Below are 72,089 nucleotides of genomic sequence, written 5' to 3'. Positions count from 1 at the left end.
CAAATGAATCTCTTTTGGGGATTGAAATAGAGAAATAAGCAGAAAATTAAATTCATATCATTAAAATGAATACTAAGGAGTTATAAATCTTAAAGGCAGGTCATAGGATGTTTAAATGCCAGCTTATCATTTAAAGATGCTGAGGATACAATGCATAATTGAGGTAAACTACAGGGAGAGATTTAAGGCACATGCCAGAAATGGCACCAAGCCCTTTTCCTAATCTGCATGACATGATCTGCCATAGGTTTCTATACTACCCTACATTCTAAGCAGGTAAATCAAGTCATATTTTTTATCTTTTTTTTTAACATTATACTGTTTATTTTATTTTATTTTTTTCATTTTTAGAGAGAGAGAACAGAGAGAGAGAAGGGGAGGAAAAGCAGAAAGCATCGACTCCCATATGTGCTGTGACCAGGCAAGTGCAGGGTTTTGAACCGTAAATTGAGTCTTAAAAAAAAAATTTTTTTTATTCCAATTTCCACAAGTGAAAACACATCTGAGATCCACACTGGCCTTCTAAAGACTCTGTATTTGGCAGCTATATAGATATGGGCAAGGTTCACATGGGGAAACTATCTATTTTGTTTTGGAAATATTTTATTAGAAAATAAAAATATTCAAGCCCCATGTAGTAAGTGAAGTTTGAAGAAAATTACTAAAGATTGTATTTTTGCAACTGTAAAAATATCTCCTCCATTCTTCACCGTCCCAATTCTGTGTCCTGCTTTTAAGCAGTGTATTCAGTCTTTATATTCAACACCAATTGGTTTGGTTCCTTGTTTGTTTACCGAGCAAGTGGTGACTGTCTTACCTCTTTACTCAGGCTCTCAGCAGTGCCCGCTGAGGGTGGTAATTGAAAGAGAATGAAGGCTGATTTATCTCGCCTTTATTATGCTTGCTTTCTTTTTTCCCCATTATTAATTGGGCAGAATCATTTATTTTCTTGCTAGTCATAAAGACTTTGGTGTACTTACTTTGATTTTTATAGGACAGTGTTTGAGTTTATCAGACATAATGCCTTTTACTCACCAGGAAGCAGTAAAGTATAAGAAAAGAAAGCATTCATTTTCTATTTGATTGTTCTTCCATCCTCTGGAAATTTCTGATAAACCTTCAGATTCAGACTCTTAACAGTAACACTATATATACTATTTCTCGGAGCCCGGCTTACCCCATATGCCAGTGTAATTTATAAACCCAGCCTAGTTCCATTGTCTTTTTAGGATAATGAATGTTTTAAGAAAAGCATGGTAATTCTAGGATTGTGTTTAATTCTGCATAAATATTCTCTCATGAACCTCTGTATCATCTATAATGGTCATATTTGACATTCTTCATTTCATGGCCAAGAAAATGAGATTGCTATTAGTATAGATAGAAATATAAGTACAATTCACAATTACATCATATATGTATAGAAAGGCATACTTTCTATTTTCTATATAATTTATTTGTTTTTAACTCATTTCTTGATGCTATCATCTTCCTAGTTTATATTTATTCACATTAGCAATGCAGCAAATGCCAGAATGGGAGATGCCAGTTTTCTTGGTCTCTGACTCAGAGTTTCATTATAAATATTGGGAGGCACTAAAAGCCATAATATAAACAAACCTGTGGGTTTGGTAAATTGTGAGAGCAAAATCAACAAGGCACTTATTTTCAGTGTAGTACAATATAAATATCTGATTAACTAGTAATTAAATAGTAATAACTTTATTATTAAGTTAGTTCTAAAGATTATAATAAAAGCATAATATTTATAAATATTATATATTTATTTATTTATTTTATTGAAAACTACCCTGACTCAAAAGTTTTTGCCATTTAAAAGTTCAAGATAATGGACTAAACATATAATACAATTTCAGTCTTGTCATTTGAGCTGTAGAGATATTAATATATATATTAGAGTTAATAAATACATAACCACATCAAAAAGTCTACATAAGAGATTTAAAAGGCCTGATTAAAATTACAGGTATAAGCCAAAAGGCAAAAAATATCTAAGAAAAGTACAGAGGAATCATTTTCTACAAGATAAATGTACCATCAAAAAAACCTTAAAAAACAAAACTATGTAAAAAAGTGATCTCAAAATCTACAAAAATAAAACTTTACCTACTATTAATGAGTCACTAGAAAATTTAAAAAATGTATTTAAATAATCACCATAAATATCATTAGAAAGATAAAGGAGGAAACATGTTAATGAAACCAAAAAAGAAATAATGAAAATAAATCTATTAGAGATTTTGATAAAGACACTGTTGAATAAGCACTCAAATTGATGGCATAAAAAAATACATAGACACTCTTGAAGAACTAGTTACCAAGTTGGACATTGAACTGAGCAGTTTTTATGAGTAGACTTCAGAAATAAAAAATGGATAAGAGAAATAAAAGAGAGATGCTAAGTTGAGGAATCCATGTAAGAAGAGACATAAAAGGTGACAACATAAGGAAGAACACGGAAAAGACAAAATTGAAAAATACTGACTAGAATTTTTCTAGAACTTGCTGCTCTAGTCAGATATTTAAAGATTCTAGGTATAGAATTATTATAAGAGGCACACTTAAATACAAAGGACAAGAAATACCAGTCAAATAGTAACCTAAAGAAAATTGATGTAATAACACTAATAATAGAAAAAATAAAATGTACAGTGAAAAATCATTAAAAGCAATAAGAAGGATTTTACAAATTGATTAAAGGAACATTTCAAAAGAATATGAAGCAATTAATTAGATTATGCATTATCAATATGACTTTAAAACTTACAAGAAAAATGTTGATAGTATTAAAGAAATAAATTAACAAATTTATATTCATACTGAAAAATTTTATGCACTTCTCTTGGAAATCAAGTCAATAATGCAACTCCTTCTTATGTTAAGATACAGCTAACTTGAACAACAAAGTAATTCTGCACTGAACAAAAAGATAGTACATGCTATTTTTAATTATATTTAGAACATACAGAAACTTAGTCATATTTTTATTTTAGTGGACATCTCAACAAATACAATACAAAAACAAAAACTAAATCAACAACAACTGAGGAGCAAAATCTCTGACCATAATGGAAGACACTTGGAAATGGACAACAAAAATTTAGACAAGACACTGAGCAAATCACACCTTTCTAATTTGCTAATTTTGAAGAAGAAATTACAGTAGATATTATTTAATATTTATAACAGAAAAATAAAGACAATAGTTGCACTAAATATAAAAAACCTGTGTATTCCCACTCATACAGCTCCAAAGAGAAATGCATAGTATTCCTTTACTTCCTCAACATATCCATTTACTATAAGCTATTATCTATCCAAGCCTCAAAGAGCTTATCACAAAATTGGACAGGGGCTACCTTCACATGTACTCTCCTAAATATTAAACCCTCAGTCCTGGGAAAGTGAGATTTGGACAAACTATGCAAATAATTCTGTTTCCCAGAAGACTAACAGTTGTACAAGTATGTATGTGCCATGAGTCTCCTAAAATCAGGACATTTGTCATTGGATTTAGAACTCACCAGGATAGTTCAGGCTAATTTCAAGATAATTATATTTCCAAGACTCTTTTTTCTGAATAAGGTGTTTGGAGACTCCAGAAGTTAGGACATGGCTATACCATTTTCAAGATCACCATCTAACCACTACACAGTACTATATGACTCACATTACCAACATTCTCTTTTTATTATTTCATTGTTGGGCCCATCCACACTCATATTTGATGAATCAAAATAAAAAAAAATCACTATATAAAATGCCAACAAAGTTAATTTGAGAAAATATGTTACTTCTCACATCCAGCCAACTGCTGTAATAAAGTGCCATCTAGTTCTCAGTCACACAAGGCACAGGCTCTTAGTTATTATACAATCTCTAGCCCAAGTAATTGAAAAATGCCCTATCTCTCTCTTTCTCTTTCTAATTTTCTGCAAAAGAACCAAAGTGCTAAGTTTAGCCCATGAACTGTGAACCAAAGGAGAGTGCCAGTTAGTCGAGTCTTTCAAAGGTGCTGCATCATCTGTTTTCACCCGATTACACAAGTAGAATTTTCAGGGAATGCTTGCAAACTAGCTTCAACCCAATTCTCATTTTCAGAAGAAAAATATTTCTAGTCATTTCTCTCGGCACTTCTTCTCACTCATGCAAAAATCAAAGATGATTGGCTAAGAATGTTACTCGTTTCCTCTAAGATGCTCTTGAAAAAACAGTATTTATAACTCCTTTTTTGGTATAGTCACTTATTCCCTGGATTCTTTTGGCATTCATTTTCCCTTTTTTTGGCTTACTGCATTTTAAACCATTCTACCCATGGTGAGATTTAAGTTGTATTCAGTTAAGGTAATAGGGCGAACCCTCAGGGTAGCTACTATGAGGCACCCAACTTGCACACTAGGGTACTATAAGATTTAAAGATAAACAAAATTGTGTCTTGTGTTAAAATATGCCTTTCAACCAGGATCTAAAAATATAAACTAGACTCCAATACTACAGGGTTTGATACTGCAAAAGAAACATTATGAAAAATAGGAAAGTCAGAGGGTTGTTATAGCATCAATCCCATCCCAGAAAAATTCTGCAAAGAAAAGCCCTCCCACTATTTTTCATAACAGTCATCAAATTGTGCATTCCTTTTTCTTCTTTATTTTTGAAATTAAATGTTTTAATTTTATATTTAAAGTTTCTATTAAAACATCACTCTGAAGATGATCAACAGTGTGATATATATAAGCAATGTTAATTATCTTAGTCCATCCCTGTATAGAACTCACTCTGAAGGGGATATCTTGATTCAAGTAAATAAAGATGGTGTTCCAAAATACATACCATATGTTGACCCAATATAATCATTTAATAATATTTTATTTCCATCAATTATCTATTTTTCTACTTTTCTGACCACTTAAAATTTTAACTTATTCTTATTGTAGCAATAGAAATATTATACTGAAATTATATTAAAGAAAAACCCATTCATTTTGGAAATATATTTATATCCTCTTTTCAGTTTAGTAAATGCAAAACATTTTTATAGGGGCATTTTGGAAGACAGAGCATATCAGATGCCCACTGCCTTCGATATAATATAGATCTAACTGTGGGTAGCAGGTAAAATAAGACAGACCTCTTTTTGTTTGTTTGTTTTTTTGACAGAGACAGAGAGAGGGACAGACACACAGAAAGGGAAAGAGACAGATAGGGACAAATAGACAGTAAGGGAGAGAGATTAGAAGATTCAATTCTTCGCTGAGGCAACTTAGTTTCTCACTGATTGCTTTCTCATATGTGCCTTGACCAGAGGGCTACAGCAGACCAAGCGACCCCTGGCTCAAGCCAGAGACCTTGGGCTCAAGCTGGTGAGCCTTGCTCAACTCAGATGAGCCTGCACTCAAGCTGATGACCTCCGAGTTTTGAACCTAGGTCCTCCACATCCCAATCCAATGCTCTGTCCACTGTGCCACCGCCTGGTCCTGTCAAAACTCTTTTATTTTACATCTATTTGTGATATTACATATATATCTAGGGTGCCTTTCTATGAGTAGAATAAAAACCTGTGCTCTTTGAGGTTCATTACTGTAGAATATAACTTAGGGAATATTTCAAAAAAGACAAGAGCCTTTCCCCACTTTCCAGGGAAACTTACCAAAAGAGATACTGAGGTCTGCCTGGTGCTCCAGATGCAGTTCTAGATAATGAGTTCTTGTGAGAGCGCCTTTGAGTCGTTTTGGAACTTCTCCCAACAAAGCCATTCACATGAGTCTTAGGATAAATAACTGTGTAAATGGGGTGTGTGTGGCTGGGAGCCCAGGTCCACCAAATATGACAGGACTACATGACACATTAAGAGGGTTAATCTTTCCCAATGAAAACAGAGAAACAAAACTCACACCATCCACCACAGAAGCACATGAGATAAAAAAGATAGCAACAGAGGAAAGATTTATGGAATACAACCAAATAAAAACAAAAGATAGAAAAACGAAAGAGAAGGATCAAACAAGACACAAAACTAACAGAAAGCAAGATATAAAATGGCAATAGGGAACTCACAAGTATCAATAATTACACTAAATGTAAATGGATTAAACTCACCAATAAAAAGGCACAGAGTAGCAGAATGGATTAAAAAAGAAAATCCAAATGTATGCTGCCTACAGGAAACTCATCTAAGTAACAAGGATAAAAACAAATTCAAAGTGAAAGGCTGGAAAACAATACTCCAAGCAAATAATATCCAAAAAAAAACAGGTGTAGCAATACTCATATCGGATAATGCTGACTACAAGACAGCAAAAGTACTCAGAGACAAAAAAATGGCCATTTCAAAATGGCTAAGGGGACACTGAATCAAGAAGACATAACAATTCTTAATATATATGCACCAAACCAAGGAGCACCAAAATATATAAGACAGCTACTTATTGATCTTAAAACAAAAACTGACAAAAAGGCAATCATATTTGGAGACCTCAATACACCGCTGACAGCTCTGGATAGGTCATCCAAACAGAGAATCAACAAAGACATAGTGGCCTTAAACAAAACACTAGAGCACCTGGATATGATAGACATCTACAGGACATTTCATCCCAAAGTGACTGAGTATACATTTTTCTCCAGTGTACATGGATCATTCTCAAGAATTAACCATATGTTGGGCCACAAAAACAAATCAGCAAATTCAGAAAAATTGAAGTTGTACCAAGCATATTTTCTGATCATAAAGCCTTGAAACTAGAATTCAACTGCAAAAAAGAGGAAAAAAATCCCACAAAAATGTGGAAACTAAACAACATACTTTTAAAAAATGAATAGGTCAAAGAAGAAATAAGTGCAGAGATCAAAAGATATATACAGACTAATGAAAATGACAATACGACATATCAGAATCTATGGTTGCAGCAAAAGCAGTGATAAGAGGGAAGTTCATATCACTTCAGGCATATATGAACAAACAAGAGAGAGCCCAAGTGAACCACTTAACTTCACACCTTAAGGAACTAGAAAAAGAAGAACAAAGACAACCCAAAACCAGCGAAAGAAAGGAGATAATAAAAATCAGAGCAGAAATAAATGAAATAGAGAACAGAAAAACTATAGAAAAAATTAATAGAACAAGGAGCTGGTTCTTTGAAAAGATCGACAAAATTGACAAACCCTTGGCAAGACTTACCAAGGAAAAAAGAGAAAGAACTCATATAAACAAAATCCAAAATGAAAGAGGAGAAATCACCACGGACACCGTAGATATACAAAGAATTATTGTAGAATACTATGAAAAACTTTATGCCACTAAATTCAACAACCTAGAAGAAATGGATAAATTCCTAGAACAATACAACCTTCCTAGACTGAGTCAAGAAGAAGCAGAAAACCTAAACAGACCTATCAGTAGAGAAGAAATAGAAAAAACCATTAAAAACCTCCCCAAAAATAAAAGTCCAGGCCCTGACGGCTATACCAGCGAATTGTATCAAACATTCAAAGAAGACTTGGTTCCTATTCTACTCAAAGTCTTCCAAAAAATTGAAGAAGAAGCAATACTTCCAAACATATTTTATGAGGCCAACATAACCCTCATACAAAAACCAGGCAAGGATGGCACAAAAAAAGAAAACTACAGACCAATATCTCTAATGAATACAGATGCTAAAATACTAAACAAAATACTAGCAAATCGAATACAACAACATATTAAAAAAATAATACATCTTGATCAAGTGGGATTCATCCCAGAATCTCAAGGATGGTTCAACATACGTAAAACGGTTAACGTAATACACCATATCAACAAAACAAAGAACAAAAACCACATGATCTTATCAATAGATGCAGAAAAGGCTTTCAATAAAATACAACACAATTTTATGTTTAAGACTCTCAACAAAATGGGTATAGAAGAAAAATATCTCAACATGATAAAGGCCATATATGATAAACCATCAGCTAACATCATATTAAATGGCACTAAACTGAAAGCTTTCCCCCTTAAATCAGGAACAAGGCAGGGTTGTCCTCTCTCTCCACTCTTATTTAATGTGGTACTAGAGGTTCTAGCCAGAGCAATCAGACAAGACAAAGAAATAAAAGACATCCATATCGGAAAAGAAGAAGTAAAGGTATCACTTTTTGCAGATGATATGATCCTATACATCGAAAACCCCAAAGAATCCACAAAAAGACTACTAGAAACAATAAGCCAATACAGTAAGGTCGCAGGATACAAAATTAACATACAGAAGTCAATAGCCTTTCTATATGCCAACAATGAAACAATTGAGAACGAACTCAAAAGAATAATCCCGTTCACGATTGCAACAAAAAAAATAAAATACTTAGGAATAAACATAACAAAGAATGTAAAGGACTTAAATAATGAAAACTATAAACCATTGTTAAGGGAAATCGAAAAAGATATAATGAGATGGAAGAATATACCTTGTTCTTGGCTAGGAAGAATAAATATAATCAAGATGGCTATATTACCCAAAGCAATATACAAATTTAATGCAATTCCCATCAAACTTCCAATGACGTTTTTAAAGAAATAGAGCAAAAAATCATCAGATTTATATGGAACTATAAAAAACCCCAAATAGCCAAAGCAATCCTAAAGAAAAAGAAGGAAGCTGGGGGCATTACAATACCTGACTTCAAACTATATTATACGGCCACGACAATCAAAACAGCATGATATTGGCAGAAAAATAGACACTCAGACCAATGGAACAGAATAGAAAGTCCAGAAATAAAACCATATATATATAGTCAAATAATTTTTGATAAAGGGGCCAACAACACACAATGGAGAAAAGACAGCCTCTTCAATAAATGGTGCTGGGAAAACTGGAAAGCCACATGCAAAAGAATGAAACTGGACTACAGTCTCTCCCCCTGTACAAAAATTAACTCAAAATGGATCAAAGATCTAAACATAAGACCTGAAACAATTAAGTACATAGAAGAAGACATAGTTACTCAACTCATGGACCTGGGTTTTAAAGAGCATTTTATGAATTTGACTCCACAGGCAAGAGAAGTGAAGGCAAAAATTAATGAATGGGACTACATCAGACTAAGAAGTTTTTGCTCAGCAAGAGAAACTGATAGCAAAATAAACAGACAGCCAACTAAATGGGAAATGATATTTTCAAACAACAGCTCAGATAAGGGCCTAATATCCAAAATATACAAAGAACTCATAAAACTCAACAACAAACAAACAACCAATCCAATAAAAAAATGGGAAGAGGATATGAACAGACACTTCTCCCAGGAAGAAATACAAATGGCCAACAGATATATGAAAAGATGCTCATCTTCTTTAGCTATTAGAGAAATGCAAATCAAAACAGCAATGAGATACCACCTCACACCTGTTCGATTAGCTATTATTAACAAGACAGGTAATAGCAAATGTTGGAGAGGCTGTGGAGAAAAAGGAACCCTCATACACTGTTGGTGGGAATGTAAAGTAGTACAACCATTATGGAAGAAAGTATGGTTGTTCCTCAAAAAACTGAAAATAGAACTACCTTATGACCCAGCAATCCCTCTACTGGGTATATACCCCAAAAACTCAGAAACATTGATACGTAAAGACACATGCAGCCCCATGTTTATTGCAGCATTGTTCACAGTGGCCAGGACATGGAAACAACCAAAAATCCCAGCAATAAATGACTGGATAAAGAAGATGTGGCACATATACACTATGGAATACTACTCAGCCATAAGAAATGATGACATCGGAACATTTACAGCAAAATGGTGGGATCTTGATAACATGATACGAAGCGAAATAAGTAAATCAAAAAAAAACAGGAACTGCATTATTCCATACGTAGGTGGGACATAAAAGTGAAACTAAGAGACATTGATAAGAGTGTGGTGGTTATGGGGGGGAGGGGGGAATGGGAGAGGGAAAGGGGGAGGGGGAGGGGCACAAAGAAAACAAGATAGAAGGTGACAGAGGACAGTCTGACTTTGGGTGATGGGTATGCAATATAATTGAACGACAAGATAACCTGGACTTATCTTTGAATATATGTATCCTGATTTATTGATGTCACCCCATTAAAAAAATAAAATTATTTAAAAAAAAAAAACTCACACCATTTCCCAAGCTAGCTTTATTTCTAACATCATAACATTTATTTTTCATTTTGTATGTGTGTGTACATGTGTCTGTATGTACTGTGAAGCTAGGGAATTGTATATCTAACACTTTGTGTAGTATAATTAATAGACAAACAAAAAGAGAGGCGAGCTGTCTGCAGAGGGTGTACGCTGAAAAGTTGTTTAAAAATAAATAAATAAATAGAATAAAGCCAAATTATGAAAGACCTTTAAAAGAGAAGAGGAAGGTTCAGATTGAGGAGTTATTCAATTGAAGGCAGCACAAATTATTAAGGTGCATAAGATAGAGTTAAAATGTTTTTAGAGAAAATAAAATCGGCAGTGATATTAAACTTCTTTAAAAGAAGAATAAATTACATAATTTTTGTATACATTAATGACCTCATCTAAAAAATGGTCAATAATAACACCATTTCATGAATATTTGGAGTAGATCATTTTAATTAAATTAATATATTTAGAGCACATCTATCTAAAGTACATAAGTAATATTATCATCATCAATCGTAAACGCCATCTCTACTGTCCTCATGATCATCATCATTTTCTTCTCTTTCCAAAAAAGCACATGCATAAAGAAAAGATGTCTGCCACCAAAGAAGGTAATATAGGTTTATGCTTTTTAAAAAGTTTCACTGGTAAGATGCCAATTACCATACCCAATCAGCAGCAGGAGGAGTTAGTTAGGACAACACAGTAATGCAAGCTATAATTTTGTTTGAAGCAGGTAAATTTTCACATATAACTATGTGCAAATATGATTATTGAAATACAAGCTGAAGTTAAATTAATTTTGAGTATTATTATAAGGCATATTATCCACATCCCTTTACTCTGACCGTATCCAGCTGTGGAAACTTTATTTTTCTTTTAGAATGTATTCTTTTAGAAAATGTAATTTAGTTAAGTCACTGTTTATTCTATATCCTTGTTAAACCTATTTCCTCCTATGCTTTCTGCACTCAGAAGACAAATTTCACCTTTGAACTGAGGATCCAAAAATAAAAACACTTGAGAATTAGTCTTCCATGAATCAACATGGAATTTTCATTGTGTAAAATCAAAATAATATTCAGATTCTTATATGGAACAGCTCATGAGTGTGTGTGTGTGTGTGTGTGTGTGTGTGTGTATCCATCATCTCACTCTTGATTTTTAAAATTATAAGAGAAATGTTACTTTGTCATAAAATAGTTCAAATATTTTAAAAAATTCAGAAAAATTTTATTAAATATTACTTGTCTTTATAGCAAGACTTTTGAAGATATTTTGACTCTCTTCTAAATATTTATTTACCTGAAATAATAAAATGACTCTCTTTTAATGGTATCTAAATACTTTATATAAAATAAATTAATAAATTTACTTTTATAACTACTCAGTGTAATTTAACAGAAATTCAAATACATTATCACATTTCCAGGTTCCTCTTCGTTATTCACTACACAGCATAAATATAACATAATTATACATTATCACAGAAATTAACTCTATCATCTAATACCATTCTTCAGTCAAGTTCAACAGACTTTATTACCTAGATTTGGCTGTGTACCCTCAGGAATTTTATGAACTACATAAGCAGATGATTGCATGGGAAAACACATATCTCCATTATGAAAAAATTTTTTGAGATTTTGAATTCGGCTCCCTGTACATTAGTGACACAAAGTGCTGACAAGCTGAGCAAACAGTGAGCAATGTAATGTCAAGGCCTCTGGTGAAATGAAGTTTCATAACTTCACTATGGTTGATGGATGGGTAATAATGACATCTTCCAGTGTAGAAATATACTCTATTAAGAACATCATAAAATTATTCTGCACAAGGTAGTTGTTATAGCTTGGTTACTCAGGAAAGATGACTCTATAGCATAAATTTTCAACTTTTTTTTTTTTATCTCACGGCACACATAAACTAATTATTAAGATTCTCTATAGCACGCCAAAAATTATATTTTTGTAGATCTGACAAAAAACAGGTATAATTTTGATTCATTAACACCTGACTGTTGTAATTTTTATTATTTGACAATTTTAGGGAAAAGAGGTCAGTGTCCCTGACTGAAGAATCAGGTATTGCGTGTTTTAAAAGTTCCTGTGTCACACCTGTGTGTCTGTCACAGTACACTAGTTGAAAATTGCTGCTCTGCCTGACTGTGGTGGTGCAGTGGATAAAGCGTTGACCTGGAATGCTGAGGATGCTAGTTTGAAACCCTGGGCTTGCCGGGTAAAGGCTCGTACTGTAGTTGATGCTTCCTGATTCTCCTCCCTTCTTTCTCTCTCCTCTCTCCAAAATGAATAAATAAAATCTTAAAAAAAAAAAAAAAAAGAAAACCACTGCTCTATAGAGTAAGAAAGCAGTTATATGCTTATAAATGATTATAAATAAATATAATCAGGCTAATATTCTGTTGCTCTTTACCCTGCCAAAAAAATGTCAGTTAGTTTTAGTGTAATAGTTGAGAGTAGAATTCTCTCAGACAGTGAAAAGACAGTGGAGAATTCTACAACAGCAAATAGTCAAATATTTGACATTAAAAACATTGTAAACCTGACACAAACAATTTATCAATTTACAGAGAAATGGAAAAATTCACTAATGAAGGTGTTATTTGAATAGTAAATAATCCTTTAGTTCTTTGAAAACTACAAGTTACCACATTCTCTTTTAAAAATATATTTCTTTTTTTAATTATTTTTTTAATTTATTCATTTTTTTAGAGAGGAGATACAGAGAAAGAGACAGAGAGAGAAAGAAGAGGGGAGGAGCAGGAAGCATCAACTCCCATATATACCTTAACCAGGTAAGCCCAGGGTTTCGATCGGTGTTCTTGGCATTTGAAGTTGACACTTTATCCACTGTGCCACCACAGGTCAGGCACCTACCACATTCTTTATAGATTAAATCACAAATACTGTTATCATCTTTCACCTAGTCAGTGTAAAGGAACTGTGAGTCTGTAATTTATGCTGTATTCTTAAAAAAACTAGTTTCCGTAACATAAGGAATATAAATGAATGATTTCTGTAGCTACATGTTTACATTTATAACATTTAATCTTTATGAATAAATCAGGAGCCTGACCCACTGGTGGCACAGTGAATAGAGCACTGGAGAGCTGAGTACCCAGGTTTGAAATTCCACGGTCGTCAGCTTGAGTTCAGGCTCATCCAGCTTGAGCATGGGCTCACCAGTTTGAGCAAGGGGTCAGTGGCTTGAGTGTCAGATCATAGACATGATGCCATGGTCGCTGGCTTGAGCCCAAAGGTTGCTGGCTTGAAGCCCAAGTTCACTGGCTTGAGCAAGGAGTCACTGGGTCAGCTGGAGCTGCCTTGATCAAGGCACATATGAGAAAGCAATTAATGAACAACAAAGGTGCCACAACTATGAGCTGATGCTTCTCACTCCTCTCTCTCCATTCCTATCTGTCTGTCCTTGTCTGTCCCTCCCTCTTTCTTTCTCTCTCTCTCCCTCTCTCGCATAAAAAAATAAAATAAAATAAACCAAGAAATCTTGTTTCTTTTTGAAAAAAGAAGTCTTGCTGGCAGCAAAATATACTTAAGAGTATCGTAATTTTAAAAGATTAGTTTATAAAAAGTATAAAATACTTATATATGCATGTTTCTTGGCTAGTCAGAATTTCCTAGGAATTCTATAAAACATAAAGACAATTCTATCACGTATGAATAATAAGAAATCACTTGATAAGAAAGATTTTTACAGTTCTAAATTGTCAAAGTTGTGATTATTTTATTCTAAAGTTTTGAAACAGATAATTTTATGCAAATTACCATATATTAATAAAAAATAGATAATCCAGTAAAATTTTATTGCCACAAAATAACACTTTTTTAGTATATGAACCTTTTTTTAGGTAATTTAATTTTAAAATTAAAACAATATCATTTTATGTGTTTTTCTAAAGGGAGATTGTTTAACCACCTCACTTAGTTTATTCTTAAGCTTATTCTTAAGGAAGAGTAAAGATTACTCAAGAACTATACATTTTTTTATCTCTTTTATTTTCTTTGTACCTACCTACCTGCCTTTCTTTGTCCACCTATACATTTCTTCCTCTCTTCTTTCTCTCCTTCCCTCCCTCTATTTTTCCCTACCTTCATTACTTTTGTTTTCCATTTACCTTTTCTACTATGGGTATAAAGTTCACTGGATAATTCATCTATTGACCTCACTGCATTTGTAATGAAGAAGAGAAACTCTATAGATGGGATCTTTGAGTTTTACTTGCCATTTTCTATTTTGTATTTATGAAAGACAACTTTATATTAGAACATTATATTAAATTTTAGGATTGTCTTCAATTTAAATTTATATTATATATTGATTAAATTACTCTATCTGACTCTAGTGCTGTATTTATTTTCTCTATTACCAAACATGCCAAAAATACAACATTTCTCAACATGAACTACATTCTCAAGAAAAATACAGGGCTGGAATTTCCTGGAATATTACAGGCAATGCATTCATTTAAAAGAAAAGGAACTAAAACAGTTACATTGATATTTAAGATATGAGAAGAAAAAGGAAATTTTGTTTACTCGCCACTATTTCACTCTAGTTAGAAGAGTAAGTTTAAGAGGCAAGTGTATGAGTTTCTATCGTAGATGTCCTTGGAAATAGAGGTTTACTACCTCTATTAATGCTGCTCTGAGGCACATAGCTGTTTTCTCCCTGCACAGGCAATCATAGTTTTTACAACATTGATTGCTGAATTTTCAAACTCTATTTCCTTAGTAGAATCCCTGGACTAACTTCTCAGTGATAGTTGTAGAAGTACTTCTATAAAAAGAGTAATTTGGTTCCAGTGTTAGTTTTTGATGTGACATGAATATCACAAGGTATACCTTGGGAAAATCTATCTTCTAAAAATCTCCTGGTATTGATCACATGTCTGTTGATGTCTCTTACCCTATCAGCTGCTTTCTTTGTGTCAACTATGAAATATTTTCACACATATCATGCTACTCAGAGCAAGCATAGGTTAAAATTGCAGAGAATTGCATGGTACTTGCAAAAATCCCTCCCTTGTTAAAAGGAAGGTGCAAAATTTTAGAACTATTTCATATATGTCTATATAAACAAATACAAAATACTTCAATATTTTTATTCAAACATTTAATTCATTAGAAGAATAAATTATTTGTAATCATGATAAACACTTTTTCTATATATACACTGGATCTATGAAAATGAAAAACATAGATATAATTCCATATTTATCAAAATAAACCCTCACATCAGTCTAAAATCTAAGATGCACTTAAAGAAAGCAAATTCAAAGTTGCTCTATATGATATATGAAAAATAACAGCTCAGATAATTTAAGAAGTCCAGGGGGGCGTAGACATCTGGCTTCAAGTTTGGCTGGCTTAAGGTGTTTATTTGTTATCTCTTTGCCATTCCCTCTCCTTTTGAAAAATTTCCCAACATTCAAAGTTTTATTTTTTCAGTGTTTTAGAGTCCGTTGTAATTGTTTATTATTACAGGTGCTAAGACTTTCATGTTTTCTCATGTGTAACATTCTTCTAGTTCAAAAGTAGATAGTATATAAAATTTATTCAGAGAACTCACACTTATATCACTGTATTCTTTCTCTAGTTTTGACGTGTCATCTTTTTTTATCACCATTTTAGTGTTAGCCATTTCTTATAGGTTTTAAAGTTTATTTTATTAAGTTGACTTTTGTGCTTTTTTTCTAGTTGCTTTAGTTTAAAGATCATCTCTAATTTTTTTTAAACAATTTGATTTAGAAAATTAATTTTAACAGGGTGACATTGATCAATAAGAGTATATAGGTTTCAGGTGAACATTTTTATAGCATTTGAACTGTTAATTATGTTGTATAATCATCACTCAAAGTCAAATCATTGTCCATCACCTTATATCTGTCCCTCTTTACACACTTCCCCCAACCCCTCTCCCATCCCTCTCCTCCACATTCCCTTCCCTCTGGTAATCACTTCACTTTTATCTATGTCCATGAATCTCAGTTTTATATTCCACCTATTTGTGAAATCATACAGTTTTTTTCTTTTTCTGATTTACTTATTCACTTAGTATAATGTTCTCAAGGTTCATCCATGTAGTTGTAAATATCACTATGTCATCATTTCTTATGGCTGAGTAGTATTCCTCTGTGTATATGTACCACATCTTCTTTATCCAATCCTCTATTGAGGGACACTTTGATGGTTTCCATGTTGTGGCTACCGTGAATAATGCAGCAATGAACATCAGGGTGCATGTGTCATTATGTACCAATGTTTTCGAGTTTTGGGGTACTCAGTAGAGGAATTGCTGGGTCATATGGTATTTCTTTCTTAATTTTTTTGAGGAACCACCATATTTTTTTTATAATGGTTGTACTAATTTGCATTATCACCTGCAGTGAATGAGTGTTCCTTTATTCCACATCCTCTTCAACACTTTTTATTACCTGTCTTGTTGATAATAGCCAATCTAATAGCTTTGAGGTGGTATCTTATTGTAGTTTTGATTTGCATTTCTAGAATAGCTAGTGAAGATGATCCTCTTCTCATATATCCATTGGCATTTGTATGTTCTCTTGGGAGAAGTGTCTTCTCAGGTCTTCTCCCCATTTTTTAATTGGATTGTTTGCTTGTTTGTTGCTGAGTTTTGTGAGTTCTTTATATATTTGGATATTGATCCTTTATTGGAGTTGTTGTTTGCAAATATCTCTCAGTTGAGTGCCTATTTATTTTGTTGTCAGTGTCTTTTGCTGTACAGATCATTTCTAATTTCTTACTGTTTTGTATTTGTTCTTTTTTTAAATTACTTATTTAATTAGTAGTCTAATTTTGATTTTTTTGCAAAGACTTGGCTTTTTTTTTTTAATTGAATTATTGGGGAAACCTTGTTTAACAAAACTGTACAAGTTTTAGGTGCCCAATTCTACAACACATCTCTATACCCTGTATTGTGTGTTCAACCCCTCAAGTCAAGACTTTGTTCATTACAGAGTTTATCCCCCTACTTGTTCCTCCACCACCACCTCCTTGGCAGTGCTCTCAACCTTCTTGATTTTAGATTTTAAATCCTTACTTCTTCTTACTTTGTTTTTTTTTTAACTTTTTAAATTGTGTTTAATCCAGTTATTTTTAAACTCATTTTTAAATATACTTCCTTAAACTTATACATTTTCCTATGAACATTGTTTTAGCTGTCCTGTAAGGTTTTTTTTAATTTTATTTATTTTAGTTTATTGTGCTATCATAGATTCAAGTGTCCCTCTCAATATAACACCCTCATCCCCAACCCCCTGTCTCCTAATATATCTCTTTGCCCCCCTGTACCTAGCTCCCTCCCCCCTTCCCTCTGGGATTTGCCATCCTGGTATGTGTATCTATGTGTTATGTATGTATAGTTTCACTAATCCCTTCATCTTCTCTGATCCCATCCCCTCACCCCCTTCCCTCTGACTTAGCTGTCCTGTAAATTTTTATATATAAATAAGGAGTACATGATAATTATTTTCTAAAGAATGTTTGTATTTTCCCTTGACCCAAAAAACATTTAATAGATACTAGTTTTTTAATTGCCAGATAAAGTTATCTTTTTATTTTATTTTGTTCTTAATTTTTATTTTTATTGCATTGCTATCTAAATGCTATTTGCATGATTTTAATATCCTAGACCTTACTGAAATTATCTTGTGCCATGACTAAGACAGGTACATAAGGAATTAAGTAGATGGAGTTCACAAGTATTTCCAAAGTACTTAAAAGAAGGTATATTCATTCATATATATACAAATGTATATATATTTATACATACATATCTTTGTGTATATATAAGCACTTAAAATAATATTGATATATATACATGCATGAGAACTTGAAGAAGTATATTCATAGATATTTGTTTCTCAGTATTAATGTATATATATGTTAATAAAAATTCTTACTGATTATGCTATTTGGGTCTTCTAGATACTTAATTTTTTTAATAGACTTGTTAAGCTTAAGTTAAGAGAGGTAAATCAAGACCTTATCTCATTTAGTTTGTTTCTGTTTTCCTTGCATCTCCTTTGGTTTCAATGTTATTAAGGTGGCCACTGTGGTATCTGCTGCTCAGATTTGTAAATTTGTAAATTTTATATCTTCATTGTGAAATGTACTCCTTTTACATTTTAATGAATCCTTAATATTTTTTATGCTCTTTGTGCTGAATTATGCCATGTCAGACATCCAGATCACAAATCCTGGTTTTATTTTGTATCATTGTCAAGTGAACCTAGATCATTTCTTCATTGTTAATCTTTTTTTTTTTTTTTTTTTTTTTTTTTTTTTTTATTTTTCCAAAGCTGGAAACGGGGAGAGACAGTCAGACAGACTCCCGCATGCGCCCGACCAGGATCCACCCAGCACGCCCACCAGGGGGCGACGCTCTGCCCACCAGGGGGCGATGCTCTGCCCCTCTGGGGCATCGCTCTGTTGCGACCAGAGTCACTCTAGCGCCTGGGGCAGTGGCCAAGGACCATCCCCAGCGCCTGGGCCATCTTTGCTCCAATGGAGCCTCGGCTGCAGGAGGGGAAGAGAGAGACAGAGAGGAAGGAGAGGGAGAGGGGTGGACAAGCAGATGGGTGCTTCTCCTGTGTGCCCTGGCTGGGAATCGAACTTGAGACCTCTGCACGCCAGGCCGACGCTCTACCACTGAGCCAACCGGCCAGGGCCATTGTTAATCTTTTGAAATCACTTTTAGATATATTTTTTATATATTTATTATACAGCTGGGTTTTGCTTTTTTTGCCAGTTTAAAATTCTCCTTCTTTAGGTATATTATGAAAATTATATTTACTTATATAATGTGTACATGCTTGACCTCAAGTTTTTTTATAATGTAATGTTTACTGTGTACCTTTTACAATATGGATCATTTTCTCTGTTTTCTACTTTTACTTTATTTATTTTTCACTATTATTATTATTTTTATTATTATTATTATTATTTGTAAATATGTTTGGCTTTGTTCAAACTTCTTATGGTATTTAAGAAGTATAATCTTTTTATTCTTGTGGTTACCTTTATGTTAATGTCTTTACTTAGTGCTTATAACCCTCTCTTCTTTACTTAAGCTTCTACTTGTATTTTAAGTTTTAAAATATTTCCAGTACTTTCATCTTTGAACTCAGAGACAATCAAATATAATTAATTCTGCTTCCCCTTCTCTGCCTTCTCCCATTTTCTTTTGATGCAATATTTCTACTTTGTTGGACTATACAACAATCAACACATCACTCTACCTACTTTTATTTTCATCTTACATCTTCGTTTGTATGTTATTTAGTGTTTACTACCAGCTGAAATTGTTTCCATCATCTCTTGGACAGAAGAAGGTCATTCTCTATTGTTCTGCTAGCTCTGCATATTATGCCATGTTATTTCCAGTTTTCATGTCTGTAGCTGAGGGGAGTAGAGGAGAAGGCTGTTTTATTTTATTGTATTCCATTCTATTTTTAATTCCAACCACCCACTGCTTTGTTCAACTAGTTCTCAAATTTATTCCTGGATTTCCACTTGGGATCCAGTATTTCCTTCCAGGGTAAATTCTGATGAATATTTTTTGTATTCTATCATCACTCAGATTCTGCTGAAAATTCCTATATCCTGAGAAATTCTGAAGAAGAAAGATTAGTTTAAAGGATTTTTTTTTTTAATCCTCTTATGTTTTAGGCTACTCTAACTTATCAAATTCCCAATATTAAAGTACTTTGTTATAAAAACTTTCTCTTCACATAAGGACTTTGACAAAAATTTTAATTAATACAAGAAGAAAACGGAAAACACTAAAACTGCAATCATTTAAATCCAATGGTATAAATATGGTTATTTGACAATATAAAATTTGTTACTTTCAACATAATTCATATTCAAAGTAGTCTCAGAGTTTCTAGCACCATCTGTTTACCTAAGGGAAGAAAAAATCCTCATTGTCTTGTGTTTAAAGGCAGAGTACACTGATTTAAAATGTGTGTTACAAAGGAAACAATGTAACATTTTGATTTACATTTACAGATGCTTTACCTCCAAGTGTTTCTCAAATAAATGTAAAGGGAGAATATGCCAATTTAACGAAAATAATTCAGTGCTTCTCAATATAGACATGAGAGTAAATGATTTCTTTCTTTTCTTTTTTCTAGATGAGAGGAGGGGAAATAGTGAGACAGACTCCCACATGTACCCGAGGGGATGCTCCAGAACGAAGCTATTTTTAGCACTTGGGGCTGATGTGCTGGGACCAACCACATTATCCTCAGTGCTCTGGGCCAGAATTGAAACATTTGAGACCTGTGGTGGCGCAGTGGATAAAGCATTGACCTGGAAATGCTGAGGTCGACAGTTCGAAACCCTGGGCTTGCCTGGTCAAGGCACATATGGAAGTTGATGCTTCCAGTTCCTCCCCCCCCTTCTCTCTCTCTGTCTCTCCTCTATCTCTCTCTCTGTCTCTTCCTCTCCTCTCTAAAATGAATAAATAGAAAAAAATTAAAAAAAAAAAAAGAAACATTTGAGCCACTGGCTGTGGGAGGGTAAGAGAGAGAGAAAGGGTAGATGAAGGGGTGAGGGAGAATCAGATTGTCACTTTTCCTGTATGCTCTGACCTACAAATAAACCCCATCATCCCCACTCTATTGACTGGACCACCGGCCAGGGTCCAAAATGATTTCAAGTTCTCTAAGTTTTCAACTTTTAGCTTAATTTTCTATGACACTCATTATTCTTATTAGGTACTTAAAATTTCTCATATCTATTAGAAAATCTTCAGATTACAACAAAACAAAACAAAACAAAAAACACAAAACCCAGCAACAATATTCTTGAAATCCATGACATTTAATGAATACATAGTGATTTCTTTGACACTAAGAAAACTCAAGGTTTTGTCAATATAGGCAGCTACAAATCATCCCTTCCACTTTATAATTTATACTACACTCTCTTACATGAATAGTAAGTAGATATACATGTGTATAAAGTGTGTTTCCTGTTCATTTGGAAGCATGAAATGAGAGAAAACAATCTTCTGTGACCTAGAGATGGACATAAACCTGCCTAAGATAATTGGAAAAGGTAAAAGAATAAAAGTGTACATTATGCAGTTAAGTACATTTTATATATATAAATGAGACATAGTATCTCTAGAAAAAAAATCTTTTTAGGAGTTTTTATATTTTCTTCAAAAACTAGTATATAAAACAAATTAATTAAATTAAATATTCTTTTAGTATACTTCCTTCTAAAATTGAGGTTATTATTTGTAAATAGAGTAATCTTTTTATAAGTAGCACAGATATTAGGATAAATTATACCAAGGGACCATAAAACAAAATTCTTTCAGCTGTATCAAATGACAATGACTGTTACTTAAAATATGTCACTTTCATTTTATATGCAAGAAAGATTTTCCAGGGTCATAAAATTATATAATGAAAATATTTACAAAGACTATTTCAATGTCATTTTCTCCCTTGCTCTTCTCCTCTAAACCTAATAAATAAGACAAATAAAATATAAAAACAGTTAAAATGATTAAATATACATTATTCTTCTTTTTATTTTAAGTTTGTCAAAGTAATTTTCAAGAGATTGAATGCCAATAAACAAATTAGTAACTAGGATGGAATGAATAATGTTATTTATAGGAGATGATAACAATAACAACAAAAAATTTAGGCTATAATAAAAAATAAAAAGCACTTTTTTGAGCAAAGGAGAGATTACAATCTGGGCAGAGATTTGGGTAGCACTTTAAATTGTTCTCTGAAGGGAACAAAGAAAGTCAAGAATTATAAAGGGCACAATCAGGAGGACTGTTGTCATCATGGTCTTCCATTGAAATGAATGATGTCAAGTAAATCTGCTGGCATTACTTAGATCCATTATATAAATGAAGGATGCTGGTTGTCAAAATGGATTGGTTCCTTTCAAGGTGAGGGAAGCAGATGGTCTGGTCGCTATGATGATGAGGAAATAGCATCCGTAGATGTACATGTAGCAACCATTGATCCAGGGAGGGGAGGATGTAGGCCGCATAGGGAAGAATAAATGATTTTTAGGAAAGATGAATGAGCTCTAAGAAGAATAGATGGGAGGCATGGCAGTTTGTGGTAGAGTTTGTGTGGGTGTGGTGTTAACTTCTAGTCTCATCTCCTTTGAAAAGAGTCAGTCTTCCTGTTGATGAAACTCCAGGGGAAAGGATTTATTACAACTGTGTTCCTGTCTTAAAGCAGATAAGGAGAAGTCAGAGAAAGCCTCTCTCTGCATTTACTGCTTTTCAAGGGACTAGAGCTCAAAAAAAAATCAATATGCCAAAGTGGCATACTTTAGGGTAGAAAGCTTGGTACTCTCACATTGTAAGCACACATTCCCTGAAGGATCATGATTCATAAAAGAGAATACTTGACTCTGACCTCAAATCAACTCTTGCCGCAATGCATGATGAAAGGCGAGACATTAACACCTCTTATGTCACAGTTTCATCATCTCTGTTTTTATGATCATAAGTCCCCAGCATATTCTGTGTAGCATGGTACAATTCAAATGGAATGACAGTTCTGAAAGCAATCTAACAATTCAAAGGGCCCACACAGATGCTCAATCACGTTTGTGGAATACTTGGTTTTCTTATGTAGTAGGAATTAATACTATCCAGCCCCAGGACCTCTGTCTGTACTTTGTTCTCTCAATTTGTATATACAGAAGTATACTTGGAATAACGTTCTCATAAAGTGAAAGATACTTATCTCTGAATAGTGGGATTGTAGAATTTTGGGGTTTTCCCTTATATGTTCCTGTGTAGCAGAATAGTTTTATATGAAACATAAACTACTTTTACAAATAAATATTTTGCTTAGGCAAAACTTAAGCATAATTAAACACAAATAGAAAATTTCCAATATAGTTCTAACAAAAATTATACTTGTAACGACTTTTAATCACCATAAAATATCCCCATGTATCACAAAGTTAAATGTCCCAACAGACAATTCACATAAATGATAAAAGTTATAAAATGCTTGCTTTTTTAGTAATCAAATAAATGTAAATTTCAAAAAACATTAGGCTTGTCATTATAAACTGTTGAACACCAAAGTCAAAATAGAGCTCTTCAGGAAGTGGGGCTTTGGGGTGGGGGGCACATTAACTGCAAATTAACAATAGGAGTAACAGCTGGCTTCTTCACAGAAACAATGAAAGCCATAAATTAACAAGCTGATTTTAAAATTCAGAAGGAAATGCAATGAAGCAACAATTGCCAAGGTAATCTTTAAAAAAGAAAAAGAAAAAACAAACTTTTTGCTTCCGTTTATTAAGACTAATTTCATAGATGTATTAATAAAGACAAGACATTACTAGAGCAAGGGGGGGAATAGGTAGATGAAAGAGAACAGAAAACGTTGATGTGTATAATCAACTGAGTTTTTTTGTGTGTTTTTTTGTTATTATTTTTTGGTTTTTTTTACAGTGACAGAGAGAGAGAGGGATAGATAGGGACAGACAGACAGGAACAGAGAGAGATAAGAAGCATCAATCATCAGTTTTTCGTTGCGACACCTTAGTTGTTGTTCATTGAGTGCTTTCTCATATGTGCCTTGACCGTGGGCGCAGACCAAGTAACCCCTTGCTTGAGCCAGCGACCTTGGGTCCAAGCTGGTAAATCTTGCTCAAACCAGATGAGCCTGTGCTCAAGCTGGCGAACTCAGGGTCGGGGTCTGGAACCTAGGCCCTCCGCATCCCAGTCCGAAGCTCTATCCCAGGGGTCCCCAAACTACGGCCCAAGGGCCACATGCGGCCCCCTGAGGCCATTTATCCTGCCCCCACCGCACTTCTGGAAAGGTACCTCTTTCATTGGTGGTCAGTGAGAGGAGCATAGTTCCCATTGAAATATTGGTCAGTTTGTTGATTTAAATTTACTTGTTCTTTATTTTAAATATTGTATTTGTTCCCGTTTTGTTTTTTTACTTTAAAATAAGATATGTGCAGTGTGCATAGGAATTTGTTCATAGTTTTTTTTTTATAATCCGGCCCTCCAACGGTCTGAGGGACAGTGAACTAGCCCCCTGTGTAAAAAGTTTGGGGACCCCTGCTCTATCCACTGTGCCACCGCCTAGTCAGGCTTCATCTTCTTCTATTTCTTTTTTTTTTTTTTGTTAAGTGCATCTGTAATGCAATAGAAAGAGGGTGGAACTTTCTATAAATGATGCTGGATCAACTTCAAATTTTGATCACCATAATATCCTCCTATACATCAAAAAGAAAAGAATCTTAATATACTCAACACCGTACACAAAGATAAATTCCATAATAACTAAATCTAGTACTGATAGAATCAATCGAAGTAAAAAAGACCAGTGTAACAGGCTTTATTGAAAAGAAACCTGCAGGACTGTCTCGTAAGGAAGAGCAGCCCCAGGTTATCTAATAGGTAGGGTTAAATAGGGGATTTGAGGGTAGGGGCTGGTAGTCATTAAGGAAAAATGTAGCTTTCAGTGATCTATGTAAGATTAACAATAAGTAAGTAAGCTAGGGGACCTTCCACACCCGGGTTAATCACCCGGATGCCCAGGGGGTAGTGACCTGGAACATCCAGTTTGTAAGTGTCCCTTTGTCTACTTAAGGGAGGAGGGGATCATGGCCTCCATCTGCAACCCTATCATTCCAGCCTTTTATTATATGGTTGAGGGGTGATGATCATTTTTCTGTAGCTATTTCCTGCTGGTAAGGGCAGTGAGTCTGGGGAAGGGATGGCTGGCCTCAGGCTGCGGTGGCGAAGTAGGGACCTTCTGGTAGGTGGCTTGGAGTAACAGGAGTTCATGGACAGTCCAGCTAGTGAAAGCCTTTAGAGCAGGGGTCGGGAAACTTTTTGGCTGAGAGAGCCATGAACGCCACATATTTTTAAATGTAATTCCATGAGAGCCATACAACAACTTGTGTACGTTACACATTATCCAATAAAAATTTGGTGTTGTCCCAGAGGACAGCTGTGATTGGCTCCAGCCACCCACAACCATGAACATGAGTGGTAGGAAATGAATGGATTTTAATACATGAGAATGTTTTATATTTTAAACATTATTATTATTTGTATTTTTCTGAAGCTGGAAACTGGGAGAGACAGTTAGACTCCCGCATGCACCCGACCGGGATCCACCCGGCACGCCCACCAGGGGCGACGCTCTGCCCACCAGGGGGCGATGCTCTGCCTCTCCGGGGCGTCGCTTTGCTGTGACCAGAGCCACTCTAGCACCTGGGGCAGAGGCCAAGGAATCATCCCCAGCGCCCGGGTCATCTTTGCTCCAATGGAGCCTTGGCTGTGGGAGGGGAAGAGAGAGACAGAGAGGAAGGAGGGGGAGAGGGGGGAGAAGCAAATGGGTGCTTCTCCTATGTGCCCTGGCCAGGAATCGAACCCGGGTCCCCCGCACGCCAGGCCAACGCTCTACCGCTGAGCCAACCGGCCAGGGTCATTATTATTTTTTTTATTAAAGATTTGTCTGCGAGCCAGATGCAGCCATCAAAAGAGCCACATCTGGCTCACAAGCCATAGGTTCTCAACCCCTGCTTTAGGGAGTCCTGAAGGAAATTTGAGAAAAGGTGCAGGAGACAATGACTACATGCTAGAATGACAAAAATGAGAGTGAGTGGATCAATAAATGGTAGTAGCTTTATAAAGGCAGTATTGATAGGTCTGGATGGATTTACAGGTTCGCCCAGGTCCCCTTTTGTGGCTTCATAGAGTGGTTTTGCAAGCAGGCTGGGATTGGAGATCCATAAGAGGAAGAAACCAGCCATTCCTAAGAAAGAGAGGAGGTCAGTTTTGGTGGAAGTGATGCTATAAGGCTTTTTCAGTCTGTAGTTACTTCCTTTTTGTTGTGAGAGATTACAGGGGGTTGGGGAGCTAAACTTTGGAAGGAGATACTTGATAGCCTTTTTTGGCTAAGAAATTGAGAAGGAGAAAGGTGTTTTGTAGAGATTGTTTGAGGGTAGGGCTGCAAAGCAGGAGGTCATTGACGTATTGCATGAGGGAACTGGGGGGTAGAAGAAGTAGTTGGATATCTGCAGCTAAAGCTTGGCCAAAAAGATAAGGACTATCTCTGAAGCCTTGGAACAGAACAGTCCAAGTTAGTTGTTGGGCATGCATAGTATCAGGATCAGTCCATGTGAAGGCAAAGAGATTTTGACATTGTGGAACTAAACTAGAGGAATGGTGAAGGAAGTGTCTTTAAGATCTAATACTGTGAAGAAGGAGGACGAGGAAGGGATTGAGGATAGGATGGTGTATGGGTTTGGAACGATTGGGGTAATGGGTAATACTGCTGAGTTAACAGCCCTGAGGTCTTGCACTAAGTGTCAGGAGCCATTGGGCTTTAGAACAGGGACTATGGGAGTATTGAAAGGGGAATTGGTTGGTTTTAGTAATCCTGCCTGGAGGAATTTTGAGATGAAGGGTTTGAGACCCTTTAGATGGGTTAGAGAAATGGGGTATTGGGGAATAAAAGGGTAGGTGTTGGGATTCTTGAGATGAATAAGGATGGGAGTGTGATGTTTGGAAACTGAGGGTTGGGAGGTGTCCCAAATTATGGGATTTACCTCCTCTGAGGGAACTGGAAGAGGGTTTGTAACCATGTCTGTGTCTGCCGCCAGCAAAAGGAGAATACTGGCTGAGGATTTGTTATGTGTATTAGTCAAGGTTAGGGTTGTTTGGGATTTGGAGAGGATATCTCTACCTAGTAGTGGGGTAGGATCCTGTGGGATGACTAAGAAGCGGTGAGTGAATTGTACGTCCTCTATACTGCATAGGAAGGGTTGAGTTATTAAGGGATTGGTTTTAATTCTTGAGACTCCAATAATTGCTGTGTTGGAGGTGGTGAGAGGGCTGGAAAATTTAGGGGGGTAGAAAAAGTGGCCCCAGTATCTACAAGAAAGGAGAAAGGCTTACCTGCCACATGAAGTTTTACCTTAGGCTCGCGATGTGTGATGAGTACCGGGGCCAGCTGCCCAGGGCCCCTTCAATCCTCGGTCGTCAGTCCCAGAAAATTTGTCAAAGATACGGGTGTAGGATTTGTTATGGGGGTGGGAGGTTGTTCTAGTCCCCTTTCGGTAGCTGGGGCAATCTACCACCCAATGTCCCTCTAGGTGACAGTGAAGACAGAGACCTGGAGGAGGTCAGGAATTAGGGCACTGCTTAGCCCAGTGGCCATGTTGTCTGTGTTTAAAGCAGGGCCCCGGTGGGCCTGAAGAAGTTCCAAAACACCCCTTTTGAAGGGTTTTTGAGCCTGCTGGAGGGTGTCCCTGGAAGGCCTTCGCTAGCATAAGGTAGTTTTCCTGATCTCTCCTCTTCCATCCTCCCTTTCCTGTTCCTTCTGGTTATGAAATACTTTAAACGCAAGGTTTAGGAGATCCCTTTGGGGTATTTCCGGCCCATCCTCCAACTTTTTAAGTTTTTTTCCGAATGTCTGGAGTGGATTGAGATATGAAGTGGAAGTGTAAGAGAACTTTGCTGGCCGGGGTCGTTGGGTCTACTCTAAAATATTTTTGGAGAGCTTGGGATGGGTGTTCAAGTAATTCTCCAGGGTTTTCTTGGGGGCGTTGGACAATTTCCTTGATTTTGTCATAGTTTACAGCCTTATTCGCTAATTTGTTTAATGCTTGGAGGAAGTAATCAATCATAAGGTTTCTAGCTGTCTGATTTTGGTGCTCTGTTTGGTAGCTCTAAATGGAGTCTATGTTAGGAACTGCGGTTGTACCTATGGGATTGGCATTATTTCTGGTATAGATCTCATTTGCGATTTGCTGGGCATTAGTCCAGACTCGTCTTTATCGGAAGGAGTGAGGGAAGTGGTTAGGATTATATAGAGATCGTGCCATATAAGGTCATAGGATTGTGTAAAGTATTTGAATTCCTTTATGTAAGTGTCTGGGTCCATGGAGAAGGAGCGCATTCTCTTCTCTATTTGGGACAGATTCTAGAAGGAGAATGGACGTGGATTCTCACAATTCCCTTGGCCCTGGCTACCTCCCAGAGGGGGAGGAGGGGGTTCTGGAGGATCATCAGTGTCTAACTCTGAGCTTGTATGATTCCCAGATGGCGGGGAGTTGTCAGCATATGGGGGAGGTGGAGAGGGAGCCGATGGAGGGACACCGTGATCAGCTGGATCGAAAGAAGAAAGGTTGGAATCTGCAGGAGGAGAAGTTTTGGAGTGTGCTAGGAGGATCGGATATGTGGAACAGGTTTGACAGAGAGAGGGATGAGAGCGGAGAAAGAAGAAAGCCTGCACATAGGAAACCTCTGAAGCCTTCCCTGTCTGGTGGCAACAATTATTGAGATCTTTGAGTGTATTGTAATCAAAAGTACCATTTTCTGGCCATTGGGAACCATTGTCTAGTTTATATTGGGGCATGGTGGTTTGGATTAGGAGGTCCCCATGGTAGGTAAAGGTGGTAGAGGAGAGTTGAGGAGGAAAAAGGAGCATCCCCCTTCTTCCTCTTCCAACTGTAGAGAAAGGAAGGGGAAGAATTGTCAGGGTTTTCACCCACGAGAATTCAGTCCCAGTGAGTAGGAGGTTTCTTGGCCAGGTGCCTGGGCTTCCAAAAAACGTAAGTCTGAGCAGGCAAGAAACCGCGAGGTCTATCTCCCTTAGATTTTTAGGGTAATTTGGAAGAGTGTTAACCAAAGAAGGAAAGGTGAAGAAGGGCTCCTAATGTTGGTCTATCAGGGGTTCGGAACAAGGTCACAGAGCTGACCAATCTACCCCCACTCCCAGGACCAAGCAGAATCAGAGAGTAAACCCCACACGAGCTGCCACTGTCTGCTGCTTCTCTGGTAGTAAGCTTGGGTGAGAGCTGGGGGATCGTCCAGGCAACCGGAGCCCCCTCCTGGGATTCAGCACCAAATGATAGAATCAATCGGAGTCCGAAAAACCAGTGTAAAAGGCTTCATTAAAAGGAAACCTGCTGGGCTGTCTCATAAAGGAGAGCAGCCCCTGGTTATCTAATAGGTAGGGTTAAATAGGGGATTTGAGGGTGGGGGCTGGTAGTCATTAAGGAAAAATGTAGCTTTCAGTGATCTATGTAATATTAACTGTAAATAAGTTAGGGGACCTTCCACACCCGGGTTAGTCACCCGGATGCCCAGGGGGCAGTAACCTGGAACATCCAGTTTGTCAGTGTTTCTTTGTCCACTTAAGGGAGGAGGGGACATGGCCCCTACCTGCAACCTTATCAAATATGAACAGTATAAAAATACAGATTTTAGAAAAAACATAAAAAATATCTTCATATACCAGGAGTAATGTAAGATTTCTGTACACACAATAGTGTACAAAGTTGTGCTATAGAATTGAGCTCCTGCAAAGTGTAATTATGTTAACCTGTGTCACACCAATAAAATTCAATTTTTAAAAATGGACAATGTAGTGCTAACTGCAAAAAATAAAATAAAACAGATATATTGGACTTCTCTAAAATTAAGGATGTCCATTCATCAAAGGACACACAAAAATAAAAAAGCAAGTTGTAAAATGGGACAGATATTTGCAGTGGCTATATCCGACACAAGAATCATATTTAGGCCCTGGCCGGTTGGCTCAGTGGTAGAGCGTTGGCCTGGCGTGCGGGGGACCCGGGTTCGATTCCCAGCCAGGGCACATAGGAGAAGCGCCCATTTGCTTCTCCATGCCCCCCTCCTTCCTTCTGTCTCTCTCTTCGCCTCCCGCAGCCAAGGCTCCATTGGAGCAAAGATGGCCCGGGCGCTGGGGATGGCTCCTTGGCCTCTGCCCTAGGCGCTAGAGTGGCTCTGGTCGCAGCAGAGCGATGCCCCGGAGGGGCAGAGCATCACCCCCTGGTGGGCAGAGCATTGCCCCTGGTGGGCATGCCGGGTGGATCCCGGTCGGGCACATGCGGGAGTCTGTCTAACTCTCTCCCCGTTTCCAGCTTCAGAAAAATACAAAAAAAAAAAAAAAGAATCATATCTAGAATAAATTCAAAATTCTTACAAATCAAATTAAAAAGACAGGCAATTCAGGAGATAAATGGGTTTGAACAGATGCTTCATACAAAATTATATACAAATGTCCAATAAACATATTGAAAAGAAATTCAACTTTATTGGTTATAAGGATATCCACATTGAATCCACATCTAGATACCACATCATTTCTAATGAAGGACACAGATAATGCTAAGTGTTGACAAAGTTGTGGAACATGTAGAATTTTTATACACAGCTTGTAGGACTTTGAGAAATTGTTGGCATTATCTTTATCTGAGCATTCAAGTACTCTATCACCCAGCAATTCTACTACAACAGTATGTAATTAGAATGTATACATATCACCAAATGCCATATATGAAAATGTTTGTAAAATATCAGTTTTTTCAAACAAAAATCTAGAAACAATACAACAATACAAATGTCTAGTAACAGTAGGGAAGGTAAACAAATTACATCATTTTCATGCAATGCAATTTTTTAGAGTACCAAGAAAAGACACACTATATTACATGTAACAACATGAATGAATTTTAACCTGACCAGGCAGTGACATAATGGATAAAGCATGGACTTGAGACATTGAAGACCCAGGTTCAAAACCCTGAGGTTACCAGCTTGAGCACAGGACCATATGGCTTGAGTGCCGACTCACCAGTTTGAGTGTGGGGTCACTGGCTTAAGCGTGGGATCATAGACATTATGCCCCAGTTGTTGGGTTGATCCCAAAGGTCACTGTATTGAAGCCCAATGTCTCTGACTTGAGCCCAAGGTTGCTGGCTTGAGTAAGAGGTTACTGGCTCGGCAGGAGCAACCCTCCCACCCGGTCAAGGCACATATGAGAAAACAATCAATGAACAACTAAAATGCTGTAACCAAGAGTTGATACTTCTCATCTCTCTCCTTTCTTGTCTGTCTGATCCTAACTCTTCTCTGACCCTCTACTTCACTAAAATAAATAAATAAGTAATAAGTAAATAAATAAGTAAATGTAATTTTATAAACATAATGTTGAGTGAAAGAAACCTGAAACAAAACAGAACACACTGTATGATATTATTTCATATGACTTTAAATTCAATAGTAATAAAAATTAATGAGATTAGAAGTCAGAATAAACATTAGTTGAGGGGGAACTAACTGGGAGCACAAAGAGACATCTAATACTCTGCTACATCATGATCTGAATGGGGCTTAGACAGTGTATTCAGTTTGTAAAACTTATGGATATTTAAACATGTAATTTAGCAATTTTTTTAATTTAAAAAAGTAAAGCATTCAATAAGATACAACTTTTCAGCTAACAAGTTGATCTTTCTTTTTCAGGAGAATATCTGTAGTTAGCAATGAAGCAGGAATTATTTGATCATTTAATTCAATAGAAATTGATGTAGATTTTCTGGAAACAATTAGATGATACCTAGTAAATCTTAAAAAATAAATACCTTTATCAACACAATTTTCAGGATTTTCTTCAATACAAATAATCAGGTATAAAAATAAGCTTAAAAAACATTAAATCCAGTGTTATTTCTAGATCTAGAAATTTAAAACTAATGATTTAGAGGTCATAGTATGGATATTGCTGGAATAATCAAAGCCATTTAAATTCATGCCTTTACATAGCATTTTCTAGTTACAACAATCTTAATATTAAGATAAATGATAAGGCAGTTATAAAGAAGTATATAAAGTGATTCAATTATACTTCAGATAAGAATGTATTTATTATATATAAAGATAAACTGTTCTTTTTTATGAATAAGAAACATTTTTCCATTATAATTTTTCTATTCTTTTGTGTTCTAAAATACATAATGAATTTATAATAAAGCAACTAACTTATTTCAAAAGAAGCATTCTAATAACATCAAAATAGATTTTAAATCAGGCATTTATAAACATACCATTTAAGCACATCCCTTTTGCATTAATTCATTTCCATACTGCTGTACCATAATTTGTTAAACGTTTCTTTGTTGTTTGTTATTAAAATTATCTCTAGTTTATTTTGTAATATCATATAATACTACAACAAACATCTTCCAGATACAGTTTTTGCTACTGTTAATTTAGTTCCTTATTATAAATTCCCAGAAGTGAGAATTATAGGTTGAAAAAATATAAATGAAATATTCAGCAAAATTTTATTTATTGAACAATATTTATTCACCACTTAGAAAGTGTTCAGCTCTCTTCTAGACATACAGTGGATATCACTCTCTGGGTGTTGTAGTGCTTCAGAAGATAACAGTAAAAAAAACAAACAAAAGGAAACATTAAGTGTGCGCCATCAAATTATGTCCCATCACTATAGCCATTTTGTTCATTGTTAGATCAAGCCTTAAATAACTATTGCTCTACCTCCATGGATTGATTCCACATACCTATAGATATTTGTCTCTGATTGTCGGCTGAGACATAACTCAGGCCAACCTTCCAGATGCTGTGTGGAGAAAGCTATTATCTTTAAATCTTGGTAGGATGTGTCTGCCTTTGTAGTGCCAAATTGCATTGCCTTTATTGTCACCATGTGTCAAGTATGTATCAAAGTTGCTATCAACTATTTTCATTGCCTTATCTATATCATTATATATCTCCAGCTCGAAACCCCCAGTTTAACTCATTCCTTTAGATTAGTATTCCCCAAGTGTAATTACCTTGTGTTTTCCAGGCTGTGTCTAATTTGGTTATGTTCTTTTATATCTATCATACTACCTGATTGTTCAATAAATGTAACGTTAAGTGTTTAAAATCTGCTGCTATACTTTGTTTTGGAATAGTGCTGTGAACTCTAAATACCTAAGCATGAAAATAATTAAGATGGAGTATTGAATAAAATTGATTTTTCTGTACAAAATATTCAATATGCTTTTTAGATTTAGGGCACTAAAAGGTTTTCTCCGGATGGCATTAAAACATATTTTGTTGTTGCTTATGTGCATTCTGCAAACCCTGCTTCTTACACATTTATTTTCATTGACAATAGCACAAATTTATTCTGCCCATGTTACCCAGAATTCTTTCAAGTTAGAACTAAATTGGAATTATCCTAAAAAGTGAGTTTTGATAAACACCATGATAAGGAATAATATTTAACCAGTTTATATCACCGTAGATGAAATCCAAGTTTTCAGGGTCTAGTCCTGTAGTTTCAATAAGGAGACAAATGTAACTCCACCAACTTGATGGACTTATGATCCTGGACCAATTGATCTGTACTGCATAGGAATGAGCAAGTTAATTTTTGATAATAAAGATGTAAGTAATGTATATAAACTCTACAGCAATAACAAAACATTTTATATCAATTTATAATAAGTACAAATGGCATATTTATTATAAAATTTTATCTGGTATGAATAAAGTATTTATTCCTTAGATTTATATTCTTGGTTTAAGATCATTGTGGATAATATGGGGCATTGCAATAATGGTAATGAACATTGATGAGATAACCTCTCAACCCTTTCTTTCAGAAATATTCACGTCATCTGCATCCAGGATATGTAGGGCCAAACAATATATCACTTTTTTCTCACCAAAGAAAACTGACAAGAAAAAAAAAATTTTTTTCATGGAGACCTTGACCCTCTGCTCAGTTTATAAATCTACATCTGTGTATTTAACTTCAAGTTAAAATGAGATTGAGAACTGAGAAAGTCCTGTACTTTCCTTTTGTTCGGCTTATATATACAGATTAGAGGTAAAAAAACCAAAAAAACAAAAAAACAATTACTTTGAAATTAAAATGTTTCTGTCTACTTTATTTTGATAACATTATAGATTTGTTACAAAATCAATGTTTCCATACAGAGGGATTTCACTACTGAAGTGGGAAAATATATACATATAATGGTTTTACTCAGAATGTTGTTCCATAGAAAAAAAAGTGAGGAAAATAATTTCAACATTCACTTTCAACAGAATGAACTTCAAAAAATGTTGCTGTCTTTCTCTTGAGTCAAAGAATCAAATCATTATTAGATTCTGGATTATCTATTTGTACATCTGATGCCACAATAACTGTCATGTTTAACAGAGAAGTTCTTCTTTTGTTAGGGGAGACAATATATTCACAGTTATTGCCTCACTTTTCATACATGCATAAAAAAATTTGGAATTGAAAATGGACAAAATTAATTGGGATTATGCCATTTGATTTACATAAAAATCATGCTTCACAGAGTAAAATATATCACACTTTCTGCAGCTGCATAGTTTTGATTGTCATTTTGGGGCACAACTAAAATAACTGCTAAATTTTAACTCAAAATAATGTTGCCACTACTTTATCAAATTTTTATTAGTATGGTTTGTGCAGTGGTAACAGTACGGTTTTGCTGGAAGTATTGCTCAGTCTCTACCTCACAGTAGAGGTATTGCTAAGCCTCTACCTCACCTCCTATCAATGATTTACAACTGACCCTGCTTGCAAGCTTCTTATATCTCCCCAGCATGGCATGGGTCATGGCACTATTGGTTGGTATACTAAGTAGATGTCAGGGACAACATTGTCTAATACTTCTTCCATTATCACCTGAGATCAGAACTGACTCTTGTTAGCCACTTGTGTTCAAGGGCCTTTCATTTTATTAGTGAACACTTTACAATGTTGTCCTTGAAGGGACAAGTTAGATAAATTGCATCTGGAAAGAATTGGTGAGAGACAATTTAATGCTAGTTGTCTTTCAGATTTAATCATGTGTTATGTAAGCACTCTGCTCTTTACACATGTGTCGCACATACTAATAGAAGAGACAGTGGCAAAACCAAAAATATAAAATATCACAGTTATTTTGATGTCCTTCTACAAAACTATTAATAAACTTTTTTAAAATAAAAAATCTAGACGGATGTTACAAAAAAATTGGAAACCTTGAATGTAGGTATAAATCAGGACTGCCCTTGGAAAATGAGACTTGTGTGCACTCCATCCAATATCCATGGAGCTTCTGATTTAAGAAACCCCTGATCTTCCTCCAAGACCAGCTCTATCTCATCCCATTTTGTTTTTCAACCTGTTTTCTCCACTAGAACTGGTCCCTAAACGCTTTTTCCCATATTGTACTATGTTTATATCCCTGAAGATCCTTCAGTCTCTCACATGTCACCAATCCCCAACCTCATAACACTGTGCTCTTTAAAACTTAGTCAGTCATTTCACATTTTTTCCATGACATAAACCTGTCTGTCTCCTAGTAAAATTATTATAAACCTTGAAGTCCCTTGGAGCAATGACTTTTTAACCACTCACCTCCACGTAGAAAGTCTCAGGTCCTGCACTGGGACATCAATATCTTTTGCTTCTTTCAAACCATTTTTTTTTCCAGCAACTGTCCTCCAAAACCCCAAATTTTCAAAGTTTATTTAATCAAACTGTATCACTTACTTTTTTTTCTTGTAGTCTGGATGTATCTCATTCTTGGTATCTGTCAACACAACTCTCACAACCCTGAAGGGACAATGTATATTCCTGTAAAGATAACTTGACCCAAGCATCCCACACTACTTTGGTTAGAAATAGAAGAATACTCTTAGCCCTAGCTGGATAGCTCAGTGAGAGCATTGTCCTGAAGTGCCGAAGTTGGGACTTCCCCAGTTAGGGCACATAAAGAAACAGATCAGCCTGACTGGTGGTGGCGCAGTGGATCAATCATCGACCTGGAACGCTGAGGTAGCTGGTTCAAAACCCTGGGCTTGCCTGGTCAAGGCACATATGGGAGTTGATGCTTCCTGCTCCTCCCCCTCTTCTCTTTCTCTCTCTCTCTCTCATCTCTAAAATGAATAAATAAATAAAAATAATTTAAAAAAAGAAAGAAACAGATCAATAGTCCTGTCTTTCTCCCTGCTTCCACTCCCTCTAAAATTAATAAAGTACACATGAAAAAAGAAATAAAGGAATACAAAATTTGGAGAAAGAATTTGAGGTTTTAATATAATTGAACTTTAATTTAACAGGACAAAACTCATTATTTCAAACTTTAAATCCTTTGACTTTAATGTTTTTGCATTTTAACTCAAAAGAGAATTTAATTTCAAACTTTATTTTCTTCCAGGAACTCGTTCCAAGACAATTATATTTGAATTTGAAGCAATCTACACTGTTGGCATTTTATTATTGGAGAATCTTTATGCATTTGAAGTATCTTAATATTGTCATTTAATTTCATTTTAGTGTCTTTGAGAGGCTATATTGGATGACATGGTTGGCTATAATTTCTAATGAAACATAATAGGGAATGGATTTTCAGCTTTAAGTAATTTAATTAACACTATTTTTTGACCTACATCAGAGCCTTCTAGGGCTAAAATCTATGTCACCTCAATATTATTGAACAAAAAATAGTTGATATTAAGGAGGCACTTTGTGAGGGTGGGAGAAGGGCTCTCTCCACACTTTATTGATTTTGTCTATTTTAAGGGGAGGAGAGGAGATGTACCCGACATTTTCTCAAATTTAATGCTGAAGTTCAAGCTAATAACAGAATACAAAGCTGGAACTATTCAAGAATTCTATTCCTCTCCTTGTAACTCCTTCTGTGGACAGGGATACCCATGGTCACAACACAACTTGCTTCTCTCTGTTCTTTCATTTCACCAGTACGCAGTGACTATTATGTACCATGGACTATCTTAAGTGCTTTACATGAATTAACCCATATGAACCCCATGAGGTACATTGGATGGTAACAATGTATTGTATCAATAACATGAAATGTTATTACTTTCATACCATCATGTGATAACACAGGAAGAAAAAATAATTTATCTAAGACTGCTAGTAGTAGTTGTGTCACCATATCAAATATTCAGTTCTCAGTCACTATAATACTCAAACATGACCTTTTATACATACTTGAACACTACCTTTTTGTTTTTTGAAACACATTTTTCTTTTGGTTTCTGTTACACCACCAACTTCTGATTGCTCTATTTTCCTAATGGTCAGTCTCTCTCAATCTTCTTTGGTGGGTCCTACCGTACTACTTGATCTGTCAGTATTATAATTCAATGGATCTTTGTCATGAACCTTGTTGTATATATCTGCATTTTGTCCCTGAATAATATCATCTGAGAACCTATCTTTATTTGTCATGCAAATGTTGATGACATAAATATTTATACCATGGGCCTTCATCTCCATCCTATAGGCAGGAAGTATATATCGAAATACTTTATAACAATTTCAACATAGATTTCTAAAAGACTTTTCAAAATAATATGCTCAAATAGACATACTGAATTCCTATCGCACAATCTTATCCTGTTCATATCAAACAATCTAAGAGTCATCTGTGATTTCTCTCCTTCGATCATGTAAATTCATGTAGGAACACAGAAACAAAGCATACCCAGGTAACAAATGTTATTGCTTTGTGTGTTCATGAGAAGAGGTTATGTTATATGTGTGGTTTTAGCATGTAAGAGACGGTGGTAAAATGGGTCTTTTACATATTTCTCAGTATGCTTCTTTACTACTTAAATTTTTTAAATAAAAATGTATTCATCTATTAGTTTATAATTCAAAATATATATTTTTAAAATCCAAGAACTGATTTGTAGGCCCACTATGAAATTGAAAGTTTACATTTCATCTACAACCTCTCTGTTTCACCCAAATTAGAACAAAGAGTCCTAATTCTGTTGTGACTTCATTACATTATAGAATTACTATTTGTGTAGCTGAGCTTTGTCATACTGTATTATCTACCACAATGCTGACATTTAAAATAATAAATTAAAATTATTTTATTCTTTCAACATCTTTTATAATTTAGCCATCAAAACTGCATACAATATTTAAATCTGCTTAAATAGGCTTAAATAGGCTAACAACTTGGATTTAAAACTTTCTAGACTATAAATTTTTTTCTAATGTAAATTCCCTTCCAAATTTAGGAATCTGTAACTTTACTACTCTAGTATATAAACAAATTAAATTAACTTATTTCGGGCACAGAATTAATTACTCAACTCAAGTAAAATAATTAAATTTATAACTTAACTATCATTGAAAATAATTTCTTATGGTCAACTGTTTAAAAAGCAGTTTTTATGCTTTTTTTAGGAATTGTCATCACATGGTAAGTAATGTAAATTAAAAGAGGCAAAAAATCAACAATAGTTATTCTGAAAAGAAATTATTAACCATTAAGTTCAATGAGACTTCATTTTATATCAGATTATTAGATAAAGCTTTGCACTGAATTTTTGAGTTATTGAAAATTTCATCTGCTAGTTTTGTGTAAAAGAGATAATAAAAAAAAATCAAATATACCTAAACATGATTGTATTTTTTTTCTTGTTAGGAATACCATACATTAGAGTGTTCACATGGCCTTAATTATCTGCTTTATGGATGTTTAAAACATAGTTAGATTTAAATAATTATAGATAAATTGGCTATTTTGATAAAAAATGGGGCAGAGTTTTATATTTTTGGTTCTCTTGTTTCATTCTTATGTTAACGTTAAAAGGCAAAGCAAATGTTGACTGCAAAAAGTAAAACTGAGGCAAATATTATTTCACACTTCTTTTTAACCTCACAGTAAATTGGAAACAGTTTGCTAAAATAATTATGTTATCCAAATATCATACATACGTAACACACAGACACAGACAAAATTGAGGGGCTAGCTGGAGGGAAAGTGGTGTGGGGTAGCTGGAGGGAAAGTGGTTTGGGGTAGCTGGAGGGAAAGTGGTGTGGGGGTAGCTGGAGGGAAAGTGGTGTGGGGGTAGCTGGGGGGAAAGTGGTGTGGGGATAGCTGGAGGGAAAGTGGTGTGGGGGTAGCTGGAGGGAAAGTGGTGTGGGGTAGCTGGGGGGAAAGTGGTGTGGGGCTAGCTGGGGGGAAAGTGGTGTGGGGATAGCTGGGGGTAAAGTGGTGTGGGGTAGCTGGAGGGAAAGTGGTGTGGGGGTAGGTGGAGGGAAAGTGGTGTGGGGGTAGCTGGGGGGAAAGTGGTGTGGGGATAGCTGGGGGTAAAGTGGTGTGGGGTAGCTGGAGGGAAAGTGGTGTGGGGGTAGGTGGAGGGAAACTGGTGTGGGGGTAGCTGGGGGTAAAGTGGTGTGGGGCTAGCTGGGGGGAAAGTGGTGTGGGGATAGCTGGGGGTAAAGTGGTGTGGGGTAGCTGGAGGGAAAGTGGTGTGGGGGTAGGTGGAGGGAAAGTGGTGTGGGGGTAGCTGGAGGGAAAGTGGTGTGGGGCAGCTGGGGGAAAGTGGTGTGGGGTAGCTGGAGGGAAAGTGGTGTGGGGGTAGGTGGAGGGAAAGTGGTGTGGGGGTAGCTGGGGGAAAGTGGTGTGGGGGTAGCTGGGGGGAAAGTGGTGTGGGGGTAGCTGGGGGAAAGTGGTGTGGGGGTAGCTGGGGGGAAAGTGGTGTGGGGTAGGTGGAGGGAAAGTGGTGTGGGGGTAGCTGGAGGGAAAGTGGTGTGGGGTAGCTGGGGGAAAGTGGTGTGGGGGTAGCTGGGGGGAAAGTGGTGTGGGGCTAGCTGGGGGGAAAGTGGTGTGGGGCTAGCTGGGGGTAAAGTGGTGTGGGGTAGCTGGAGGGAAAGTGGTGTGGGGGTAGGTGGAGGGATAGTGGTGTGGGGGTAGCTGGAGGGAAAGTGGTGTGGGGGTAGCTGGGGGAAAGTGGTGTGGGGGTAGGTGGAGGGAAAGTGGTGTGGGGGTAGGTGGAGGGATAGTGGTGTGGGGGTAGCTGGGGGAAAGTGGTGTGGGGGTAGGTGGAGGGAAAGTGGTGTGGGGGTAGCTGGGGGTAAAGTGGTGTGGGGGTAGCTGGGGGGAAAGTGGTGTGGGGGTAGCTGGGGGGAAAGTGGTGTGGGGTAGCTGGAGGGAAAGTGGTGTGGGGTAGGTGGAGGGAAAGTGGTGTGGGGGTAGCTGGGGGAAAGTGGTGTGGGGGTAGCTGGGGGAAAGTGGTGTGGGGGTAGCTGGGGGGAAAGTGGTGTGGGGTAGCTGGAGGGAAAGTGGTGTGGGGGTAGCTGGAGGGAAAGTGGTGTGGGGGTAGCTGGGGGGAAAGTGGTGTGGGGGTAAGTGGAGGGATAGTGGTGTGGGGGTAGCTGGGGGGAAAGTGGTGTGGGGGTAGGTGGAGGGATAGTGGTGTGGGGGTAGCTGGGGGGAAAGTGGTGTGGGGGTAGGTGGAGGGATAGTGGTGTGGGGGTAGCTGGGGGGAAAGTGGTGTGGGGGTAGCTGGGGGGAAGGTGGTGTGGGGGTAGCTGGGGGGAAAGTGGTGTGGGGGTAGCTGGGGGGAAAGTGGTGTGGGGGTAGCTGGAGGGAAGGTGGTGTGGGGGTAGCTGGGGGGAAAGTGGTGTGGGGTAGCTGGAGGGAAAGTGGTGTTGGGGTAGCTGGAGGGAAAGTGGTGTGGGACTAGCTGGAGGTGAGCAAAGGGGGCAGGAATGGCGACAGAAAGAGACTTGGCTTGGGTTGGTCAGTGCAGGATGTACTATACAAATGTCATTTTACGGAATTATAAACTTCAAACTTGTGTGAGGTTGCTAACTAATGGCATCCCAATAAATTCAAATGAATAAATAAATAAACAAGCAAAAAAATAAAACAATTTTAATATCAAAATAACTCTAAGTGATATATTGCTGTTTAGCCTGACTAGGCAGTGGCATAGTAGATAGAATGTCAGCCTGGGATGCTGAGAACCCAGGTTTAAAACCCCAAGCTCACCAGTTTATGTGTGAGATTCTTGTCAAGTGCCCATGGGATATTTTCTAGGATAGACCACATGTTAGGACACAAACCAAGTCTCAATAATTTTAAGAAGATTGAAATCATATCAAGCATCTTCTCTGATCACAATGACGTGAAACTGGAAATCAACTACAATAGGAAAACTGAAAAACATTTAAACATTTGGAGGCTAAATAGCATGTTGTTAAATAACAAATGGGTTAATGTAATGCCAGTGGCAAAGGTCAGGCAGGTTCACATTTGAATAGAGCAGAAAGTAGAGAAACTACAGAGACAGAAAATGTTAGGGCCATTCCATTTAATAAATTGTCACAATAGCAGACAAACACACAAGCAGGGGAAAACCTCTTCCTCAGCATACAAATAGCAAGAATGACCCCTCACATTGGCGGGCAGTCTACCTGCCATCCAAAATCCCCCATCTCTCTCGAGCACAAGTACCCACAGCCTTATATAGGCTAAACATATGTGCCTCTGCCAGGTGGTTATGCAATAATCAAACAAAGTGTGTGCAGCTGGTACACCGGTGAGCAAACCTAACACAGCTGCTCCACAGTTAACAATGAGATCAAGGAAGAAATCAAAAATTTCCTTGAAACAAATGAAAATGAACATACAACAACCCAAAATCTATGGGACAGAGTAAAAGCAGTTCTCAGAGGGAAATTCATAGTGTTACAGGTATATCTTAATAAGAAAGAAATAGTTCAAACTACCTAAAACTGCAACTAAAAGAATTAGAAAAAGAAAAACAAAGGATAAAGCCCAGAGGAAGTAGAAAGAAGTAAATAATAAATATTAGAGTGGAAATAAATGACAAAGAGCCTTAAAAAATACAAAAGATTAATGAATCCAAGAGCTAGTTCTTTGAAAAAGTAACACAACTGACAAACCTTTAACCAGACTCATCAAGAAAAAAAAGAGAGAGGACCCAAATAAATAAAATTGAAACTAAAAGCAGTGAAGTAACAACTGACACTACAGAAATATAAAGGATTTTAAGAAAACAGTATGAAGATCTGTATGCCAAGAAATTGGACAACCTAGGTGAAATGGATAAATTTCTAGAAGCATACAACCTTCCAAAATTCAATCTGGAAGAATCAAAAACTTAGATTACAACAAATGAAATTGAAACAGTTATCAAAAAACTCTCAGCAAATAAAAGTCCTGGACAGCATGGCTTCACAGGTGAATTTTACCAAACACTCAAGAAGAACTAATAACACTTATCCTCAAATTCAAAAAACTTAAGAGGAGGGAAGGCTTCCAAGCTCATTTTAGGGGGCAAGCATTATCCTCATTCCAAAACCAAGTAAAGACACTAAAAACAAACAAACAAACAACAACAACAAAAAACAAAACTGTAGGCCAAATCCCTGATGAACATAGATGCTGAATTTCTCAACAAAATATTAGCAAGCAGATTCAGCAATACTTTGAAAAGATCATACATCATGATTAAGTGGGATACTCCAGGGAGGCAAGGCTTGTACAACATTCACAAATCAATAAATGTGCATCATCACAAAAACAAAATAAAAGATAAAAACCACATGATTATATCAATAGATGCAAAAAAAAAAAGTACTTGATATAATCAAGCACCCGATTATGATAAAAACTCTAAGCAAAGTGGAAATACAGGGAACATACCTCAACATAATAAAGGCCATCCATGACAAATTGACAGCCAACATCATACTCAATGGGCAAAAATTAAAGGCAATCCCCTTAAGATCAGGAACAAGACACGAGTTCTCTCTTTCACCACTCTTATTCAACATAGTTCTGGAAGTCCTAGCTACAACAATCAGACAGGAAGAAGAAATAAAAGATATCCAAATTAGAAAAGAAGAACCAAAACTGTCATTATTTGTTGTTGACAAATACTGTACGTAGAAAATCCTAAAATCTTGGTAAAAAAACTACTGGACAAACTACTGATAAATAAATTCAGCAAGGTGACAGGATATAAAATTAATATTCAGAAATCAGTGGCATTTTTATATACCAACAATAAAATGTCAGAAAGAGAAAGTAAGACAACAATCTCCTTGACTATTGCAGCAAAATGAATAAAGTACCTAGGAGTAAATTTAACCAGGTAAGTAGAAGACTTATGCTCAGAAATTTATATAATATTGAAAAAAGAAATAAAGGAAGGTACAAACAAGTGGAAGCATATACCATGTTCATGGATAGGAAAAATAAACATCATTAAAATGTCTGTCCTACCAAAGCAATCTATAGATTCAATGCAATTCTTATTAAAATACCAATGGCATACCTCCCAGATCTAAAAGAAATATTCCAAAAATTTACATGGAAACAAAAAAGAACCTGAATAGCCTCAGCAATCTTGAAAATGGAAAACAAAGTGGGAGGTATCACACTTCCTGATATCAAGTTATGCTACAAAGCCATTTTAACCATAACACCTTGATATTGGCATAAGAACAAGCATACAGATCAATGGAACAGAACAGAAAACCCATAAATAAAACCACACCCTTATGGTCAATTGATATTTGAGAAAGGAGGCAAGAGTACATAATAGAGTAAAAACAGTCTCTTTAATAAATGGTGTTGGGAAAATTGAACAGATACTTGCAAAAAGAAATGAAACTAGACCACCACCTTAAACCAGTCACAAAAATAAACTCAAAATAGATAAAAGTCTTAAATGTAAGTCCCCAAACCATAAACATCTTGGATGAAAACATAGGCAGAAAATTCTCTGATATCTCTTGTAGTAGTATTTTTACTGATATAGCTCCATGGGAAAGTGAATAAAGAACAAAATAAACAAATGACACTATATCAAACTAAAATAATTTTGCACAGCAAAAGATACCATTAACAAAATTAAAAGACAACCTGCACAATGTGAGAATATATTTACTGATACATCTGATAATGGGATAATTAACAAAAGTTATCTAAAACTCAACACCAGGAAGGTAAACAATCCAATTAAAAATGGCAAAAGAACTGAATAGCTACTTCTCCAAAGAGAACATATAGATGGTCAATAGGCATATGAAAAAAAAATGTTTAACATCATTAATCATCAGAGAATTGCAAATTAAAACCACAATGAGCTATCACCTCACACCTGTCAGAATGGTGCTAATTAATAAAACAACACATAACAAGTGCTGGCAAGGGTGTGGAGAAAAGGGAACCCTCCTGCACTGCTGGTGGGAATGCAGACTGGTGCAGCCACTGTGAAAAATGATATGGTGTTTCCTCAAAAAATTAAAAATGGAACTGCCGTTTGACCTAGCTAACCCACTTTTAGCATGATACCCTAAGAATCATAAAACATTGATTCAAAAGAAGATATGAACCCCCCCCTTTTTTATTGCAGCATTGTTTACAATAGCCAAGATCTGGAAACAGCCTGAATGTCTGGAAGTGGATGAGTGGATGAAAAAGCTGTGGTACCTATAAACAGTGGAATGCTATGTGGCTGTGTAAAAGAAGGAAATCTTAACTTTTGTGATGGCATAGATGAACTTGGAGATTATTATGCTAAGTGAAATAAGCCAGGCAGAAAAAGACAAAGATCACATGATCTCACTTAATGTGGAATCTCATGAACACAGTGAACTGAGGAACAGAATAGAGGCAGAGGCGGGATCACAAGGAGCAGAGGGACAGCTGTCAGAGGGAAGGGGGATGGGGGGATGGGATCAAAGAAGGTGAAGAGAGTAGCAAAATTATACATATGTAACACATAGATACAGATAATGAGAACACAAATCATAGAGGGAAGGGGAGGGAGGAAATCAAGAGAAGGGGAGCAAAGGGTGTAAATGGGGGCATGTTGTTGGTGGGTGAGGGTGTTATATTGATTGGGACATTTAAATTTATGTTAACACATGAATTTAAAAATTTAATAAAAAATAATTTAAAAATATACAAATTAATGTCAACTAAGTATAAATGTTATAAAGAAAAATTAAGCAGATTAAAGTGACGCGCGTGTGTGTGTACATGTGTGTGTGATTTAAGTACTGTAATCATGGTAAGCAGGAAAGCAAAAGATGAAGCTAAACAGAAGTTCCCCCAAAAGATAAAAGCAATAATTAAGGGCACAAACTCTATAAAATAATAATGCGACTTTATTTAGAAAAGTAACAGAGAACAAAATTACTCTTCAAATAAAAAATAAAACATTTTAAAATAATATAGAACAATCTCCAATAATGTAGACCCAACACGTAAGGACTTAGATAATAATGAAATATGGAGGCTCATATCAAAGTTGAATTCCTGTTCAAGGTGATTTCAAGAGTCCAGGCTCTTTACCTATGTTTATATACTGGTCCAAAATAAATATTTGTTTGTCCTTAAAATGGGTGTGCTGATAAAACTTCCAGTGTTCTTTTTAGTTGAGAAATACGTAATGCATGTCAAATACACTGACACACATTAGTTTTTTTGTTTTTGTTTTTGCTTTTTAAACATATGTGCATTTGAGAAAGAGAAAGTGAAAGAGAGAGAGAGAGAGAGAGCATGAAAGAGGCAGAGGGACATACAGAGACAGACAATAAGGGAGAGAGATGAGAAGCATTATCTCATTGTTGTGGCATATTAATTGTTCACTGCTTGCTTTCTCATAAGTGCCTTAATGGGGGGCAGGGATGGGCTTCAGCTGAGTGACCCCTTACTTAAGCCAGCAACCCTTAGCTCAAGTCAGTGACATTGGACTTCAAGCCAGCCACCTTCGGGCACAGGCTAGTGATCATGGGATTATGTCTTTAATTCCATGCTCAAGACAGCAAGCCAGCACTCAAACTGGTAGGCCCACACTCAAGCCAGATGAGCTCACACACAAGCCAGCAACCTCAGGGTTTCAAACCTGGGTCCTTAGTGTCCCAGGCTGATGCTCTATCTACTGCACCACCACCTGGTCAGGCCAATTTTTTTCTTAAATGTTAACTATTACTGATATATTGCTATCTTCGGTCTTTTAAAGTTATCATTAATTTTAATTCTGTCAAGTTTCCCATAATATCAGTCATCACAAAACCTTTGTTTTCATCTCTGATGTCTCCTAAATTCTGGTTTAATATTTCCATCTGTTGTATTTATAGTCTTTATTATTTATTTGTTTGTTTCTATTGCTTGATTTTGACTTATTCTCAACATTGAGAAATGTTGCAGAGTAATAAAATTTAACCTAAAACCAAAATCAAAAGATTGTGTTAAAAAATAAGTTTGTGTTCAAATCTACTTTCGTATAAATTGTGTGTAGTGGTGGGATTTAGCCGGTTTGCACCGGTTCAGCAGAACTGATACCTAATTTTCTGTTGAGCTCGGCCAACCAGTTGTTAAAATGTTAATTAGGGTTCCTTCTAAGGTGGGTGTCTGGGCAGTCACCCAATGTAGAAATCACAAATTTATATTTCTTACTTTTTTTTTTTTTTTTTTTTTTTTTTTTACAGAGACAGAGTCAGAGAGAAGGACAGATAGGAACAGACAGGAAGGGAGAGAGATGAGAAACATCAATTCTTTGTTGCAGCATCTTAGTTGTTCATTGATTGTTTTCTCATATGTCTTGATGTGGGAGGGAGGGTGGGCTACAGCAGAGAGAGTGACCCCTTGCTCAAGCCAGTGACATTGGGCTCAAGCTAGCCACTATGGGATCATGTCTATGATCCCATGCTCAACCTAGTGACCCTACTCTCAAGCTGGTGAGCCTACGCTCAAACAAGCTGAGTCCGATTTCGATTTCAAGCCGGCGACCTTGGGGCTTTGAAACTACGTCCTCTTCATCCCCGTACAACACTCTATCTACTGCGCCACCTCCTGGTCAGGCTCCTTACTTCTTTTTTAACGTTCATTTGTGCAAAAGCATATTCTAAGCACCCTTGTGATGTTCATTCTGTCCATAGGTGAAAAACATTTCAAGGGAGGATGATAATCAAGCAACAAAATGGAAGTATCATAAATAACAATTTTATTGTTTTTTGTCAGGTTTTATTTAATATTTTTATTAATATTTTAAAACTTTTTTCATAATCTAGTTTTGTGTACCTCTTTTATTGTTCTTATTTAGGTATTAAATGCATGAAATAATAAACTATCTTTTTGTATATAATTTTTTTATACTTAAAATGATCATTAGAACAGAGAACTGGGTGTTAAATTATTTGAATCTCATAACTGGTTGTGTGTTCTTGGTATGCTATTGAATTTCGTCCCTTTTAATTATCTGAAAGTGAGAATTGAAGATCTTAAATGCAATAAAGTAGAAAATGTTTTCTAATCTAATTCTGCCACCAGATTACAGATTTATGAATTATCTATGTACCTTCCTAACCCTTTCTTTTCTTCAGAAAAATAAAATGGCCATTGAGCCTCAATTCTTATGATCTTTTTCTTATTAATTTCTTTCTATTCTTCCTTAATACAGTCTTAGCTTTGTCAGTTTTGCTTAATATCTGGTCTGTTACCGTATTACCCTTGCTGGCCTTTCTGTCTAAAACCTCCATGCCATCTAGTTAATAGTACATCATGCTACTTGCTTGGTTTTCCTAAAACATCAGTTTGATTATTTTATTCTCCTCCTCAAAATCTTTTGATTCATTATGATGTTCAGGAAGAGAACTCTTGTATTTTTCATTTAAAACAAAAATTGCCAGGTCTAATTTGTAGCCTTTCTTCTCATAGTTCACCACTTCAAGCAAGCTATTTGTCAACCTCAAACATGGTTTCTGTTATTTTTTTCTTCCTTCTATTCTTTTCCTCATAATTGTTTTTAAATTTGTTTTAAACTTCACTCCCCATTCAATACTCTGAATGCCACTCTTCTTTCAAAATCCACCAAAGTGCTTTACCCTGGCTGAAGCCTTCACTGGTTGTGTTCTCTGAGCCGTTATAGCATGGATTTCAGTCTAACTAATGTATCATTTTTAACATATTATTATGCTTTATAATTATTTGAAAATATATCTTAAGAATTCTATTTGATTTCAAGTTTTAGGATGGAATAAATCATCTCCACAATACTTAGCATATGGCATCCTAAATGACGTAAGTATATACAACGTGAATTAATGCATTTTTCTTTAGACAAAATAAATAGGGCTTCTTTTTCTTTCTCTTCAAATGTTATAAAACACTATATGATAAGGCCAGTGACATTTTGCAGTGTAGATTTACCACTAAAATACATTTTGTTCAAAAATGGCAATAACGTTGAGATGTGTTCATACTTATAAATCTCAATGTTTGTGATAGAATGAAAGCAATCTGTTCAAATATTTTTCTTGGAGACATAAAAAGTAAACAAGAAAGTGTTAGATAACTACTTCTGATGATAATTTTTAAAAATACCCATAAATTAAATAATTACAAATATCTTAACTTTTTCTGCAATTTTGAATAGCACAAGGTAACACAACCACATAGCCTTCATTCAGTATTATGTCACATAATAACAATTCTAGAGCACAACTTAATAAATCATCTGGAATAAACATACTAGAAAAAATCTTTATCCTGGAATTCTAGCATCGCATCAAATGCTACTGTGACCCATAAAATGACATATAAGTATGATAGCTTTTATCTATAGAGATAAAATTACTCATCAACTATCAGCAAAATACAGTATATGGTTTATGTTTATATATATTCTGCTTGTGAATACTGATGTTCACTAATGAAATATTTGTTTACTTTAGATGACACAATAGTCAAAGTTTGTGTAGACGTGGATACCAAGAAGTATTATTTCCATTTACATATATTGTGTATATATTTTGTTCACCAAGGTTAAAATAAAACAAAAATATTTAATTGCACTTATTTGTTAAGTGACTCACCCTCAGCTTGATGATTGCTGCCTATTTTGTGGTGCTATCTTTTCTTAATTACAATTCCTCCTACACATTCATAAAAATTGCTGGTTAATACATTTTCATGCCTTGGAATTCCCATGCTATTAGAACATAATTGTTGCTTACTGATGAAACCAGTTCCCTTAAGGATGGCCATCTAAGAAATATTTATAAAGACTGTTGAGAAATAAATGAGATGAACTAAAAAATATCAAGGCTAAAACATCTTAGAGCATTGTAAGACATATTGGAAGATTATATCTGTAATATACACCAAAAATAATATAAAGTTGTGAACACTTCAGATAAACAATAGAGAAAGGAAATGACATGGTCTCCTAATTAAATAAAAAATGTGATATTTCAAATTCTTTGACACTGCTGTAATATCCCTGGCATGTAGAGCCACAAACAATGAACAATTTCTTGACAAATGAGTTTAATGAAGATATAAGAGTGATATTTTCTACTGACCAAGCTAACCTTGTTTTATGTCTCTCATGCCTTTTACATGCTGATCTGAAGATAGAATTCTTGAAGTGATATACCATTTTATATTCTAGTAAATTTCATAATCCAACAAAAGTATAGTTTACAAATTTAGATAATTATATAGTTTTAATGGAAACATACACTAAAAGATAGTTACCACTTTCATATTAGTTCATTTTTCACAGATAGTCTATATGGAGCTTTAAACTCAGAATTAAAACCTTCAGAAAACTGCATTGAATTTATATATAGCCTGGTGTCATGGTTACTTAAGAAAATGTTTCTCATTTTCTATTTATACCTATGTTATTCAGAACCCATTCTTACATTAACCCACAGGTTCAAATAGTATAATTTTAGACATGGTTAAGGTCTGAAAATTAGATCACACTATAAAAGAGCAAAAGAATACTTGAGATTAAACTTACAGTTTTTTCTAGAAAATTTCCTTCTCATTCTTACCCTTCATAGTGACATAATCCATAGTGGTAGTTTATATGTGATGGAGAAGAGAGTGAATCTTCTCCAAACACAAGCCCATCAGCTGATAAAAGGATGCCTAAGAAAGTAGACTTGTACCTTTTTCTCACACAGGATCACACAGGGACAGAAGATGCTCAGACTGCAGGCAGGGGAGAGGACTGTTCTCCAATATGTCTACTAACAATAAAAGCTTAAACATTCATTGTGTGTAAATTCCAGTAAATCCTAAAACTGTTAATTGACCATAAGAGAATTGAGCCATAGGTAAATCTGAATTTCTTCCAAATTTCATATTATTTTAAAAATGAGATTAAAGGGTTTTTTGATCACAGATAGTATAAAACTATCATTATATGTGAAATAGGGTAGAAAAAATTCTGATCCAATTAACATTTTTAAAGCTAAAGAATATATATGTATATATTCTATTATATATGTATAATGTTCACATCATAAAAGCCATAAGTTATTTATCTAGTCAAAACAAACATCCATCTATCTACGTATATATCTGTCCTCTATCCATCCATCCATCTATCCATTAAAGAGATTACACAAAACTAACATTATGGAGATATATGTGACATTCAGAATTCCATTACTGGTTGCACCTGCAGTCCTAAAGAAACCATGTTCTCCTTGCAATGAATAAAAATGGTCATTAGAATTATGCTCAGATAGATTATCTTTGACATTTAGCTATAAGCTTTCTATCTACTTATCCCATCTGTATTAATATTAATATGATAACCTTACCTGACCCAGAGCTGCAGGCATTCTATGTGAATCTGCATCTTTTTTGCACAATACTACCAATTATAGAGAAGTGAAATTAACAGCAGTTGCAAGAAAATGAAGATCCGTCATTCCTCAACTAACTCTCTAAACTTTTCTCACTGAAGCAAGAAAATGTGTCAGGAGAATGGGATAACCATAGATCTTTTCTGAGAGTAAAAGTTAGAAAATATGGATATAAAATGAAAAGAAAGAGCTAAGGTAGTTCACATCAGATAAGCTAAGATACTATGAGCTAGATCTAATATTAAGCAAAGGATTATGTAAAATAAGTACTGCACATTAATGTATAATTTTTTTATCTTTAACTTGAAGGGGGTGTGACTATCCATAAAGGACAGAAAATTTTGGCTGGGAAATGATTTGTCTCTCTCTCACACACACACTCTCTCTCTCTCTCTCTCACACACACACACACATATGAGAGAGTGCAAGAGAGAAGTGGGGGAAATGTACATATATAATGTCTGTGTCTCTGGGTCCACTATATTTCTTTCCCCCCAATTTTTTCTAATTCCTCTAAATTTCTTAACACCATGCAAAAAATCTGTGCAAAACACTGGTATATATCCATTTATTCTTTAGAAAACTTCAAGAACAAATACATTTCTGTTGGTGAGTACAGCTGTCATAAACCTCATGGGAGTAACTCTCCCTTCCATTGTAGAAATAACTTCTGTGCTTGCTACACAAATAAGATTGTAGAAAAAGTAAACATATTAAAATCTAACTTACTCTTGGGAGACTCATAACAATTTTAAAACCAAGAAAATCAGAGAAAAGATATAAGCAATCACATAACCATACAAAACTTTGAAAAGAAAAGTACTTTTCATAAATATAGCCTGAACTCTAAAGCTAACAAACTGAACAAAAAATTTTCAAAAGTATACAAATATTTGTATTTTTGAGATTGTTAAAAAGTAGATATTTTGGAAGTAAATTTTCATTCTTAGTCTCCTCTAAGTACAGAAGATAAAATCCTCAACATTATAAGAAAGTTTTTAAATGGAAGGAAAGAAAGAATCTCTGCCCTCACAGCCAACATACTTTTCCCATTATGTCACATAATGTCATCCTGGCTTTATTTGCCAACCCTTCAGCAGTCCGCCGCAGGCAAAATTTTCTCTCACTGTGTTCCATTCAGTGGAGTATTTGGACTGCCAGCTATCTTGGCTGAAGTTCTGTAGGCTATACATTTTTGTCCTGAACAACATCTATATACCCTATCGTATATGTTTGATTTCTAAGAAGCTTCCAGAGATTTCTCTTTATAATAGACTTACATTTCTGTGTGTAATTACTTATTGTTTATAAAACAAGGTAGGAAATAGAAATACTGATGAATTTTTATATAAAAAAAGCAAAGACTTCTGAACAACAAAAATATATGACTAGAACTGACATTTAATAATTTAAAAAAGTTATTCCTTTCAGTCGAGGTTTTTATGCTTCCATGGTAATTTCCATCTCACCTCTCTAAAATTTCAAAACATCTTTGGCATTTCATGAAATCTAGAAGACAATTCTCCAATCTCATAGGCCAAGTAGAGAGTGAGACATTAGTAGCCTTTAGCAGAATTTCAACTCTATTTCATATATTTGAAGATAATAATATATTTTATTTGTATACTTATGCTATTGTTTGCCCTTTGATGCAATGGTTAAGCTGAATAAGTAGAGGAGAACCACCATATAATTTACCACATAGTTCTTCAGTGTGAGAAGCTAAACTCCACCTGTCGAAATTCTATTTTTACTTGACTGACTTTTTTAGTACCTAGGATAGGTCTGATGTACTTTTATTATAATCCATAAACGAGAGTTCATTCATAATAGAACTAAAACTAAAGCAAACAAACAGAAACAATGGAACTAAATATATAAAAAGGAAGAAATAAAGAGAGAAAGGAAGAAAGAAAGAGAGAGAGAGAAGAAAGAAAGAAAGAAAGAAAGAAAGAAAGAAAGAAAGAAAGAAAGAAAGAAAGAAAGAAAGAAAGAAAGAAAGAAAGAAAGAAAGAAGAAAGAACAGGAAAGGGAGGAAGAAAGCCACACGGTTACTCTCATGAGTTGCTATGAATAGACTGCTCCCTGATTCACCAATACTCCTCACATGAGGTTTTCTATTTAGCAATTGCTATAGGCAAAATAATAGCTCCCTAAAATGGCCATTTTCTAATCCTCAGAATCTGTATTTAAGTTATGTAACAAGGGAGAATTAAGGTTGCAGGTTTTATTAGGACTGCTATTCAACTGATCTAAAAAGTACAAAAGTTATTCTAGATTATTTAGATAGGCCTGATTTTGAAGATTGAGGAAGACCTCTATAAGTCAAAGAAGGTAGTCAGTCTCTAAAAGGTAGAAAAGGTAGAAGAAGAAAAAACAGGTTTATTCCTAGAGTTTCCAGAAGGAAAGCAAACCCATAGTGTTGGATTTATAACCTACAAAATTATAAAATAACACATTTGTGTTCTTGTAAACCACTAAATTGTGGTAATTTGTTTGTTTCATTAAAAACAAATATAACTGTTTTACCAAAGACCATTAAAATTTTCTTGCTGATGTTACAATAGCAGTATAACATGATTACAATTAACAATCTATGGCAAGTAGTCATAAATGATAGGTTAATATATTAATACCAATTGTTAAACTAATTAGTAAATCTAATTTCACATTAAAAAATTGATATCTTCATATATGTGGATTACTTAAAAAATATAACATTTTCAAATTATAAGTAGAACAAATAGCATTCATTAATTTAGTGTTACACTTAAAAAAATAAAGATGTAAAAACTGAAGCAGATGGCATGTAAATTATAATGCAGATTGCCACATGATACTGATTAATGCACTAAACTTACCAGTTAAGTGAAAAAGATCTACATAGTCATTTTGCTAAACCTAAGAAGAGATATCATTTTCTACCTATATTGAAAACATTAAGTGCTCAACAGGGAGCAGAATGATTTATGATAGTAGAAATAGTATAATGTTCTGGAAAAGAAATTAAGATAAAATTAGGCTAGATATCAGGAACATCTCAACACAATGGAATAATAACTTAAATAAATTGGCAGGATCTTTACCACCTGAGAACTTTAATAATGAATTTTAAAATAAAATACTCTTTAAAATACTACTAGGGACTTAAAAAAAATTATGTAGGTTTATGAAATCATATATATTTTATATTTAGAATTAAGGTGCCCTTAATATTTACACCAGAACATACAATAAGCATTTTAAAAACAATACAATTTTAAAAAACACAGTCTATTTATCTTTAAACTACTAAAATAGTAACTTCTAGAAATCACAAATTAGGACATCCCACTGTGCCCATGTCCCTATAAATATAGCCTGTTCTACTTATATAAATTCAATTTTAAAGAAAATAAATGTATCCTTATATTAATTTTGTAAATCAATACTTTTCACCACAGAATAATATCCATATTCTTATAGAAAATTTAGTGCCACCCAAATCCAACTATCACCAAGCACGTTTTCAAAATTACACATATTATCAAGGACAGAGAATAGTGCCTGTTCTCAGCACCCATGATTGGGTAGGGTATTTAAAAGGTCTTGCTACAGCGGTGGGGAATAATAAACTGAAGATTAGGCATGGGTCTGGTTCTATTATTAAGAACAGGATCCAAAATGATCAAACTGTTTCCAAATAACTAAATATCAGAAAACACTCAAGAATATTTATGGGAACACAAAGATATTTACCACCCAGCCTGACCTGCGATGGTGCTGTGGATCAAGCGTCACCTGGGATGCTGAGGCTCCTGGTTTGAAACCCTGGGCTTGCCTGGTCACAACCATATGGGAGGCAACTACTATGAGTTGGTGCTTCCTGGTTCTCTTCCACCCTCTCTTTTCTGTCTTAATATCAATAAAAACAATTAAAATATATTTATCACCCAAAAACATAAAATTCAGTGTCTGGTATCTAATAAAAAAAAAATCATTCAAAAGAACCCTTTATGAGGAGAAAGAAGAGCAATCAATTAAAACTGAACAAAATTGATACATATATCGAAAATAGTAGACAAAGACAATAAAACTATTACTATAACTATATGCCATGTTCAAAGCTTAATAGAGACAAGAAAGATATTTACAAAGATCCAAATCAAGCTTCAAGTGATGAAAATTACAATGCATGAGTTGAAAAATGTGTTGGTTGAGAATACAGATTTCGCATTGCAGAAGAAAACTTTAGTGAACTGGAAACATAACTATAGAAATTACCCAAATAAAAAAGAGAATAAAATAATTAAACAATTAAAAGGAATTTCACTTCTCAAAATACAGAATAGATGCACATATTCCTATTTTTATGCCTCAGTTCAGCTGAAAACTTAGACTTTATACATACACCAAATAAAACAAAACTCTAAAAGGGAGAGAAGAAGGCAGATTCACTGGGGTCCTTGGGACCAAAGACAAGAAACAGTGGTGAATTCTCTGGATATTTTTTTTTTCTTTTTTTCTTTTTTTGCCTTGTATATGCCAGGCTGAGTACTGGAAAAGCTAGAAATACTGAAATCCCAAAAGCGGCAGATAAACAAGCCCCAAGGAAATTCTCTTGAATCCAACTAATTAAAGGATTAGAAGAAAGTAGCCTAACAACACTTTTAGTTAGTAACCATTCTACATCAAACACCACAGAAGAAAGTGTGACCTTTCCCACAGAAAAGGGTAACTTCTACTTTTTTTTTAATTAATTTTACTAGGGTGACATCAATAAATCAGGGTACATATGTTCAAAGAAAACATGTCCAGGTTATCTTGTCAATCAATTATGTTGCATACCCATCACCCAAAGTCAGATTGTCTTCCGTCACCTTCTATCTAGTTTTCTTTGTGCCCCTCCCTCTCCCTCTCCCCCCACCCGCCATAACCACCACACTCTTATCAATGTCTCTTAGTCTCACTGTAATCAGGTACCAAACCCTCCTTCCAAAGCAGTATCAGAGAATATTGAGTAGAGGATGAATACATTTATCATCATTTAGTTATAAAAAGGTTATCTTCTCTCATTCATGATGTAATTGGAGATCGGGTGGGGAACTTGGATTTCCACTTCCAACTGAATATTAAAAGGCACCTTTTCTTCTCCCCTCTGCAGTGCTATCAAAGGCAGCCCAGTAGAAATCAGGACCTGCATTGCTGAACTGGTGCCTCTGTCCTTCCCAAACGGAGTGGTATCCATACAGTCCTGGTAGGGAAAGGAACTTCAGATTCCATCCAATAGGCATAAATAAGGAAGGCATAAATAACAAATATCAGGAATAAAATAGAAACCATCTCTACAAATTCTGCAGACATCAGAATGATAATAAGAGAATAGAATGAATGACTATACATAAACCACTCGCCAACATAATGTAGATGGATGTGAATAGACTTAAGGCCTAAAGATTATATTTGTGGAGTTTTATAAAAGTGAATTCAATATCTTTGAACTCAGATTGTTTCACTAACAAATTCTACCAAATGTTTAAAGAATTAACACTAATTTTACACTATTGCAATACTTTCAGAAAGCAGAATAAGAAGTAATATTTACCAAACCATCCTATGAAGTCAATGTTATCCTGATATCAAAACCAGATAGAGTTAAAATAAAAAATAGTAACAACACCAAATGTTGCCAAGAATGTGGAAAATTAGATTTTATACATTGTTAATGGGATCGTGAAATGGTACAGTAACTCTGAAATGTAGTTCAGAAATATTTTAGAAAAACAAAACATATAGTTATCATAGAATCTAGCAATTACACTCCTGGATATTCATTCCAGGGAAATATAAACTCACATTCACACAAAAATGTGTGCATGAATGTTCACAACAGCTATATTTGTATTAGCCAAATTGAAAAAAAAAAACCCAAAAAACCCTTAGATATCTCTCAGTTTAATTGCCAAAAAACAATAAAATCAAAAACAAAAAAGAACAATATGGTATATTAATACCATAAACAAACTATCAATAAACCCAACATTTTAGATGAATCACAAAGGAATTGTACTAAATAAAACAGCCAGTCTTAAAATGTCACACACTGTATATAATTCACTTGATCTATCATTCTTTTTTAATCCTTTATTCAATTTATTTATTTTTCACATAATTTTATTTTATTGTAGTAAGATAATTTAACGTGAAATCTACCTTCCAAACAAAATTTTAAGTGTACAGTACATTATTGTGGACTGCAGGAACAGTGTTGCCCAGCGTATTGCTAGAGCTCACTCATTGTATCTAACTGAAACGTTATGCCCTTTCATGAGTAATGTCCCATCTATTTCTCCCCTAACACCTGGAAACCACTACTCCACTTTTTTGTTTTTTGAATTTGATTCTCCTAGATAAATGGTGAAGGTGGGATCAAGTATTTGCTTTCCTTTGACTGACTGATTTCACTTAGTAAAATGTCTTCAAGTTTCAACTATGTTGTTACATATTGCATAATTTCCTTCTTTTTTAAGACTGAATAATATTTAATGTATGTCTATGGGACATTTTCTTTATACATTTATCTTTCAATGGACAATGAAATATTTCTTTTATATACATGTTGGCTACTTTAAATAGTGCTTCAATGAACATAAGAATGCTAATATCTCTCAAGATCTTGATTTTAACTTTTTTGAATAAATATCCTTGAATGAGATTGCTGAATTATAGGGTAGTTCTGTTTTTACTCTTTTGAGGAGCCTGCATACTATTTTCCAAAGGGATACACCACTTTGTATCCCAACCAACAACAGTGTGAAAAGGTTCCAATGGTTCCAATTTCTCCACATCCTCATCAACACTTATTGTCTTTTTCTTTTTTAAAAATAGCCATATTGACATGTGTGAGAGTCTCATTGCAGCTTTGCTTCCATTTCTCTGATGATAATGACATCGAGCAGTTTTTATACATGTTAGCCATTTGCATGTCTTTTTTGGAAAAATGGCTATCCAGCCCTTTTGCCCATTCTTAAATTAGGTTATTAGGTTTTATGCTTTTAAGGTATAAATGAATGATTTCTATATATTGGAGATTAATACATTATCTGATAGCTTGCAAACATTTTCTCTCATTATTCGGGTTGCCTTTTCACTGTATTAATTACTTTCTTTGCTGTGTAGGAGTTCTTTTAGTTTGATATAGTCTACTGGTTTATTTTTGTTGCCTGTGCTTATGATGTCATAGTCAAGAAATTATTGCCAAGACCAATGCCAAGATATTTTGTTATATTTTCTTTTGGAAATTGTACAGTTTCAAATGATATATTGAGTAGTTTTTTTGTGTGTGGTGTAAGATGAAGGTCAAATTTCATTCTTCTTGTGTGTGGATATCCAATTTTCCCAAAAAACTTATGTTGAAGAGAAAATTCTTTCCTCATTGTGTATTCTTAGTATCTTTGTCAAAGATTATTATTTGAATGGATATGTATGAATTTGCTTTTGGCTGTCTATTCTGTCCTATTGGTTAGGATGATTGTTTTTCTACTATACTGCTTTGATTACTATAGCTTTGTAATATAATTTGTAATCAAGAAGTGTAATTCCTTCAGTTTTATTTTTATTTTTCATAATTCATTTGCCTATTTGTGGCCTTTTGTGTTCCCATATAAATTTTAAGTTTATTTTCTATTCTTCTAAAATATGCTACTGAGATTTTGATATGTGTGTCATTAAATCTATTTATAGATTACTTTGTTAGTATGGACATGTTAGCAATATTAAGTCTTCTAATACAGAACTTGAATGCTTTACTATTATTTTTTATTTCCTTTGTTTAATTTCCTTCATCAATGTTTTATGGTTTTTGGTATAGAGTCTTTCATCTTTTCAGTCTAATTTATTCCTGAGTATATTATTATTTTTGGTGTTATTGTAAAAGGGATTGTTTTCTTAATTTACTTTTCAGAAAGTTTGTAGTTAATGTGTAAAACATAAATGATGTTTTTGTTAATTTTGTAACTTAAAACTTTTCAGAATTTGGTTAGTAGTTATTACAGCTTTTTGATTTAGTCTAGTGTTTTTCATATATAAGATTATGTCAGCTACAAACAGGGGCAATTGTACTTCTTTTTTGATTGGTTATCTTTTATTTACTTTTCTTGAATAATTGCTCTGGTTAGGGCTTTCAGTACTAAGTGAATAGAAGTGCTGAGAGTGGACATACTTGACTTATTTTTGATCTTAGAAAAGTTTTCAACCTTTGACTGTTGAGTATGATGTTAGCTGTGAGCTTTTCATATGAAATTTCTATTAATTTTTGGTCATTTACTTCTATTCCTAGTTTTTTTAGTGTTTTTCATGAAAGGTGGTCAAATTTTGTTAAATGCTTTTATGCATCTATCAAAATTATTTTTATGTTTATTTTTTTTATTTTGTTAAACTCATTAATGATCTTCATATGTTGAACCATGTTTGCATACCAAGGATAAAACCAAGTTAGGTATAGTGTATGGTCCTTTTAATGTACTATTACATTAAATTTTATAGTATTTTATTGAGGATTTTTGCATGAATGTTCATAAGGGATATTGGTCTATAGTTTTCTTATGATGTCTTTATCTGTATTTGCTGTCAAAATAATGGTTTGCCTCATATAATTAGCTTGAAAGTTTTGCCTCCTTGTTTATTTCAGAGACAATTTTGAAAGAGATTTTTATTAATTCACTTTAAAATGTTTATTTGTTTATATAAGAAATAATATAATAAATACATAATAATACAAGAATAAATTCTGTGTTTCATGTATTCACAACTGTAAACTTACTTTTGCCCAGCTCTATAGTTTTTTATATTTTACAAGTCCCACAAGTGAGAGCACAGCCTTAATTTAATTTATATTTTCTTTATAACCTGTGGGTTGAACAGCTTTTCACATAGTGTCTCCTGTAAAAATCATAAACTTTTAAACACTACTCCATTGTAGCTTAATTTGTTAACCACAGAAGCATTAATCTTGTACCTAGTAATCCATATAGCTATTTTCCAGCCAATAAAATTATTGACAATGGAGCAGGTATTAACCTGAAAGCATATATCAGTCGTCAGGTAAGTTTGTATAGATGCAGTGACTTCTGACTATTTCATTATGGTGACCTCATTATAGCATTAAAAAATATTTGAAAACACATTCAACTTATATTAATTGAAAATTTTAATATGATGTAATATTTTCAGATGAAGAATAAAACAGTTCTTTTAATTTAAAATTAATATTTAAGCTCATATTATTACATTTTATTAAATAGAGCTTCAGCTAGTAGTATAGAGTAGGCTGACACTTATTGAAAGGTACAGTTACCTTGGGACCTCTTATCTGGAGGATTTTTGGTACCAAGTGTTTACATGTCATCATCACTTTAGCACTCAGGACCAGAAGATAATTTGTACCCTATGGTCTTGAAAATATAAATATAATTTTTAAAAGAAAAATATGTCACAAGGAAGGCTAATGAATTCTTGTTATATGCAATAAGTTTTTCTATGAGAATACACAACTGGCACCAAGTTGGTCATTTAACATTGCTTACTTTCATTTTATACTTTCTTGTGTGACTAATGAGACGAGCAAAAAAAATGAGCAGAACAATTTTAAGATAAGTTATACTCCTTTCCAATGTTCTTTTCTATAGTTGTACAGGCCACTGGTATTCAGTGCAATTCATATATGTATTAAAAATTCCCAAGAATTCAGCATTCCCTTGTTTCTCTCTAGGAGCTCTGATGATCCATTTGATTAATTCCAAATTTAATTTACAGAAAGCTTTAGAGATGCAAAGGTATGATTTCTATTTTTCCAGATCTTATTTGTAAAAAACTTTGCACAATCTTTGTAAAAATATCCAATTTCACCATTATCCGTAATTCCTGACCAAAGTCAAAGAGAGAACGGTACTCTCTAAGGGACTACACACTTCAGGCTGCTTAAAGTAATACACAGTAAAAAAATCATTTGAATTATGCATGCAGCAGTAAAGGCATGACACTGTCGTTCAGTTGATTCTAAAAAAAAATATTTGGTGCACAGTAAATACAACTGATTTTTATGTATCTTAGTAGATGACACTTTATTATAAAGTATGTCACAGTCATTTTCTGGCTGTTCAAACATCTAAAGTCAGGTTGGTTTTACAACCTTCCCTCCTGATTACAATTCTGAAGAGAAGTTAGTGACAAGTGTGCAGTGTTTTGTCAAGCTATTATTCAGTTTATACAGATGGAATGCTGTTCTGCTTACCAAATCCATTACAAGTACAAAAATGTAGCTAAATGGACCAGCGTTTGTTTTAGACATGAGGGCAGTCAGGAATCAGAGTGTTTTAAAGAGCATCTCCTATAACTTTATTGAACATAACTTAACATTCCACATTTTTTTCAAATGATCATCTGCTTCTATTAACCTCTTTGTAGTTACATTATTTTCGGTGCCCCACAAAACAACCAGTTCCTATAGGAACTCGCTTAGGTATACAAATTCATTTGGTTATGTCTACTGAAGTCTAGAATACATCTAGAATTTTAGTATAGGGCTAGCCTTGTTTTTTTCCTCTGATTTCTAAAGCTACTTAAGAGATTATTGAAGACTTAGTTTATATGTAAAGATAAGAAGACCTGGTCTTAAAACTCCTAGGGAATAGAAATTGTTTACTCCTTTCAAGTGAAAATATTGTGTGTTAGCGGACATGAGTCATGAAGGAAGAATGGCAGTCACATCAGCTATTTAAAATCCTGTTTTTATTATGCTGCCAACTAAATCAAGGAGCAGAGAGTAGTGCAAAAGGGAAAACAAACAGTTTGTCCCTTAATACAGAAAATGCACAGCAAGCACCATGCTGGCGGGTTTTAGTGTCATTAATCTTTTCCTACAGTGCAAACTGTCATCATCAAGACTCCAGCAACACACATGTTCCCAGATCCACATTAAGAATGAAGAACTACTTTGCAATGTTTTGAAATCTGTCCAGTTTCATGGGTAGACTGTCTTTTCTCTATTAGATAAAAATCAAAACAAGTCCATAATAATGGATAATGGATTTAAATAGAAAAATATTTCTTGATTAAAAGTGATATAGACCAATTTATGTCTTTCTGAGATCCTTCTGTCTTAAAAGGAAACTTACATTAAAGTTTGGCAGGGTCTCAAATAATGATATTCAAGAAAACTAGAAAATGATCTTGCAGATGTTTTATCTTTAGACCATGTAAATGGAATAAACTCTATCTTCTAAATCCATGCATGGCCTGGTTAATTGTTCCTTAAGTAATGATAGTGCCAAAGATTTTCCAAAATGCTAAAAGCATTTTCTAACTGAGACCACATTTAAAGGATCTTTATATTAGCAAACTATACTTAATTGAATAATAATATGGAAGTGTCATAATTATAATGGTTTTATATTGAGTTCAATAATTCATCATTTTTCCTAATTATCTGTTCCTTTCTCCATTTCAACATTCTAGATCATCAGAAAATCATCAGGGTGATGGAGACCATACTGAGGCAGAGTGATGAATCACAAAACACTAGCAACCCCTGCCAAAGGATATGCCATTTCTCACAGGATGACGAGCTAGTGCAATCATAGCCAAAATGGCCAGTCTTGCTCCAAAGCACAATTGCATAAATCCAGCACATTTATTTGTCCAGGAAGTTAACTGTGGAAAAATAATGTGACAGTAAACTGGCAAGAAAGCAGAATACTTGTGGAAAGAAATTGAATTGAAAAATGATGACGATAACCGAACATTTATTATAATGTAATAACAATAGTAAACCCATTGGGGCTATTAGCCTCCAGAGAAGGTCTAAAACCCGAGCCCAAGAATTCGTCAGACACCAAGTAAGGATATCACAAGACGTTCATGCTTTTAGGTCTGTATCTTGAAGATGGCTTAAAAATTGTTCACTTAGCGAAAAAACTAATTGTGGGCTAAACAAGTGTTGAAAGCTCAGTTAATTGCATTAGATCAAAGTACCCAAAAGGTGTCTATTCATCTAGTATTCTAAATATAAACCAACCTTCAAATGGGAGAATAATTTCTGTTTTCTGCCATGTCATAGTTTATCAAGGGTAATATTTGCCTAGATTTGAGTGCTTAGACAGTTTGAGTTAATAACAATGCAAAAATATATATCAATATCTAAAGGATATTTTAAAGATTTTGCTTATTCATTTTTTTTAAAGAGGAGAGAGAGAGATAGAATGGGGGAGGAGCAGGAAGCATCAACTCCCATATGTGCCTTGACCAGGCAAGCCCAGAGTTAGAACTGGCGACATCAACATTCCTTTATCCACTGCGCCACCACTGGTCAGGCCTCCAAAGATTTTGATTTCCAAGAAAAGTAAAAAAACATAAAAAAAATAATTTTAATCTTCTATAAAGTAAGATAAAATAAAGGTCTAAATGTACAGGAAAAAGAAGCAAGTAATAGTACAGCAAAAGAAAAATTATGTCTACATCTTAAGGTTAGGTTTAAATAGCTTGCAAGGTGCTTTCACACTGACTGGCAGAACTATTCTCAGATGTAACAGAGGGAAAGGGCAAAGAAAATATGACCTTTAGGGCAGTTCAGTTGGGTCCCAACGCTTAGAATTGTGAGTTCAAAGGGGGAAAAAGGAAAGTATCAGGTACACAGGAGAGATATTCTGGTTACAAGAGAGAAGAGTCATTAAGAGCAAAACATTTTAACAGACTCGAGGCAGAAAGCACTTCACAGTAATTAGAAAGGGCAAACAAACTGCATTTACTTAACCGACTATTAGATATAAAAACAGTCAGGTTGAGGATAAATGCAGCGCATGGTCTGTTCATGCGTATCAGCAAGCACAGAATAGAAACAGAACCATTCCTCTGGACCTGAATTAGTAAGTCTGAAAAGGAAGGAGAGAAAACTATTTCCCTTAAATCCAAATGAATTACATGTTATTAATGAATGTGAGCAGGTGCCCCATAGCACCTGGCTCTACAAAAACTGGCTTTCTGTTAGAAAAACCACTCATAACACACTCAGCTCTGTACCTACCAATCACATATGGTGTATCTATTTCTGACAAAACCGGTGCAAAACAGATTATCCAGGAGAGAGCTGGTCTGATGAGTGCCAACTCCTCCTTTGTTCCTCCCTCTCCTATTGCGATTTTCTCCTTAAACTGCTTTTTCTGGGCCCCTCTATCTTACATAGTCTATGCAGCAAGATGTGGAACTGCACTACACCAGAAAATGAACTTTGCCAAGTGGTAAAAACATTCAAAAAGCATAGAAATTTCCTCCTGACCCCAGAAACACAGCGGACCTAACAGGTTATTGCCCGACTCTGAAGCATTCTGATATTACTGACTGATTATTCCCTAATACAGCCCACAGATGACCAAAGTTACTATGATCGTATGTCTTGCTACTAATGCATAAATTAGCATCTTTAGTCTTTTATCTTTATATATCTCTTTGGTAAGTCCTGTTTTCAGCTTTTGAGCAGTTTTGAACAGTAATTTATTTATCTGTAGAATGGCATAGGAAAAAGAAAGATGATATGTGTGGCATTAAATCAAATCCTCTAACTGATGTCCAAATTTTTCAGAATAGCTATCATAAACATTTTAGTTTCCCCAAACGTCCTGCCAAAGCAAAGACAAAAAGTATTTTTTTTAAAGAGTGATGTTTTTAAATATATACACATTAGCACATAACTTATAGAGTCAGTTGACTGGATCAGAAATATTGTAAGCCTATAGTTACATTCAAAACAATGGATAGTGTTTCTTGAACTCTAATAAAGTTACATTACACAATAATTACATTTAGAGACATTTCATTGTCTAGGCTCAACACCAAACTGTTTTTTAATTTAACCATCTTCCTGGGCATCTGCCTTTTAATTTCAAGCTCTTGTAGATGTTTCTTACAGGATTTCCTGCCCGAATCTCAATTTTGACATAAAAAAGGCAAAGCAGCTATCCTCTTCAGAGGTTCAACCAGCTCATCCTCCTTTAATCTTTGTCTTTATTACACAGTGCCATTGTTCTTTACATGAGGCTGTAAATAAGTGTAATATCTATCCTTTTCCAGAAAATCATTTACTGAGCCTTCTGTATACTATCTTTGTGGCTTCACTAGAGTCTCTCTCATTTTCATTTCCAGGGTTATTTTCTATCTTAAATAGAACACTTCTTCCCTGGGCAAATGTCTAAAACTTCTTTTGGCTCTAGATCACCATTCATTAAATACAATGGTCACTAAATATTCAAATAGCCTCTGAATCCCTACTATGTAATACACTGGACTAAATATTGAGTCAGACATAGATATTGCTTCCCTTTGTGGGTATCAATGTCTAGTGGGATGGACAAAAATCAATAAAGCTCTCAGTCAGCTAATTAATCAGTAAACAAATTAATGGCTACTTATAGAACGCTTATACTTAAAATGGTAACAAACAATGGTAAGTACCATGAAAGTGATTAAGGATGGCCTTTCTAAGGAGCAATAATGTTAACCAGAACAATAATATTTAAATAAAACTAGGCACAGTCAAACAAAGATTATAGAGTGGAGTATTACAAAGAAATAAAACATACCAAGCTCTTAAATTTGAGGAAATGAAAGAGTGACAGTATGGTCAGAGTACAGAGAGAAGGGAGAGCTGTTAATAGGGAGATGTTGAGAAGAGCTGAATCACATAGGGTCTTACTGTGTAGAGAAAGGAGTTGGGTATTCTATTACAAGTGTAATAGCAAACCATTGAATATATACTGCTATAGGGAAAGAGGTACAATCTCATTTTTGTCTAGTGCAAGAAGATATGAATGAGTCTAGAAATCAAAATATCAGGCGACCATCAAGACATTCAATATTCCAAACCAAACCACGCTCTCCATTGTGTTTGCTTAAAACAATCCACATTCCCATCTGTGCCTGCTGAAATTAAACACATTTTTTAGAAGTCAATCCATAAAAGTCCCCTGAACACTAAACTGCAATTAACATTTATGTTTTTGTTTATATTTTATTTTCAGCATCTGTTGCCTTCTACCTAAATATTGCTATTTACATATTAAACTCCATACAGGTTTATCCTTCCAAGCCTCCTCTACCTTTCTTCCCTTCCTCGCTACCTGTCCCCTCCCTCTTTTTCTTGCTTTATTCCACACCTCCACTCCGTTCCTCCTTCCCTCTGTGCTTTATTGAACTTTGCTGTGGTTTGGGCACTGTTAAGGTGAAAGATCCTTTTATAAACTTAATAACAACCCTTGTATCAACTAGCACAGTGGTTTGCATGTTGTAGGTAAAAGTAACATTTTTAATAGCCTAGTGAAATTATTAAAGTGATTTTATTTTACCTATTTTTTATAAAATTAAACTATTTTCCACTAGAAAATATTAAAATCAATCCAAGTCATGCTATAAAATTAGCATTTTAAAGTCCATATTTCCACATCGTTCTCTTTTAAAACTACATTTAACTTTCTGACAAGTGAGTCTTGTCTATGGCTGGAAAATTACACAACTAAGGAGTATTTTTTAAAAGAAATTTAAATTCTATATTAAATAATTTTTCATTTTATTCTATATTTTCCTCTAGCTTTACATATATAAATATATATGTATATAAATAATTTTGTAGGCCCTGGCCGGTTGGCTCAGCGGTAGAGCGTCAGCCTGGAGTGCGGGGCACCCGGGTTCAATTCCCGGCCAGGGCACATAGGAGAAGCGCCCATTTGCTTCTCCTCCCCCCCCCTTCTTCCTCTCTGTCTCTCTCTTCCCCTCCCGCAGCCAAGGCTCTATTGGAGCAAAGATGGCCCGGGCGCTGAGGATGGCTCCTTGGCCTCTGCCCCAGGCGCTAGAGTGGCTCTGGTCGTGGCAGAGCGATGCCCCGGAGGGACAGAGCATCGCCCCCTGGTGGGCAGAGCTTCGCCCCTGGTGGGCGTGCCGGGCGGATCCCGGTCGGGCGCATGCGGGAGTCTGTCTGACTGTCTCTCCCCGTTTCCAGCTTCAGAAAAATACAATAATAATAATAATAATAATAATTTTGTCAAATTTGGCAATATAAGAATATAGTTTTTATTGTCGTTTATTAACATTTTACCTTGAGAATTTTCTTAGAAATAATTACAATAGCCATACAATTTTCATCAATATATGAATCATAATTTACTTAATACCTTTCTTTTGTTGAGTTTTTAGTTTACTTCTAGATTTCTTGTTAGAACTAATGTCACAAGAAAAAAATCCTGTCAAGTAAATCTTCTCTATCTCTGATTTTCTCTAAAATTCAGAAGTGTAATAGAGGTAGAACATATGGTTTCAATTTTGTTCACCAGAGAGCTTGATTTAACATATGTTTTTTCTCGTTTAAGAATGATCTTGTCCTTGTATTTTCAGCAACGTTACAGATTATTATTTCAATCTTTGCCAAATTTGAAGTGAAATTTTTAGATGATTACTGCTTTAATTTTTATGTCTTTCCTACCAAGAGTCTTACTGCCTCTGCTTGAATCCCAGTTTCAACATTTAATAACTGCTGGCTTTGGGAAAGTTATTGAATTTTTTTTCTTTGCCTAAGTTTTCCCATCTGCAAAATGAAAATAATACTCATAATATTTTTGTGAAAATTAAATGAGCTAATAGATATCAAGTTTTAAGAACAATGTTTGGCACATAGTCACCTATATATGCACTTTTGTTGTTTTTATTTATATAATTTTTAAACTTTCATAATATAAGATATACATATTATTTACACTGTGAGTTCTTTAATCACATATATTTTAAGTTTTACTTTAATATTAATTTATAGTCTTATAAATTCCTCTTACTATTTTTTAAGAACCTTTAATAGGAGCTTCATGTTTCTTCTTTTTATTTATTTATTTATTTATTTTTGACAGAGACAGAGAGAGTCAGAGAGAGGGGTAGATAGGGACAGACAGGAAGGGAGAGAGATGAGAAGCATTAATTTTTTATTGCAGCACTTTAGTTATTAATTGATTGCTTTCTCATATGTGCCTTGACCGAGGGGCTATAGCAGACCGAGTGACCCCTTGCTCAAGCCAGTGACCTTGGGCCCAACCTGGTGAGCCTTGCTCAAACCAGATGAACCCATGCTCAAGGCTGGCGACCTCTGGTCTTGAACTTGAGTCCTCAGTGTCCTAGGTCAACGCTCTATCCACTGCGCCACCACCTGTTCAGGCTCTTCTTTTTTTAAAAGAAAAGATTTCATTTATTTATTTAAGAGAGGGGGGAGATGAGAGAGAGAGAGAGAGAGAGAGAGAGAGAGAGGAGGGAGGAACAGGAAGAATCAATTCCCATATGTGCCTTGACCAGGCAAGCCCGGGATTTTGAACTGGTGACCTCAGCATTTCAGGTCGATGTTTTTATCCACTGTGCCACCATAGGTAATGTTTTTTTCTTTTAATTTTTATTTATTTGTTTCTCGTTATTTACCCTTAATAGAAAAAGCTATCCATATATGCAGGTCAGGCATTTGCTAAGCAGTTCAAACTGCAAAATGTTTGGTGTTGCTCTGCACATCTATACAGAGGCAAATTTAACAGCGGGCGCACCAGGCACATGCCCGGAGCCCCAACTTCTGCAGGACCCCACAAGACCCCAACTTTAACTTTTTTTCTAACGACACCGAGTTTGGTTTCATATGTGCAATTTTAACATTAATAGCACATAATATTTTTTATTTATTTAAAAATATGGTTAACATTTATTTTTATTTTCCCTGTAACTCTTTTTAAGAGGCCCAATATTTTCTTTTCCCCTCAGGGCTTCAACTGACCTTAGTCTGCCTCTGCTTCTCTGCTCATACCTGAACCTGGAGATGAAGCTGACTTTTGCCCGTGGGACTCAGTGTAGTCGCCTGCTGACATCACCCAAACACGCTTCAATTGCCTCTGAGAGCCTTGGCAACAGGACCCAGGTCTGCTCATTTGTCTGTCTAGCCTCCTGGGTCATATTATCATAGACAGACTACTCAAGTGTTTAAACGAATGAAGGAAAGATAAATAAATATTGGTTTATTTAAGTGTTCTACCTTTTTCTTTAAATACTGTATTTTATGCTCCATAAGACACACTTTTTCCCTCCCAAAAGTGGAGAGGAAAATGACCGTGCGTCTTATGGAGCGAATGTTCTTTTTTTTTTTTTTTTTTTTTTTTTTAGCTGCTACAGGGCTCTGTGCTGGTAAACATATGTCCAATGAGCACCAGCGGGAGCGTATTCATACCCACCATGGTGGCGTGCGGTACCCCGGCATCTGCTGAGTGATCTTCTGGTTCAGATTTCCACAGTTGCATGCAGTGCAATTGGGAAGGCTAGCGACGTTGTGTGGGCACATTCATCTGGCATCATCCATGGCAGACGTGAGAGGCCGCTGCAGTGGTGGAGGCCTGCGCTGTCGCTGCTGGAGCTCTGTGTGAAGTGCTGACCTCACTCGTTGCCAGACTAATAGCATTTCATTGGCTGGCTGGCTGGCTGGCTGGCTGGCTGGCAGATAGGGGAAAGGCCAAAGGTGTGAGTGCAGTGAGCTGGGAAGCCAGTGTGCGCACAGGCAAAGCAGCAGCAGAGCCGAAGGTGCTGCTCATCTTCACCAGTTTATTCCAACTGTAATCCAAATAGTTTACCTATGTAGTTACAGTAGAGTAAAAAATAACTGGACTTTTCCTAGTGCAGCAGCAGGGAAAATTCAGCAGTATACTGAATTAAAGAAGAACAACAATCTGTACCTTTATGAACAATCCAGGGGGTTTCATATGGCGGGGTATCCCAAATCGGGATGCCCCAAGGAAATGAACCAAAACCCCATATATTGCTCCACTTGAAGTCGCCACATTGTGGCATTGGTCCTCCGTTCTACCAGAAACTGCTGAAACTTACCGTACCTCCTCGAGAAGCGTTCTATAGCAGCCACAGAGCAGCCCATCAGGCTTGCAGGGTGCGTGGTAACGTGCACAGCTGTACAGCGAGCATGATAAACTGCTTACGGGTATATAGGGCACAAATAGCAAAGTGCTAAGTATCAGCGGCCCTGTTTCCAGTGGTATGGAGGGCCAATGTAACCGGGGGCTTCCCGATGCCCTCTGCTGTGGACTAATGGGAAGTCCAGTCATTTTTACTGCATTCCATATTTAAAGCAAACCATCACCAATTTGCAAGAAAATGGGTCTCAGCAGCCGTGCACTAGGCTTGGGGGGCATCCTGATTGCAAAGAACTGCCCTCTTCAAAGGCTAGTTTCACTTACTTGCACCACGCTTCCCTGGCGAAACTGCACCTGCACACCTGCAATTACACTGTCTGCTATCGCCCAATTACAGATGCCAGTTTTTCAGGGGGGCAAAGTGCAAGTAAGCCTAGTATGCAAGTACCAACACCCATTTTCCTAAAAAGCATAATTCTGGGACACACAGAGGCCTCATGCATGTACCATAAATATAAAAAAACCGATGCTCGTAGACGAAAAAATAGGATGAACTATAGACTGCGCTCCCCAAGCCCATGGCTGTTTTAGGTTCTCTCCATAGCTGCTGATAGAGACGTTGACAGATTGGCACTAAAACTTTCTGATACCTCTCCAGCTGTTGACGCAAACACCTCACCTAACCACCCTCCCTAGCTTCTGATGCTAACCGCCTCATCTAACCACCAGCTGCTGACCAGAACCCTCATATATCCCTCTCGTCAGTCTGTATATGGCGCTCTGTATATTAATGTTTGGGTCAGGGGATAGGATTCAGTGGTGCTCTGTATATCAGTGTTTGGGTCTGGGAACAGGTTCTACTGACACCCCTCTAAGGGTCCATTCACACAACCATATCCTTGAGAGTTCAAAAAAAAAGAAAAACACTGATGATGTCCGGGTTGTGTCCATTTTTTTTCAAGACCCATTGACTGTGGAAACAAAATACTGTCATATGAATGGGGCCTAAGCAAATGTACTTCAATAACGTGTCCCCTATAAGGGTATAACGCTAATGATGTCTCCATAACAGTGCATCAGGAGCTATTCCATCTGCATAACAGTGCATCAGTAATAGATCTACTAGTTAAGTGTGTTATTACTGTATTTTCTCACAGAAAAATACCATGGTCTTTTGCTACCTACACAAATGTCAAAGCAGAAAAGGCTAGCGTATAAAATTTTTCCAAGCAGGAAGCAGTAAAATATTCTAAGAAACATGGAAACAGAGCAGTGGAGAGATATTTTGGGCCATCTCCTACTGAAAAAAATGATAAGGGAGTGGATAAAACAGGAGTATCAGCTGCAAAAATAGATAAAGGTATAGATACTCTTCATAGGCATGCTGCAAAGTGGCCAGAGACGTGGACCTGAAAGAATGGGTCACACGTCACAGGAATAATGGCTGCTCATTCTCTACAAAAATGATAATATATGAAGACAAACACAGCTGTAAGAAAGGTATTCAAGATTTTACTGGCTCACCATCATGGTGCTACAGATTTATGAAGCGATGTGGCCTTGCCATGCGTACCAAAACTAGAATTGCTCAAATGCCAAAAGATAGGAGTCAAAGATTCTGTCTTTTCAAAAATGTGTAATTGATGCTAGGAAGAAAAATGATTTTGAAATTGGCCAGATTGAGAATATGGATGAAGTCCCGCTAACCTTTCATGTGCCATCTAACAGGACTGTTGACCTGAAAGGTGCCAAAACCATAATCGTGAAAACGGCAGGACATGGGAAAACCCACTAAATGGTTGTGTTGTCTTGCTGTGCATATGGCATGAAACTGCCACCAATGTTAATATTCAAAATGAAAAACGCCAAAAGAAGTGATCCCATGAGGAGTTGTGTCCATTCATGAGAAAGGATGGATGGACAAAAATGGAATGAGAGTGTGGATTGAAAAAGTTTGGTCCAAACATCCTAGAGGGATTCTGAAAAATCTGCCTTATTAGTGCTTGACCAGTTTAGAGCACATATTAGCAAAACCAAACACACACACACACACACACACACACAGACACACTTTAATGAAGTAAAGACTCATCTAGCTGTAATTCCTGGGGGTCTTAGCAGCCAGTTACAATCTCTCGACATTTCCATCAACAAACTGTTTAAAGTCTTTATGAGGCCCTGGCCAGTTGGTTCAGCAGTAGAGCATCAGCCTGGCATTTGGAAGTCCTGGGTTCGATTCCCAGTCAGGGCACACAGGAGAAGTGCCCATCTGCTTCTCCACCCTTCCTCCTCTCCTTCTTCTCTATCTCTCTCTTCCTCTCTCACAGCCAAGGCTTCAGTGGAGCAAAGTTGGCCCAGATGCTGAGGATGGCTCCATGGCCTCTGCCTCAAGTGCTGGAATGGCTCCAGCTACAACAGAGCAAGACCCCAGATGGGCAGATCATTGCCCCCTGGTGGGCATGCCAGGTGGATCCCGGTTGGGTGTATGTGGGAATCTGTCTGCCTCTCCACTTCTAACTTTGAAAAAAATAAAAATAAAATAAAGTCTTTATTCGAGAAGAGTAGAACAAATGGATGGCTTCTGGTAAGCATGATCTGACACCAACTGGACGAAT

At 35.6% G+C, this 72,089-nt stretch overlaps 1 protein-coding gene across 1 annotated transcript; it reads right to left on the bottom strand.

Annotated features, from left to right (window-relative positions):
• Window positions 1-39,268: 39,268 nt before the first annotated feature.
• On the bottom strand, window positions 39,269-68,427 carry LOC136388423 (uncharacterized). Its single transcript, XM_066360284.1, has 2 exons — window positions 68,367-68,427; window positions 39,269-40,626 (listed from the first exon to the last, which is right to left on the bottom strand). The coding sequence occupies exons 1-2, from the start codon at window positions 68,425-68,427 to the stop codon at window positions 39,269-39,271; spliced, it is 1,419 nt and encodes a 472-aa protein (XP_066216381.1).
• Window positions 68,428-72,089: the final 3,662 nt, after the last annotated feature.

Source organism: Saccopteryx leptura, chromosome 1, assembly GCF_036850995.1.
Source record: "Saccopteryx leptura isolate mSacLep1 chromosome 1, mSacLep1_pri_phased_curated, whole genome shotgun sequence".
NCBI lineage: Eukaryota > Metazoa > Chordata > Mammalia > Chiroptera > Emballonuridae > Saccopteryx > Saccopteryx leptura.
Note: the sequence above shows the minus strand (reverse complement) of the source record. Positions and strands in the feature narration are given on the sequence as shown.

Coding starts and splice junctions, on each gene's coding strand:
- LOC136388423 (XM_066360284.1), bottom strand. CDS start 68,427: ATGTCAGCAGGCGACTACACTGAGTCCCACGGGCAAAAGTCAGCTTCA. Junction 40,627..68,366: donor AGCTTCATCTCCAGGTTCAG/GTATGAGCAGAG, acceptor ACATTTGTATAG/TACATCCTGCACTGACCAAC.